The 60,948-nt window shown below is 42.0% G+C and overlaps 5 protein-coding genes across 9 annotated transcripts; 4 read left to right on the plus strand and 1 right to left on the minus strand.

Annotated features, from left to right (window-relative positions):
- The first annotated feature begins 14,628 nt into the window (after positions 1-14,628).
- On the plus strand, positions 14,629-16,696 carry LOC130126332 (microsomal glutathione S-transferase 3-like). 3 transcript variants are annotated; one of them, XR_008811721.1, is made up of 3 exons: positions 14,629-14,845; positions 14,992-15,114; positions 16,559-16,696. XR_008811721.1 is itself a non-coding variant. In XM_056295802.1 (3 exons), exons 1-3 carry the CDS (start codon positions 14,706-14,708, stop codon positions 16,670-16,672), a joined length of 363 nt encoding a protein of 120 aa, XP_056151777.1. In that variant the 5' UTR covers positions 14,629-14,705; the 3' UTR covers positions 16,673-16,696. The 3 variants fall into 3 exon arrangements, 1 of the variants encoding a protein (XP_056151777.1); XR_008811722.1 differs by having other exon boundaries at positions 14,629-14,818; XM_056295802.1 differs by having other exon boundaries at positions 14,629-14,831.
- A 6,956-nt stretch (positions 16,697-23,652) lies between these two features.
- mgst3b (microsomal glutathione S-transferase 3b) lies at positions 23,653-27,280 on the plus strand. Of its 3 annotated transcripts, none has more exons than XM_056295798.1 (5): positions 23,653-24,196; positions 25,510-25,573; positions 25,734-25,856; positions 26,180-26,252; positions 26,956-27,280. In XM_056295798.1, the coding sequence occupies exons 1-5, from the start codon at positions 24,090-24,092 to the stop codon at positions 27,054-27,056; spliced, it is 468 nt and encodes a 155-aa protein (XP_056151773.1). In that variant the 5' UTR covers positions 23,653-24,089; the 3' UTR covers positions 27,057-27,280. The 3 variants fall into 3 exon arrangements, with proteins under 3 accessions (XP_056151773.1, XP_056151775.1, XP_056151774.1); XM_056295800.1 differs by lacking the exon at positions 23,653-24,196 and adding an exon at positions 24,629-24,712; XM_056295799.1 differs by lacking the exon at positions 23,653-24,196 and having other exon boundaries at positions 25,332-25,573.
- Positions 27,281-30,860: 3,580 nt separating this feature from the next.
- tmem50a (transmembrane protein 50A) lies at positions 30,861-34,064 on the plus strand. Its single transcript, XM_056295331.1, has 7 exons — positions 30,861-30,954; positions 31,525-31,630; positions 31,886-31,998; positions 32,247-32,314; positions 32,650-32,742; positions 33,091-33,151; positions 33,284-34,064. The coding sequence occupies exons 2-7, from the start codon at positions 31,529-31,531 to the stop codon at positions 33,327-33,329; spliced, it is 483 nt and encodes a 160-aa protein (XP_056151306.1). The 5' UTR covers positions 30,861-30,954; positions 31,525-31,528; the 3' UTR covers positions 33,330-34,064.
- rhd (Rh blood group, D antigen) lies at positions 33,843-39,121 on the minus strand. Its single transcript, XM_056295330.1, has 10 exons — positions 38,676-39,121; positions 38,113-38,299; positions 37,100-37,250; positions 36,023-36,170; positions 35,728-35,900; positions 35,158-35,295; positions 34,935-35,062; positions 34,765-34,844; positions 34,516-34,589; positions 33,843-34,277 (listed from the first exon to the last, which is right to left on the minus strand). Exons 1-10 carry the CDS (start codon positions 38,824-38,826, stop codon positions 34,251-34,253), a joined length of 1,257 nt encoding a protein of 418 aa, XP_056151305.1. The 5' UTR covers positions 38,827-39,121; the 3' UTR covers positions 33,843-34,250.
- A 5,664-nt stretch (positions 39,122-44,785) lies between these two features.
- Positions 44,786-60,334, plus strand: maco1b (macoilin 1b). Its single transcript, XM_056295329.1, has 11 exons — positions 44,786-45,176; positions 46,669-46,810; positions 47,613-47,739; positions 48,712-48,835; positions 49,444-49,622; positions 50,261-50,843; positions 52,931-53,089; positions 54,195-54,377; positions 55,298-55,418; positions 55,731-55,905; positions 56,706-60,334. The coding sequence occupies exons 1-11, from the start codon at positions 45,097-45,099 to the stop codon at positions 56,906-56,908; spliced, it is 2,076 nt and encodes a 691-aa protein (XP_056151304.1). The 5' UTR covers positions 44,786-45,096; the 3' UTR covers positions 56,909-60,334.
- The last annotated feature ends 614 nt before the right edge of the window (positions 60,335-60,948 follow it).

Genomic DNA, 60,948 nt, shown 5'->3' on the forward strand with positions numbered 1-60,948 from the left:
AGCTCTCAATTTACCAGTCAATCTTCGTTCCAACCCTCACCTATGCTCATGAGCTTTGAGTAGTGACCGAAAGGATGAGATCGCGGATACAAGCGGCTGAAATGAGTTTCCTCCGTAGGATGTCTGGGCTCACGCTTAGAGATAGGATGAGGAGCTCGGAGTAGAGCCGCTGCTCCTTCGCGTTGAAAGGAGCCAGTTGAGGTGGTTAGGGCATCTGATTCGGATGCCTCCTGGATGCCTTCCTTTGGAGGTTTTCCGGGCACGTACAACTGGGAAGAGACCCCGGAGTAGACCCAGAACTTGCTGGAGGGACTTCATGTCCAATCTGGTCTGGGAACGCCTTGGGATCCCCCAGGAGGAGCTGGAGGGCGTTGTTGGGGAGTGCCCTACTTAGCTTGCTGCCACCGTGACCTGGCCCTGGAGAAGCGGCTGATGAGATGAGATGCTGCAGTGAGGTCAGCATATAAACGACTGTGTAAGTGGTTATATGATTATAAAGGCATAAATAAATAAATAAAAACAGAACTTCAGTTGGACAGAACTTTATCTCACACAAAACAATGCACAAGCCTTTTGGACTTCAAAATGTTTTGCATAAAGGCTTGGCAATCAGGGCAATCAAAAACAATGTAGAGGGTTCGCGGTGGTGTAGCGGTCTAAGCATCGGCTTTGTGTCGATGCAATTGCCCAATTTCCCGTCAGATCCGACTATGACCGGACTCGACGAAGCAGCAGTAATTGGCAACGCTGTCTTAGGGAGGGGGGCGGAGTCGGCTTGTGTTCGTCACATGAATGCGTCTTTGTGTGTGTGTGCGCCGGAAGCGTGATTTTTTTCGTACCCGTTTTCCGGGAACTCTGCCTCTGATTGGCTAGCACTCGTTGCCTCCGTTGATTAGGTTGGTTAAGGTTAGGGTTAGGGATAGGGTTAGCCAATCAGAGATAGAGTAGGGGCGGGTCTTCCCGGAATCCAGGTGAACTTTTTTTTGGAATCAAGTTGAACACTCTCTCAACGAGTACTAGCCAATCAGAGGCAGAGTTCCCGGAAAACGGGTACGAAAAAAATCACGCGTGTCGGAAAAAGCAGTGGTTCGGCCTGGATTCGCCTTGTCACGAAAGTGGCGAGGCGTCTCTGTTGTGACTTCTCTTATGTACACTATTTTAGTGTTACTATTCGTGGGTTACTAACTTAATCACTATTATATATAAGTACACGGAGACGAGGATGCGGCACGAGTCTGATCTTTACTGACGGAGACATCACACACTACTAGGCTCGACCAGTGTATTACAGAACTCAGTAGTGGTGACAGTCCAACACAATCGAGCACCGAGTGCTCGATCCAATACACCACAGTCTCCTTCGAGATGTTGGCAAAGAAGAAGTCTGATAGTCAGCGAGATGAAGAAAGTAGACTGGCGTACAAGAGACGCAGTGTAAAGCGAAGAGAGAGGTGGCAAAAGAAAAAGGAAAAGGCGTATGGTGAGTTGTATGACAGATTAGACACTAAGGAAGGAGAAAAGGACTTGTACCGATTGGCTAGACAGAGGGACCGAGCATTGGGAGTGACAAAGGACAGGATTATGAACGAGTATATTAGAGGGACAGCTCAGGTTGGACAGTTTCGAGACAAAGCAAGAGAGGCAAAATTGAGATGGTTTGGACATGTGTGGAGGAGAGATGCTGGGTATATTGGGAGAAGGATGCTGAATATGGAGCTGCCAGGCAAGAGAAGAAGAGGAAGGCCAAAGAGGAGGTTTATGGATGTGGTGAGAGAGGACATGCAGGTGGCTGGTGTGACAGAGGAAGATGCAGAGGACAGGAAGAAATGGAAACGGATCGATCCGCTGTGGCGACCCGTAACAGGAGTAGCCGAAAGTAGAAGAAGAAGAATCATGGTAAATTGTTTGTTAAACTACGCGAGGGAGGGGTCCCCTCTTATCTGATAAGGATCTTGCATTGTTGGTATTCATATCAAACCATGCAAGTAAGATGGGGTAAGAGTATATCTGCACCCTTCCCAGTGACCAATGGAGCCCGACAAGGTGGAATACTGTCACCTGTTCTATTCAATTTGCATATGGATGATCTATTTAAAAAGTTAAAAGAGTGTGAGACTGGCTGTATGGTGGGGGATAGTCTTATTAACCATCTGACGTACGCTGATGACTTAGTCATACTGTCTCCTTACAGTGCTGGCTTACAGCAACTGCTCAGAGTCTGCTGAAGTTATGGTGTACAACATGACATTAAATTTAACTCAAAAAAGAGGGTTGTCATGATTGCTAAAAACAAGCAGGATCGGAAGCAAAAATTTCCTTCATTCCTCTTGGCAGACCAAGCACTAAATGTGGTGAACAGTAAAATATCTGGGTCACATCATCAGGAATGATTTATGTGATGCAATGATGTGCAGCGCCAGTGTTGCAAACTGTGTGCACAAGCCAATATGCTGGCACGCAAATTTCATGTGTATAGATGAGGTGAAAACTGCTCTTTTTAGGGCCTGCTGTACTCCACTCTATACTGTTTACTTGTAGTGCAATTACAACAAAGCAAAAATGAAAAAGCTGCAGGTAGCATATGATGATTCATTCAGAATCTTGCTCAGGCTTCCAAGCTGGACAAGTGCAAGTCATGTTTGTGACTAGTAATGTTCCCACTTTTCATGCTGTGTTGAGGAATTTTATGTACAAATTTATGTGATTAATTGATTCCAGGAATATAATTATGATGCTCTAAACTGGGCCTACACAAAGTGACAAAAGGTACTGCGCTTGTTTCTGGAAACATTGGAACAAGTGTCTGTACAGGCTTTAATCGTTGTGGACTTGGGAACTGCTCTTAGCTATATTTTTGTGTTCTTGTCCTGTGTTGTATTTTTCTCTTTAATATGGGCCTATCTTTGCGTCTGAAAAATTTTTTTAATTGTTCAGTTCCAGTTATAACCATTATTTTGACTGAGTGTTGTATGAACAAATGCTGCCTATACACATTTTCAGAGGGGTCCACATGGGTTAGTATATTAAAAGATAAAAACAATGCTACTCGTTTTAGACAAATCTGTCTTTTAATGTCAGATAAATCATAAAAATCGTTTTCATCACAACAGGCATTTATCAACATAAAAGTGATTAAAATATTAGGAGGTAAAACACTTTGATGTTGAAATATGCTCAATCAAATTTGTCCCAGAATATTATAGTGTACCATTTTATATGTGTAAGAAAAATGTTTATAGAAATAAATGGTTCAACTAGAAAGTCCATCCGATCGTCCTGTTGTGGAGATAGGGGCCGAGGGGCCACTCTTCAGTGCCCGGGCCCATTGAACTAAAGGGCAAAGTACAAAGCCCGTGTCAGTGGTCCGTGGTAAACAGGGGCGTGCAAGGCATAAAATCAACCACAAATACTCTTGACACATTACATTGCTCAAACAATTCCCAATTTAGAGTTACAATTGGTACACCGTCGCTTGAATGCACCGTGTCTTACGTATTCCCTTTACTTTCTGGGGGGGGGGGGGTAGTATGTCATGCTGACATCAGGCAGGTGTGGGAGCGCATCCTGGTTGGAAAAGGTAAATATGAAGCCATTAACTCATCACATATACCACAGAGAACTTGTCAGACTGTCTCAGTTATATCGAATTGGATTAATTTAGTTGATGGATTTTCTGGGGAAAAGTTTGGTTGTTGCCTCATAAATATCTGGTTAGCAACCAAAGTAGAGTAGTTTCATTTAAACTTACTCAGAACATTTATTCTTTCAAGCTATTTATGAGAAATATCACAGTTAGATATTGATGTGAACTGCTCCTTCTGTGATGTACATCCTGAATCTGTTCAACATAAGTTTTGGTAGCTCATTATTGATCACATATACTCAGACTTTTCTTGGCATTATAAAAATGTTTAGTTTGGTTTGTTTGGTAATAATAAGGGATATGTAGAACTTTTTCCCTAATTAATCTTATCTATTTTAGCAAAATACCACACATAAATTTATTTTAATCAAACTTTTTTTCTATTTTTAAGGACGCAGAGCATTATTTGAAGTTATCGAGTCTTCCACCAATATTAAAGCTGTGAAAACCTTTCGTGCTTGTATTCATTTCAAGGTCTTTCTTTGATTTTCTAAATCCCCCTGGTTGTGTATGCTTTTCTTGCAATTTAAAATTAAAATCAAAGTCAACTTCCCCAGTCTAGTAAGGTATGAGATGAATAACAGCTTACGTATATAGGGTGACAGGTTTTGGAAATAAGGGGTGCATTAGATCAACGCTCGTGGTTTATTGTCAAATAATAATAATACTGTAGTACAACCTTTTTCCAAAAAAATCTTGAGTTAAATTTTTGCACTGTTGACTACATTTATTAATAGGCTTTTTATTTTTTAGCATTGTCATGCACTGGAGAGAAGAGGAATGTAAGTCATTAGGAGCAACACAATACATATATGCGTCAACAAGGACAGCGGAATGGTGAGGATGCAAGAGTAGCGGTGATGAAGGTGGATGAGTTTAAATACTCGGGATCAACTATTCAAAGTAACAGAGAGTGTGGAAGAGAGGTGAAGAAGAGAGTGCAGGCAGGGTGGAAAAGAGTATCAGGAGTGATTTGCGACAGAAGGGTACCAGCAAGAGTTAAAGGGAAGGTTTACAAGATGGTTGTGAGACCAGCTATGTTATATGGTTTGGAGACGGCGGCACCGATGAAAAGACAGGAGGTGGAGCTGGAGGTGGCAGAGTTAAAGATGCTAAGATTTTCGTCAGGAGTGACCAAGGACAGGATTAGAAATGAGTATATTAGAGGGACAGCGCAGGTTGGACGGTTTGGAGACAAAGCAAGAGAGGCAAGATTGAGACGGCTTGGACATGTGTGGAGGAGAGATGCTGGGTATATTGGGAGAAGGATGCTGAATATGGAGCTGCTAGGGAAGAGGAAAAGAAGAAGGCCAAAGAGTAGGTTTATGGATGCGGTGAGGGAGGACATGCAGGTGGCTGGCGTGACAGAGGAAGTTGCCGAGGACAGAAAGAGATGGAAACGGCTGAGCCGCTGTGGTGACCCCTAAGAGGAGCAGCCAACAGTAGTAGCAGATATTTTTTAGCATTGAGTCATGCCTACTACACAAATGTTTTCTTGCAATGAAAAAAGAAAATGATTGGGGTTCAACAGGGGACCAAGCCAGGAATCCAACTTCCCTGGTCTACTAAGGTATGAGATGAATAACAGCTTACACATATCATGGGTGACATCTTTTAGAAATAAGGTATACATTAGATCAATGCTCATGTTTATTGTCAAATAATAAGATATTAAAACCTTTTTCCAAGTACATTTCATTGACTTAAATGTTTGCACTGTTGACAACATTCATTAATAGTTTTTATTTTTTTAGCATTGAGTCATGCCCACCACACAAATCCATTCAATAGTCAGTCTCTTTGAGGAGGAATGGACTAAACAGTACCCCATTTGGGTCAAATTTGTCCCAACACAGAACTCCTGAATACTCATGTCAGACAAAGCAAAGATTTGTTACAACTAAAAATCTAGACAGTATTCTTGTACCTTTACATAATAAAGGTCACATTTAACCTCAACATCTAAATATCTAACACTAGAGTTAAGGACCATGAACAACTGTTCAACAAGTTAACAGAAAGCTGATCCTGGATGACGAGTTAAATGAAGAGCTTGACGAAGACCCGTGACTTCCTCTGTAGGGCCGACGTGCATGGTGTCTGCAGCTGGCACAACAGGAACCACTGTCATGGCTGCTTCTGGAGCGTGAGCGAGAACATGGTCGGGGAGAAGTGGAGCTGGAATGTGTGTCTTGATCAAAAATCCCATTTATGCCTTCACTCTGACGAATATCAGCCATTTCAGATCGTGAAGTCTTCCCTTCAGTCATCATCTTGCCGGTCTGTACACAATGAGAGATGACAAGATGTACAATAAAAACAATTAACAGCAAGTAAACCATTACCGGGTGGCACTGTCAACAGAAAACAACATTTTATTTCAGGGCCTTTAAAAGTATGGCTATATTTAGACTAGAGTTTACGAAATGCAGAGCCCAGCCTTTAAAGCAGTGATGTGTAACTAAAATATTAAACTGAAGCTAGCGAAGGACGTCAGCAAATCATCCACATAAACGTTAGTTGCCTGCATTTTAGTATTTACTATTCAACTTTCCAAACAGTGCAACGTATTTTTTTCGACGGCCTTATTCAAGTGGACATATCCAATATTGGCAAAAACAATCAAAGTTATACTCAATGCTGCCCCTAAATTTGCCGGTGGTGTTGCGTAACTGCAACAGTTGACCGACTTCAACTGGAAAGTAAATATTCTTCTAAACTAAAAACCAGAAACAGCGAGACATTACAAGTGATTAGCCATTTTTGTTGTAAAGCTTAATTATCAATGGAAAAATATGTTATATTAGACTATAGTTGTCTTTATGCATGCTCAATAATCCAGGTAAAGAAATCACAGAAAGCTGAATCAGTTCATCTGGACACAATGTTTATTAAGAGAAACGTTTCATCACTTATCTAAGTGACCTCTTCAGCCTAAACTGACTGCAGGTATCCTGTTGATGAAGCAGTGGAGGTAGGCCGTATGAAATTACAAAACTACCCCACCATTAGCAATAGCACCCTTAACACTGACCAAGTAAGTACACGTACTTAACATACAGGGGGCAGTACTATAGGCAGAAGCATGGGCGTGCTATGGGTTCCCCAGTCTCACCTATAGTGGCCAACTTGTATATGCAGGTAGTGGAAAAGGGCTCTCATGTCCTGTCCAAGGACACCACCTAGCCACTGGTTCAGATTTATGGACGACAACTGGGTTAAAATCAAATCTTACACATTAACTCTGTGGACAACCACATCAAGTTCGCCAGGGAGGATGTGAAAAATGACAGGTTAGCCTTCTTAGATGGTGAAATTGCAATTGGTGATAGGGGACATTTGATTGTTGATGTTTACCGTAAACCATTACATACTGATCAGTACTTAAGATTTGACTCTCATCCACTGGAGCACAAACTAGGAGTCATCAGGACACTGTCCCACTGAGGTGACAACGTCCCCACTGACACAGCGGCCAGGGAAGGGGAGAAATCCCACATTAAACAGGCCCTGGTTAAATGTGGTTATCCTAACTGGGTGTTTGTCAAAGCCAGGAAGACACCCAAACAGTGCAATAGCTGATGGAAGAGAGGAGAAGGACAACAGCTGCCTAAGCGTAAACCAGTGGCGATTCCGTATATGGCGGGAGTTTCTAACAGTTGAGACACGTATTTTCCAAACAGTGCGTCTCAGTTGCGTTCAAATCCTAAAACACGCTGCACCAGAAATGGATCTACCCCAAGGATCAGGTCCCCCGGCAAAAACAGAGCAATATAGCGCGCGCTGTTAAGTGCCAGGAGGATTGCCATGATTTGTACATCAGGGACACCAAACAGACGCTGGCCAAGAAGATGGCACAACACAGAAGAGCTAACATGTCAGGCCAGGATTTCACAGTCTACACCCACCTACAGGCCAGTGGCCACTCTTTCAAGGATGAGGATGTGCACATCCTTGGTAGGGAGGGATGCTGGTTTGAATGGGGAGTCTATGAGGCCATCTATGTGAGGAGGGAACAACCATCCCTGAACCAAGGGGGTGGCCTATGATTGGCTAAGCTGAACAGCCAATCAGAGTGATCTCTCTCACCAACGGGCTCGGTTGATTCAGCACGTTGAATCGGCCGAAAAGCTGCTAACAGGGGTCCGACTAGTGCCGAAGGGGTGGGACACACCGCAAAAACTAGGGTCACAGACGATAACTGACGACCTGACATAGGCTGATGGTCAGCCGTCGGCCTGGTGTCAGGACCTTTACAATGCTGTGATTGCAACCATTCCCAAATCCTCTGTGACTACTGCACATTGCAATTGAAACTCTAGTTGATGGTCACCGCAATTTGCATATGAAACCCATCGTTGTTTTCGGTCATTATGCCCCTGTATTGTTTACAAGGGTGGGGATACCTGCAGTCAGTTGAGACTGAAAAGGTCACTTAGATGAGTGATGAAACGTTTCTCTATAAACATTGTGTTCAGATGAACTGATTCAATTTTTAGTGACATACATAGACGTCTCTTCCAATAATATTAAAATAGCCAACTCAGTTATTTTCCAATTAATATGGAAAATTAAAACCCATTATATTAAAAGATCACAGCTTATTAAAGAGTGTGATAAGGGTGGTATCAAAAGCATTAGACTTTGAATCAATGTTTGGAACATTAAAGATTAAATGGTTAAAAGCATATTTGTCACAGCCAAATTCTATGTGGCTTCATATACCAAGGTCTTTGTTAAAAAAAAAAAGAAAAAAGAAGCGAGGCTTGAGTTTCTTTTAAAATGCGATTTTGAGGTAATCAAGATTCCTATTAAGTTGTCAAGTTTCCACAGAAAGAGACCTCAGTAGCAGAAAAGGGATATTTACTCAAAATCTTTCTCCTTATGGATTAACTTCATGGAAAAATCAAATAATACAATCAAAAGGAAATCAATATTTAGGAGTGATTAGTATGAGAAACATTTTGTTTGTAAAGGATTTATTGGATTGCAGTGGTATACTTTTGGAATAGATGGCCTTTAATTTACATTGTACTCAGAGAGTATAGTAAGATTTGTAAAGCGATCCTTTTATCGCTGAGTCAGTTAATCCAAAACACCTTAATGTATTCAAATGTTAAACCAGTACTGCCAAATTTAGTGAATAATGATAACTTAAATGATAACAAATGTAATAAAATTATTGGCACTGTTGTGAAATCCAAAGTGTTTCATGATTATAATATAATTGAAGGTTGTACATACAAGTTCCTTATATGGAATAATTGTCTATTATGGATACAGCACATTCTAAATTTATTAAATGGCCTATTTCCGCAAAATTCAAAGAAACTCATTTCAAAATAATTCATAAGGTTTACCCGGTTGAGGAATTTCTTTAAAAAAAAAAGGTTCATATTTGAAGTGGATCCTTGTACCTTTTCTAATGTGACAGATTGAAACGTTGTTAGAATACATTTTTTTCTAATGCCATGTCTAAAATATTTGGGTTAGATATAAAAAATTGGATATCACTTCTCATTTTTTTTTACATGCATGGTTTAAACTCATCTATTTCTTACATGATTAATATGATCATTCTTACGGGTAAATATCATGTTCATTGTAGTAAGTCCTCCTTTGTTTGGTTTATAAATATTTCAAATTATTTTCATAATCACTTAAAACTGTAGTAAAATAGCAAGAAAGATCTGTGGGGATATATCTCACTTTTTGGTCTTTTGGTTTATGCCTCTTATTTTTGAAGTCCTTGTTCTTTGTTTTTTCTGTTTTTGTTTTTATCCATGCCTAGAGATTAAGAAATGACTTCATATTTTTATAAATATTTGTAAACAAATCCCCATATTTAGTTTTTTTCTTCATTCATTTTTTGGGGGGGGTTCCCCCTTTTTCTCCCCAATTGTACCCAGCCAATCACCCCACTTTTCCGAGCTGTGCTGCTCCGAACCCTCTGCCGATCCAGGGAGGGCTGCAGACTACCACATGCCTCTTCCGATACATGTGGAGTCGCCAGCGCTTCTTTTCACCCGACAGTGAGGAGTTTCACCAGGGAGACGTGGCGTGGGAGGATCACGCTATTTCCTCTAGTTCCCCCTCCCCACCGAACAGGCGCCCCGACCGACCAGAGGTGGTGCTAGTGCAGCGACCAGGACACATACCCGCATCCAGCTTCCCACCCGCAGAAACGGCCAGTTGTGTCTGAAGGGATGCCCGACCAAGCCAGAGGTAACACAAGGATTCGAACCGGCGATCCCCGTGTTGGTAGGCAATGGAATAGACCGCTATGCTACCCGGACACCCCTTTATTCATTTTGATAACATTTATATTGTATTATATATATGTATTCTCTATGAGTTCTCGGATGTTCTTTAATATGTGTTCAATAATAAAAGAAGTCAAGTAAAAAAAAAAAAAAATGAAGGAAAGAAAAATGGAAATTACTGGAATGGAGCAATGGCGTCGACTACTCACGCTAAGCTAATGTTAGCTAATCATTTCACATGCCTGTTTATCTTATCGAACATTGTGGCATGACATTTTAAACATCCACAATCAGATTCAGTTATATATACACCAAACACCACAAAAAAGTAACAAAAGACAAAAACATTTGGTTTGAATGGTTCTACTTTGAAACCTACAACACAGCACCATAACACAAACATGTGGGGCCCCCCAAGAGCTAAACTGGAGCAGGCTCCTTTCCTGCAGCACAGAGCAGGCGAATTTTAACCGTTTTCATAGTGAAGATACTTTTTTCAAACACAACGCAATTTAACAGATCGCTTTTGTAGGGGGCACACCGGGCTCTCACTCACCTGGTGATGAAGCTGTTGGGGGCACATCGGGCTCTTCCACCTGACGCTCAAGCTGCGGGGCACACGGTGATCTCTCTCTCTGATCTGATGCTAATGCAACTGTGGTGTCTCCATCATCTGTGATGTGTTCTTCCTGTTGATCACTGTCTTTACAACCAGGTAGGTCTGTTTCACGCTCGTCAACCTTGCCGTTGCCTTCTACATCTTCCGGGCTGGCTGTGTGTGGCTGTGTGGCTATAACGTTTCAGAAAAAGTTACATTAACATGCCGCTTCATGCGGCTAACTTATAAAAAATGGTATATTGGAGAAATAACTTAAAACACAATTAACTGTTTATCTTGCCCACACTGTCGGCGATGTTAGCTGTCTAAACTAACATTATAGCAAACACGTAGCATACCTGTTAAAGCAACATTAAGCAACTTTTTAACCTTTTTACCTTAAATAACAGCTTCAAAATCATTTTGATTTTGATGGTATACTGACTTGTATAGGGAGAATGATGTCTCTTTCACTCGCACTCTGTGCCCCGCATGCCTTTTCTGCACTATGTAATTTGGGTTGAGTGGGTATGCTCTACCACAAGCGATATTTTTTTTCTAGGATGGCGAAGTCATGACCCAACCTACTCTGCTTGAGGGGTTAACCTGAGCGGGCCCCACTCTGCCTGAGCGAGCTAAGTATACTTTATGGCCCAGCTACATCAGCACAGTCTCCTGGGCAGTTGAACTTTAGAAGTCAGTCTGATCCGATTTAACGTTTATCTGTTTAATTTTGTATATATACACAATCATCTCCGCCAGGTGGCAGCCTGGTGGTGATATTGCGTTTGGTCACATGTGTGCATATGTCCACAGCTAATCTTACATACTACTGGACTTATCAACCTAATATTTTTGTGCAGTTATGACTGTATGATCAAGAAACTCTTGTGGTTGCAGTGATTCAAAACCTTTTAAAAAAAGTTTGTTCTCACTATCGCCACTCCCTCACTTCATTCACTCTCTTGCTCGCTCTACCAACGCTGCTGATTGTCTACAGTAGCCCAGACCAGACAGAATGGCTACTATATACGGTCGCAGACAATGACATCATGACACCATTTCAGAAGTAGCTAGCACCTGAAGGCTGCCGTAGGTGCTCGTACACACTTGGAAAGGGAGGGCTGAGTGTTGGGGTATTCAGTTGGTTGCAATTTTCAACCTCACCGATAGAAGCCACTAAATCCCATACATTGGTCCTTTAAAGCAAGAGTGCGGGACCTTTACGTATGCTGGTGACATTCAAGCCCTTGTAGGGCTCCAGGCAAAATATATCTAGCAGCCATAGGCTCCTAAACCCAAAATATTTAGGAGCCAAATCAAATTTTCAGGAGCCAAAATATAGTGAGGTCTTGTGCTACAATGTTGAAGGGTTGCGCCTCACACTGCCTTTTCTTAGGAGCCAAAATATAGTGATGTCATATGCTACAATGTTGAAGGGTTGCGCCTCACACTGCCTTTTCTTTCCCCTCTGTACTCTGTCTTTGTTTGCTCTGCCTTCCATAGTCTACACCAGCGTTTCCCAAACCTCTCCTGAAGGACCACATATCCTGCATGTTTTAGAGCTCTTCCTGCTCCAATATAGCTGATTTAAATGATCAGTTTGTTATTAATCAGCTTCAGTTCATAGCGAGTTGATCACGAGTTGACACAAAAAAAACATATGGCCATCTCTCATCTTTTTTTTTTTTGCTTGGGTAATGAAGGGGCGGCACGGTGGCACAGTGGTTAGCGCAGTTGCCTCACAGCAGGAAGGTCCTGGGTTCGAGCCTCGGGGTAGTCCAACCTTGGGGATTGTTCCGGGTCGTCCTGTGTGGAGTTTGCATGTTCTTCCCATGTCTGCGTGAGTTTCCTCCGGGGGCTCCGGTTTCCTCCCACAGTCCAAAGACATGTAAGTCAGGTGAAACGGCAATACTAAATTGTCCCTAAGTATGGATGTGTGTTGGTGTGTGTGTATGTCGGCCCTGTGTGGTAGTCTGGCGGCCTGTCCAGGGTATCTCCCCGCCTGCCGCCCAATGACTGCTGGGATAGGCTCCAGCATCCCCGCGACCCTGAGAGCAGGATAAGCGGTTCGGGAAAATAGATGGATGGATGGGTAATGATGGCCACTGGTGACTGGCAGGAAAAAAAGGTTGCAAAATAAAAGCGTTAGTCGCATTGGCGACCATTTTATTTGCCATCTGGAGCCCTGCCTTGCCACACTGCCAGGTAAATCTCCCTGTATGTCGCAGTATACCAGAGTTTTAAATCTGGTTTTTGGGGTGACATTCCCATGCTGGCGCACCAGTGGTGACGTGTTTTGCGTCAACCAGCAATGATTGCTTTTCCAGAGCTGAAAAAAAAGAAGCTTTTCCAGAGCTGAACTTCCGTGTGACGAGACGTTAGCCTGCCTCTAATTGGCTTGCCTTCAGGGCTTTATACCAGAAAGCTCCCGGACTTGGAAAGCTATGGCAGAAAACCTAAGAGGCGTCCAAGAAAAGTTTCTGACACTCCACAGAAAAAAAGAAGCTTTGTGTTCAGAGGAAGGATTGAAGTAAAAAAAAAGAAGAAAAGAAAATGAAAACAATCGACAGAGAGGACAAACAAGTATGATCATTGTAGTTTTCCTCGGCGAGCGCTGAAAGAATATAAGCAATGAAGGAGGAGATACAACTTCTGCACTGCAGGTATGCTGCGTTCCGGACAACTCATAAATACAGGTTTTCCGACCTCCTACTAGGAAAAAGTACAACGGAACTCCACTCAGATCGGAGTCCATCCATCCACCCATCATTATCTAAACGGCAAATCGGAGTTCATACTGGTAAACTCGGGGCAAATCCATCTACACAGACTTCATGGAGAAGCAGTTGTCTGACGTCACACAACAATGGCAGCACCCATGGAGGCGCACAGTGTTAATAGTAAACCATCAACTGAGGGAAGGGGAAAAATGAGGCAAGGTAAAGTATATTTTCTTGTATTTAACTACAATAATACATACTATCATATAGTAAAACCTGTTCTACATGTAAACTGATGTCAACATATGTCAACAATGTTATTAAGTAGCTGGCTATGGTAAACAAATCTGAAAGTTATCTCTGCACAAAAGTTATTCCTCTGTTTCGTTTATATATATATACAAGGAGGCTGCACTGCTGACAATTCAATTGTTAATAGACATGCCAATAAAAACACCAGTTTATCACGGTCAGCTATGGTTTTTTTTTTTTGTTTACGTTTGGCGTCGTGCACCTTGAACGCTTGGAGGGGTTGGACATTGCCAACTGGGAAATTCAGACCTCGGACTTGAATAGAGCGCAGTATAAGTCAATCATGGCAAACGTTTTTACGACTTACCAAGTCCAGTGTGGCTTGAACTGTTTAACTCGGGTGCTGTAGTGTCCTTCCGAGACCCGGCCTTGGGCCTTGGGCGCACAACACCTTGTCGCCGGTTTGTGGTTTGTCCCTCCTCGCACCACTGTTGGTAGGTACTCACCACTTCAGCCCGGGAGCACCCCAAAAGCTTTGCCGTCTCAGAGACGCTCTTACCCAGTCGCCTCGCAATAACAATTTGGCCCTTGTCAAAGTCGCTTAGGTCTTTTTTAGTGGTCATGATGCTCAATGCTTTTGCCTCATCAGTGTATATATATATATAAATATATTACACGTTTTCAAAGACTATCAGAAGAGAACAGATGGTAAATCGAATATAACAAAAGTAGTTAGGTATAGCAAGTTGATAACGTAATATTGAACGGACACTCGTCCTGGATACCATTCAACATCGCCGTTCAAACTACCGCACACAATCAAAGTCAAGCTAATGGAAAATTCCAGTCGGCCTTGCGTTCCGGTGATTCACGAGGGTCAGTTTGACGCAGGATTTGCGCATACAACACTGTTATCGTTATTAGTTGTTGTTTGTGGAGCAGTTGTGCATCGCATTAATATTAAAAACTGAGACCTGGTTATATGTACTTTCTATTGGTTTTATAATTTAATATTCTGTGTAGATTATCTAACTATGGGGAAAACACAATGATGTTGCGACACGGAAGTTGTAATTCTCGCGAGAGGTTATGTAATTTACTCTCGATTTATTTTGCTGTTCCCGCTGCACCAGTTCACACCAGCGAGAGTTCTTGAGTGCGATTCAACAACCCTGCCGAAGCTTTTTTAGCAGAGCATAATAAAAGCGCCACAATATAAGACTAAAATGGACCTTCTCGAGATTTTGCCCTCCAGCTTTGGATATGTCATATTAACTTTTCTTTACAGCTGGATCATGTTGTCCTATCTTGGAGTCAAGGTTGGAGCTGCAAGAAAGAAGTACGACGTGAAGGCAGCACAATTAAAGTTTGTTGTTTTTCAGGCGTCGCATCACAGAATATAAAATTCAGCTCGGTCGGACCCAATTGTTAAATGGGATTTTGTTGATCATTTTGTTGTTGTGCCCGACCACTTACTAATTCTTCTAATTCGTGTTTGGTCAACATTCACAGTATCCTACTATGTACAGCGATAAGGAACAGGTGTTCAACTGCATCCAGAGAGCACAGCAGAACACTCTAGAGGTGTATCCACAATGGCTCGTCTTCCAGACTATTGCGGCTCTTGTCTATCCAGTATGTATGATCTGATAGTGTTTCAGACGCTTAACTTTACATATATACAATGTTTAGCTTTTCACCATATAAAACGATCGAAGGTCCCACATACATTACAATCTACAACGTAAAATATAATGTCCTGGTGAGAAGAGGAATGTAAGTCAGTAGGAGCAACACAATACATATATGCGTCAACAAGGACAGCGGAATGGTGAGGATGCAAGAGTAGCGGTGATGAAGGTGGATGAGATTAAATACTTGGGTTCAACTATTCAAAGTAACAGGGAGTGTGGAAGAGAGGTGAAGAAGACAGTGCAGGCAGGGTGGAGAGGAGTATCAGGAGTGATTTGCGACAGAAGGGTACCAGCAAGAGTTAAAGGGAAGGTTTACAAGATGGTTGTGAGACCAGCTATGTTATATGGTTTGGAGACGGTGGCACCGATGAAAAGACAGGAGGTGGAGCTGGAGGTGGCAGAGTTAAAGATGCTAAGATTTTCGTCAGGAGTGTCCAAGGAGGACAGGATTAGAAATGAGTATATTAGAGGGACAGCCCAGGTTGGACGGTTTGGAGACAAAGCAAGAGAGGCAAGATTGAGACGGCTTGGACATGTGTGGAGGAGAGATGCTGGGTATATTGGGAGAAGGATGCTGAATATGGAGCTGCTAGGGAAGAGGAAAAGAAGAAGGCCAAAGAGTAGGTTTATGGATGCGGTGAGGGAGGACATGCAGGTGGCTGGCGTGACAGAGGAAGTTGCAGAGGACAGAAAGAGATGGAAACGGCTGAGCCGCTGTGGCGACCCCTAAGAGGAGCAGCCAACAGTAGTAGCAGATATTTTTTAGCATTGAGTCATGCCTACTACACAAATGTTTTCTTGCAATGAAAAAAGAAAATGATTGGGGTTCAACAGGGGACCAAGCCAGGAATCCAACTTCCCTGGTCTACTAAGGTATGAGATGAATAACAGCTTACACATATCATGGGTGACATCTTTTAGAAATAAGGTATACATTAGATCAATGCTCATGTTTATTGTCAAATAATAAGATATTAAAACCTTTTTCCAAGTACATTTCATTGACTTAAATGTTTGCACTGTTGACAACATTCATTAATAGTTTTTATTTTTTTAGCATTGAGTCATGCCCACCACACAAATCCATTCAATAGTCAGTCTCTTTGAGGAGGAATGGACTAAACAGTACCCCATTTGGGTCAAATTTGTCCCAACACAGAACTCCTGAATACTCATGTCAGACAAAGCAAAGATTTGTTACAACTAAAAATCTAGACAGTATTCTTGTACCTTTACATAATAAAGGTCACATTTAACCTCAACATCTAAATATCTAACACTAGAGTTAAGGACCATGAACAACTGTTCAACAAGTTAACAGAAAGCTGATCCTGGAGGACGAGTTAAATGAAGAGCTTGACGAAAACCCGTGATTTCCTCTGTAGGGCCGACGTGCGTGGTGTCTGCGGCTGGCACAACAGGAACCACTGTCATGGCTGCTTCTGGAGCATGAGCGAGAACATGGTCGGGGAGAAGTGGAGCTGGAATGTGTGTCTTGATCAAAAATCCCATTTATGCCTTCACTCTGACGAATATCAGCCATTTCAGATCGTGAATTCTTCCCTTGTGTCATCATCTTGCCAGTCTGTACACAATGAGAGATGACAAGATGTACAATAAAAACAGTTAACAGCAAGTAAACCATTACCGGGTGGCACTGTCACCAGAAAACAACATTTTATTTCAGGGCCTTTAAAAGTATGGCTATATTTAGACTAGAGTTTACGAAATGCAGAGCCCAGCCTTTAAAGCAGTGATGTGTAACTAAAATATTAAACTGAAGCTAGCGAAGGACGTCAGCAAATCATCCACAAAGACGTTAGTTGCCTGCATTTTAGTATTTACTATTCAACTTTCCAAACAGTGCAACGTATTTTTTTCGACGGCCTTATTCAAGTGGACATATCCAATATTGGCAAAAACAATCAAAGTTATACTCAATGCTGCCCCTAGCTTTGCCAGTGGTGTTGCGTAACTGCAACAGTTGACCGACTTCAACTGGAAAGTAAATATTCTTCTGAACTAAAAACCAGAAACAGCGAGACATTACAAGTGATTAGCCATTTTTGTTGTAAAGCTTAATTATCAATGGAAGAATATGTTATATTAGACTATAGTTGTCTTTATGCATGCTCAATAATCCAGGTAAGGAAATCACAGAAAGCTGAATAAGTTCGTCTGGACACAATGTTTATTGAGAGAAACGTTTCGTCACTTATCTAAGTGACCTCTTCAGCCTAAACTGACTGCAGGTATCCTGTTGATGAAGCAGTGGAGGTAGGCCGTATGAAATTACAAAACTGCCCCACCATTAGCAATAGCACCCTTAACACTGACCAAGTCCACGTACTTAACATACAGGGGGCAGTACTATAGGCAGAAGCATGGGCGTGCTATGGGTTCCCCAGTCTCACCTATAGTGGCCAACTTGTATATGCAGGAAGTGGAAAAAGGGCTCTCATGTCCTGTCCAAGGACACCACCTAGCCACTGGTTCAGATTTATGGAGGACACCTGGGTTAAAATCAAATCTCAGGATGTACCATGTTTCACCGACCACATTAACTCTGTGGACAACCACATCAAGTTCGCCAGGGAGGATGTGAAAAATGACAGGTTAGCCTTCTTAGATGGTGAAATTGCAATTGGTGATAGGGGACATTTGATTGTTGATGTTTACCGTAAACCATTACATACTGATCAGTACTTAAGATTTGACTCTCATCCACTGGAGCACAAACTAGGAGTCATCAGGACACTGTCCCACTGAGGTGACAACGTCCCCACTGACACAGCGGCCAGGGAAGGGGAGAAATCCCACATTAAACAGGCCCTGGTTAAATGTGGTTATCCTAACTGGGTGTTTGTCAAAGCCAGGAAGACATCCAAACAGTGCACTAGCTGATGGAAGAGAGGAGAAGGACAACAGCTGCCTAAGCGTAAACCAGTGGCGATTCCGTATATGGCGGGAGTTTCTAACAGTTGAGACACGTATTTTCCAAACAGTGCGTCTCAGTTGCGTTCAAATCCTAAAACACGCTGCACCAGAAATGGATCTACCCCAAGGATCAGGTCCCCCGGCAAAAACAGAGCAATATAGCGCGCGCTGTTAAGTGCCAGGAGGATTGCCATGATTTGTACATCAGGGACACCAAACAGACGCTGGCCAAGAAGATGGCACAACACAGAAGAGCTAACATGTCAGGCCAGGATTTCACAGTCTACACCCACCTACAGGCCAGTGGCCACTCTTTCAAGGATGAGGACGTCCCTGAACCAAGGGGGTGGCCTATGATTGGCTAAGCTGAACAGCCAATCAGAGTGATCTCTCTCACCAACGGGCTCGGCTGATTCAGCACGTTGAATCGGCCGAAAAGCTGCTAACAGGGGTCCGACTAGTGCCGAAGGGGTGGGACACACCGCAAAAACTAGGGTCACAGACGATAACTGACGACCTGACATAGGCTGATGGTCAGCCGTCGGCCTGGTGTCAGGACCTTTACAATGCTGTGATTGCAACCATTCCCAAATCCTCTGTGACTACTGCACATTGCAATTGAAACTCTAGTTGATGGTCACCGCAATTTGCATATGAAACCCATCGTTGTTTTCGGTCATTATGCCCATGTATTGTTTACAAGGGTGGGGATACCTGCAGTCAGTTGAGACTGAAAAGGTCACTTAGATGAGTGATGAAGCGTTTCTCTATAAACATTGTGTTCAGATGAACTGATTCAATTTTTAGTGACATACATAGACGTCTCTTCCAATAATATTAAAATAGCCAACTCAGTTATTTTCCAATTAATATGGAAAATTAAAACCCATTATATTAAAAGATCACAGCTTATTAAAGAGTGTGATAAGGGTGGTATCAAAAGCATTAGACTTTGAATCAATGTTTGGAACATTAAAGATTAAATGGTTAAAAGCATATTTGTCACAGCCAAATTCTATGTGGCTTCATATACCAAGGTCTTTGTTAAAAAAAAAAGAAAAAAGAAGCGAGGCTTGAGTTTCTTTTAAAATGCGATTTTGAGGTAATCAAGATTCCTATTAAGTTGTCAAGTTTCCACAGAAAGAGTCTTCAGTAGCAGAAAAGGGATATTTACTCAAAATCTTTCTCCTTATGGATTAACATCATGGAAAAATCAAATAATACAATCAAAAGGAAATCAATATTTAGGAGTGATTAGTATGAGAAACATTTTGTTTGTAAAGGATTTATTGGATTGCAGTGGTATACTTTTGGAATAGATGGCCTTTAATTTACATTGTACTCAGAGAGTATAGTAAGATTTGTAAAGCGATCCTTTTATCGCTGAGTCAGTTAATCCAAAATACCTTAATGTATTCAAATGTTAAACCAGTACTGCCAAATTTAGTGAATAATGATAACTTAAATGATAACAAATGTAATAAAATTATTGGCACTGTTGTGAAATCCAAAGTGTTTCATGATTATAATATAATTGAAGGTTGTACATACAAGTTCCTGATATGGAATAATTGTCTATTATGGATACAGCACATTCTAAATTTATTGAATGGCCTATTTCCCCAAAATTCAAAGAAACTCATTTCAAAATAATTCATAAGGTTTACCCGGTTGAGGAATTTCTTAAAAAAAAAAGGTTCATATTTGAAGTGGATCCTTGTACCTTTTCTAATGCGACAGATTGAAACGTTGTTAGAACACATTTTTTTCTAATGCCATGTCTAAAATATTTGGGTTAGATATAAAAAATTGGATATCACTTCTCTTTTTTTTTTTTACATGCATGGTTTAAACTCATCTATTTCTTACATGATTAATATGATCATTCTTACGGGTAAATATCATGTTCATTGTAGTGTGTAGTAAGTCCTCCTTTGTTTGGTTTATAAATATTTCAAATTATTTTCATAATCACTTAAAAATGTAGTAAAATAGCAAGAAAGATCTGTGGGGATATATCTCACTTTTTGGTCTTTTGGTTTATGCCTCTTATTTTTGAAGTCCTTGTTCTTTGTTTTTTCTGTTTTTGTTTTTATCCATGCCTAGAGATTAAGAAATGACTTCATATTTTTATAAATATTTGTAAACAAATCCCCATATTTTGTTTTTTTCTTCATTCATTTTTTTTGGGGGGGGGGTTCCCCTTTTTTCTCCCCAATTGTACCCAGCCAATCACCCCACTTTTCCGAGCTGTACTGCTCCGACCCCTCTGCCGATCCAGGGAGGGCTGCAGACTACCACATGCCTCTTCCGATACAAGTGGAGTCGCCAGCGCTTCTTTTCACCACACAGTGAGGAGTTTCACCAGGGAGACGTGGCGTGGGAGGATCACGCTATTTCCTCTAGTTCCCCCTCCCCACCGAACAGGCGCCCCGACCGACCAGAGGTGGTGCTAGTGCAGCGACCAGGACACATACCCGCATCCAGCTTCCCACCCGCAGACACGGCCAATTGTGTCTGAAGGGATGCCCGACCAAGCCAGAGGTAACACAGGGATTCAAAGCGGCGATCCCCGTGTTGGTAGGCAATGGAATAGACTGCTATGCTACCCGGACACCCCTTTATTCATTTTGATAACATTTATATTGTAATATATATATATATGTATTCTCTATGAGTTCTTGGAAGTTCTTTAATATGTGTTCAATAATAAAAGAAGTCAAGTAAAAAAAAAAAATGAAGGAAAGAAAAATGGAAATTACTGGAATGGAGCAATGGCGTCGACTACTCACGCTAAGCTAATGTTAGCTAATCATTTCACATAGCCTGTTTATCTTGTCGAACATTGTGGCATGACATTTTAAACATCCACAATCAGATTCAGTTATATATACACCAAACACCACAAAAAAGTAACAAAAGACAAAAACATTTGGTTTGAATGGTTCTACTTTGAAACCTACAGCACAGCACCGTAACACAAACATGTGAGGCCCCCCATGAGCTAAACTGGAGCAGGCCCCTTTCCTGCAGCACAGAGCAGGCGAATTTTAACCGTTTTCATAGTGAAGATACTTTTTTCAAACACAACGCAATTTAACAGATCGCTTTTGTAGGGGGCACACTGGGCTCTCACTCACCTGGTGATGAAGCTGTTGGGGGCACATTGGGCTCTTCCACCTGACGCTCAAGCTGCGGGGCACACGGTGATCTCTCTCTCTGATCTGATGGTAACGCAACTGTGGTGTCTCCATCATCTGTGATGTGTTCTTCCTGTTGATCACTGTCTTTACAACCAGGTAGGTCTGTTTCACGCTCGTCAACCTTGCCGTTGCCTTCTACATCTTCCGGGCTGGCTGTGTGTGGCTGTGTGGCTAGAACGTTTCAGAAAAAGTTATATTAACATGCCGCTTCATGCGGCTAACTTATAAAAAATGGTATATTGGAGAAATAACTTAAAACACAATTAACTGTTTATCTTGCCCACACCGTCGGCGATGTTAGCTGTCTAAACTAACATTATAGCAAACACATAGCATACCTGTTAAAGCAACATTAAGCAACTTTTTAACCTTTTTACCTTAAATAACAGCTTCAAAATCATTTTGATTTTGATGGTATACTGACTTGTATAGGGAGAATGATGTCTCTTTCACTCGCACTCTGTGCCCCGCATGCCTTTTCTGCACTATGTAATTTGGGTTGAGTGGGTATGCTCTACCACAAGCGATATTTTTTTTTCTAGGATGGCGAAGTCATGACCCAACCTACTCTGCTTGAGGGGGTTAACCTGAGCGGGCCCCACTCTGCCTGAGCGAGCTAAGTATACTTTATGGCCCAGCTACATCAGCACAGTCTCCTGGGCAGTTGAACTTTAGAATTCAGTCTGATCCGATTTAACGTTTATCTGTTTAATTTTGTATATATACAATCATCCCCGCCAGGTGGCAGCCTGGTGGTGGTGGTGGTGGTGATATTGCGTTTGGTCACATGTGTGCATATGTCCACAGCTAATCTTACATACTACTGGACTTATCCACCTAATATTTTTGTGCAGTTATGACTGTATGATCAAGAAACTCTTGTGGTTGCAGTGATTCAAAACCTTTTAAAAAAAGTTTGTTCTCACTATCGCCACTCCCTCACTTCATTCACTCTCTTGCTCGCTCTACCAACGCTGCTGATTGTCTACAGTAGCCCAGACCAGACAGAATGGCTACTATATACGGTCACAGACAATGACATCATGACATCATTTCAGAAGTAGCTAGCACCTGAAGGCCGCCGTAGGTTCTCCTACACACTTGGAAAGGGAGGGCTGAGTGTTGGGGTATTCAGTTGGTTGCAATTTTCAACCTCACCGATAGAAGCCACTAAATCCCATACATTGGTCCTTTAAAGCAAGAGTGCGGGACCTTTACGTATAAATGAATTCTGGTGACATTCAAGCCCTTGCAGGGCTCCAGGCAAAATATATCTAGCAGCCATAGGCTCCTAAACCCAAAATATTTAGGAGCCAAATCAAATTTTCAGGAGCCAAAATATAGTGATGTCATATGCTACAATGTTGAAGGGTTGCGCCTCACACTGCCTTTTCTTTCCCCTCTGTACTCTGTCTTTGTTTGCTCTGCCTTCCATAGTCTACACCAGCGTTTCCCAAACCTCTCCTGAAGGACCACATATCCTGCATGTTTTAGAGCTCTTCCTGCTCCAATATAGCTGATTTAAATGATCAGTTTGTTATTAATCAGCTTCAGTTCATAGCGAGTTGATCACGAGTTGACACAAAAAAAACATATGGCCATCTCTCATCTTTTTTTTTTTTTTGCTTGGGTAATGATGGGGCGGCACGGTGGCACAGTGGTTAGCGCAGTTGCCTCACAGCAGGAAGGTCCTGGGTTCGAGCCTCGGGGTAGTCCAACCTTGGGGATTGTTCCGGGTCGTCCTGTGTGGAGTTTGCATGTTCTTCCCATGTCTGCGTGAGTTTCCTCCGGGGGCTCCGGTTTCCTCCCACAGTCCAAAGACATGTAAGTCAGGTGAAACGGCAATACTAAATTGTCCCTAAGTATGGATGTGTGTTGGTGTGTGTGTATGTCGGCCCTGTGTGGTAGTCTGGCGGCCTGTCCAGGGTATCTCCCCGCCTGCCGCCCAATGACTGCTGGGATAGGCTCCAGCATCCCCGCGACCCTGAGAGCAGGATAAGCGGTTCGGGAAAATAGATGGATGGATGGGTAATGATGGCCACTGGTGACTGGCAGGAAAAAAAGGTTGCAAAATAAAAGCGTTAGTCGCATTGGCGACCATTTTATTTGCCATCTGGAGCCCTGCCTTGCCACACTGCCAGGTAAATCTCCCTGTATGTCGCAGTATACCAGAGTTTTAAATCTGGTGTCTGGGGTGACATTCCCATGCGGGCGCACCAGTGGTGACGTGTTTTACGTCAACCAGCAATGATTGCTTTTCCAGAGCTGAAAAAAAAGAAGCTTTTCCAGAGCTGAACTTCCGTGTGACGAGGCGTTAGCCTGCCTCTAATTGGCTTGCCTTCAGGGCTTTATACCAGAAAGCTCCCGGACTTGGAAAGCTATGGCAGAAAAACCTAAGAGGCGTCCAAGAAAAGTTTCTGACGCTCCACAGAAAAAAAGAAGCTTTGTGTTCGGAGGAAGGATTGAAGTAAAAAAAAAAAGAAGAAGAAAAGAAAATGACAACAATCGACAGAGAGGACAAACAAGTATGATCATTGTAGTTTTCCTCGGCGAGCGCTGAAAGAATATAAGCAATGAAGGAGGAGATACAACTTTTTCACTGCAGGTATGCTGCGTTCCGGACAACTCATAAATACAGGTTTTCCGACCTCCTACTAGGAAAAAGTACAACGGAACGCCACTCAGATCGGAGTCCATCCATCCACCCATCATTATCCAAACGGCAAATCGGAGTTCATATTGGTAAACTCGGGGCAAATCCATCTACACAGACTTCATGGAGAAGCAGTTGTCTGACGTCACACAACAATGGCAGCCCCCATTGGAGGCGCACAGTGTTAATAGTAAACCATCAACTGAGGCAAGGGGAAAAAATGAGGCAAGGTAAAGTATATTTTCTTGTATTTAACTACAAAAATACATACTATCATATAGTAAAACCTGTTCTACATGTAAACTGATGTCAACATATGCCAACAATGTTATTAAGTAGCTGGCTATGGTAAACAAATCTGAAAGTTATCTCTGCACAAAAGTTATTCCTGTTTCGTTTATATATACAAGGAGGCTGCACTGCTGACAATTCAATTGTTAATAGACATGCCAATAAGAACACCAGTTTATCACGGTCAGCTATGGTTTTTTTGTTTACGTTTGGCGTCGTGCACCTTGAACGCTTGGAGGGGTTGGACATTGCCAACTGGGAAATTCAGACCTCGGACTTGAATAGAGCGCAGTATAAGTCAATCATGGCAAACGTTTTTACGACTTACCAAGTCCAGTGTGGCTTGAACTGTTTAACTCGGGTGCTGTAGTGTCCTTCTGAGACCCGGCCTTGGGCCTTGGGCGCACAACACCTTGTCGCCGGTTTGTGGTTTGTCCCTCCTCGCACCACTGTTGGTAGGTACTCACCACTTCAGCCCGGGAGAACCCCAAAAGCTCTGCCGTCTCAGAGACGCTCTTACCCAGTCGCCTGACAATAACAATTTGGCCCTTGTCAAAGTCGCTTAGGTCTTTTTTAGTGGTCATGATGCTCAATGCTTTTGCCTCATCAGTGTATATATATATATATAAATATATTACACGTTTTCAAAGACTATCAGAAGAGAGCAGATGGTAAATTGAATATAACAAAAGTAGTTAGGTATAGCAAGTTGATAACGTAATATTGAACGGACACTCGTCCTGGATACCATTCAACATCGCCGTGCAAACTACCGCACACAATCAAACTCAAGCTAATGGAAATTTCCAGTCGGCCTTGCGTTCCGGTGATTCACGAGGGTCAGTTAGACGCAGGATTTGCGCATACAACACTGTTATCGTTATTAGTTGTTGTTTGTGGAGCAGTTGTGCATCGCATTAATATTAAAAACTGAGACCTGGTTATATGTACTTTCTATTGGTTTTATAATTTTAATATTCTGTGTAGATTATGTAACTATGGGGAAAACACAATGATGTTGCGACACGGAAGTTGTAATTCTCGCGAGAGTTTATGTAATTTACTCGCGATTCATTTTGCTGTTCCCGCTGCACCAGTTCACACCAGCGAGAGTTCTTGAGTGCGATTCAACAACCCGGCCGAAGCTTTTTTAACAGAGCATAATAAAAGCGCCACAATATAAGACTAAAATGGACCTTCTCGAGATTTTGCCCTCCAGCTTTGGATATGTCATATTGACTTTTCTTTACAGCTGGATCATGTTGTCCTATCTTGGAGTCAAGGTTGGAGCTGCAAGAAAGAAGTACGACGTGAAGGTAGCACAATTAAAGTTTGTTGTTTTTCAGGCGTCGCATCACAGAATATAAAATTCAGCTCGGTCGGACCCAATTGTTAAATGGGATTTTGTTGATCATTTTGTTGTTGTGCCCGACCACTTACTAATTCTTCTAATTCGTGTTTGGTCAACATTCACAGTATCCTACTATGTACAGCGATAAGGAACAGGTGTTCAACTGCATCCAGAGAGCACACCAGAACACTCTAGAGGTGTATCCACAATGGCTCGTCTTCCAGACTATTGCGGCTCTTGTCTATCCAGTATGTATGATCTGATAGTGTTTCACACGCTTAACTTTACATATATACAATGTTTAGCTTTTCATCATATAAAACGATCGAAGGTCCAACATACATTACAATCTACAACGTAGAATATAATGTCCTCGAGGTACTATAGATACTACACAAATATGTGGGAGGAGAGTCATCGTGTGATCTTTGGCACAAATACTGCAGATAACCAAAAGGATTCAGCCTTGAAGTTATGTCACAGTGAATAAGCGCTTTTTAGTAAACTGTTATGCCACATGTGTTTTTCCTTTAATTCTTTGTCCCTCGATTTCTTGTTATGATCATTTCAGTTAACAGCATCTATTCTGGGGGCCATCTGGGTGTCCAGTAGGTTTTCCTATGCTTGGGGCTACTACACAGGAGGTAAGACTGAACATGTTGTATTACAGTACAATTACTGCAATAATGAGCAGTGTGCTGAAACGCTTCAATCACTTGTTCCATGAGATCTAACTGGCATTATTAGTCACTGGTTATTATAAAGTAATTATGGTTTCTCCTATTAGTATGACTCCACAATTTGACTAGAGGTTTACATGCATAGCCTTCATTCATATAATACTAGACAGGTCGATCACTTTCACCTTCCTTTATAAAACAAAACATGGCCAGTACTCCCTCAGATATCGTGGTGTACAGATATGGAATGCTAAAGTACAAGTTGTCAAGAGCTTGTTATCTTAAGAAATTATCATCACATTTAATTCATAATGTCTAATTATTTCTTGACATATATATTGTATATCTATAAAATACCCTTTTCCCCTGTATTGTTGTTCATGTATTTCTTTGTTTTTTAATTGGATTGTTGTCTACCGATTAGTTAGTTTTTCTGCTCATTTTCTGTGTGCTTCTTTTCATTTATTTTTTGGTTGTATTTTCCTATTTATGTTAGCTTGTTTTTTCTCTCCTTATGTTGAGGGGAGGTCCGTTGTATGAGGCTGTGACTTCTTGACCTCTCCTGACTGACACATTTCTTCTGTTTTTCATTATCAAGATTTTATGCAGTCTTATGTGTGTGCAGATAAAGCCAATAAAAATCCTTCTGTTTTATTTATCTTCCCAGATCCTGCCAAGAGAATGAATGGTGCCTATGGGTATATTGGATACCTTGGAGTTATTATTCTTTCCATCTCTATTGCCTTGCAATTGCTTGGAGTCTTTTAGTTTAGCTGGTTATTAGGTTATGTTCACCCTTGTAACTAAATACTGTGAATCAATGTACAAGGGGCTATATTTCTTTACAAGTTTGAAGCTTAATATACATTTTGTGTACCACTAAATCTTTTTATTGCGGACCACTAAGTTTTCATTTATTTCAAACATTTGTTGTGTGTGCTCCATTTAATGAACAACCATTGCATGGCATGAAGAAATAAAGAGAAATATATGATTACTTACACAGGTATGCTTGGATGCCATCATTTATACTACAGCCGGACTCAGTCTAACTACAAACACAGTCTAATGATGTAAGACTATCAGTCAGCAAGAATCATGTGACTCTCATATGATCTTTCATCAACAAATATGCAGAAAACCACATGCTAATAATGTGAAAATAAGTAAATTGCCACCAGCATAGATCTAGATTCGCGATTACACTCTGAGAATCCGAAAAATGTCTTACAAAAGTATGGTTGTTCTGCATAAATTGGGTCTTATGCATTGTATCCAGTCATAACTGAAAAGGGGTTATGAAAGAAAGCAAAGACTAACTGCTGCACATAAATTTTATCAATTTTCTCACCACCGAACAGTGAATCCTTACATTAGCAAGACTGACTACAATACATTAGAGATGCTCACTATTTCCTTCAAATACCAGATGAAACCTTAGTTGATTTTACATGTTAAATGTACTTCAGTTGATAAATGAAAGGGAGGTGACTGGTTAACTAGAGATTATTAAGGTATGGTATAACAGACATGGAGTGAATACGAGGGCAAATGGAGTAAGAAAAATGTTTGTGTCAAGAACTGCAATGCTGCAACATTTTTTTTATAAATAGTGCACATACTACAGGCATTGTTGATGGAAGATCTATAAAAGAATGAATAATTTGGCTCCTGACAACCTGCAGTGGGCACTGGAAGATTGGAAAGTAGTGCCTGGCCTGATGGCTCTCAGCTTCTGCTGTTCCATGTTGTTGGCCGGTTAGGCTATGGTAAATTTACACAAGTCTGCATCCATCATGCTGGGTGAGATTGAACAATTCTTAATTGCCAGACTTTTTGCATATTGTCATTGGGGCTTACCATTCCCTTCATGGCAACAGTGCTCTGTAACTGGATACTGGACTTCTGACAGGCAGACCCCAGGTGGTGAGGATGGGCAGCATCACCTCCTCATTTATCCTGAACACCGGTGTCCCGCAGGGCTGCGTGCTAAGCTTGCTCCTGTACTCCCTATTCACTCACAACTGTGACCCACCACAGCTCAAATTCCATTTTCAAGTTTTCTGATGACGCCAACGTCCTCGGCATCATCCCAGACAGCGACAAAGCAGCCAACAGGGAAGAGGGGAACACCCTGGTGAGGTGCCAGAACAACAACCTCTCTCCCTCAACATCAACAAAACCAAAGAGATGATCTTGGACTTCTTAATGATGATCCTAATTTAGAGGCCTGCTTGGCTGCTGTGTCCCTAAATTTTTTTGTTTTTAAATTCAGATGAAACTGAGATGCTGGTCATTGGCCCTGCTAGACACATCCACCAATTCGGTCAAGTAACGATAACAATTGACAACTGATTTCACAAAGTGGCAGGCAAAAAATCTTGGTGTTACATTTGATCCCAGCCTTTCCTTTAATAAGCACATTAAAGAAATCACCAAGACTGCCTTTTTTTACTTACATAACATAGCTAAAATTCAGTCTTTCCTGTTCATGGCTGACACAGAGACTCTAATACATGCATTTGTTTCATCCAGACTCGATTACTGTAATGTTCTGTTTTCAGGTCTAGTACTAAAAGTCTTCAGATGGTTCAGAATGCTGCTGCTAGAATCCTAGCTAAATCTAGGAAATCTGACCATATTACACCAATTCTTGCCTCCCTTCATTGGCTTCCTATCCATGTTAGATCAGAATACAAGGTACTTCTGCTGACTTATAAAATCCTAAATGGGCTTGCCCCATCTTACCTGTCTGATCTCCTTAAACCGTAAAGTCCATCTCGAGCTGTTCATTCTCAAAAATACAGGGCTCCTGTGTGTAAGTTAAAAAGAAGTCAGCTGGTGGCAGGGCCTTTTCTTATCGAGCCCCATTCTTGTGGAATAACCTGCCTGCTGCCATCAGACAATCAGAGTCTGTTGAGTCCTTTAAATCCAAACTTAAAACTCATCTTTTTTCCTTAGTCTACAATTAGTTGCCTTTAAGTTGAGTGCTTCATAACCTGTACTGCATGGCGAGTCAGTTTCTGTCTAAATGAATTTACCAAGCACTGTTCTGTCAATGAGATTATAGCGTATAGATTATTGACTATTGAAAACTGTTCTCTTTCACGTCTTTTCTCTCTCTTTGAATGATGTCTTCTCCTTCCTCTTTTTCTGTGTGTGAATGGTGTCATGTGAGTCTCCCTTGTGTGCATGTGCAGTCGGTCCTCCTCCCATATCTGTGGTGACGGTGGTCACCACCTGGATGCTGCTTGGCATCCCTCTGATCACATTTTCTTTTTATGTTTCTTATGAGTCCATATAATTTTGTTATCCTGTTTCAAAGTTATATCCTTCTCTCACTAAGATGCGTGACTAATTTTTATTTATTTTTTCATGGTGATGGTGGTCGCATGGCTTGGGTCCTGGGCTGTTCCGGTGGCGTCTGGACACTGCTTGGCATCCTGTTCATCATATTCTTCATACATTTTATAATTTCATTATAATTCTGTTATCCTCTTTCAAGGTTGTATTCTGTAAATTGTGTAAACACAACATCCATTGCACGTTGTCTATCTTGGGAGAGAGATCCCCCCTCTTTTGCTCTCCCTGAGGTTTCTCCCTATTTTTTTTTCTCCCTGTTAAAGGTTTTTTAGGGAGTTGTTCCTTATCCGATGCGAGGGTCTAAGGACAGGATGTTGTGTTGCTGTAAAGCCCCTTGAGGCAAATTTGTAATTTTTGATATTGGGCTATGCAAATAAAATGGACTTGACTTGACTTCAGGGGGACAACAAGAGGGTATGCACACTCCCACCCACATCAACGGATCACCAGTGCACACTCCCACCCACATCAATGGATCACCAGGGTCAGCAGCTTCAAGTTCTTCAGTGTCCACATCACCGAGGACTTGTCTTGGTCCCTTCATATGGACTCTGTGATCAAGACAGTATGCCAGCGACTATTCTTCCTATGGAGGCTAAGGAAATTTGGCATGGCCCCACGGACCCTTACTTTACTGATGCACAATTGAGAGCATCCTGACTGGCTGCATCACAGCCTGGTGTGGCAGCTGCTCTGCTCTCGATCACAAACCTCTGCAGGGAAGTGAAAATGGCAGAGTACACTACAGGCAGTGATCTGCCTACCATGCAGGCCCACAAAATAATCAGTCATCCCGGGCACAAATTGTTCTCTCTACTTCCGTCTGGGAAGAGGTAAGGGAGCATCAAGTCTTGGACCAACAGGTCTTTAAGAACACCTTCTATAAGAGTCTTAAACTGACCACTCAATTGCTATTTGCACAAGTTTATTGTTTACTGCTTACAACACCTGTTTCATAATGGTTGCTGTCACTGACTGTGCCATCTGCTATTTGCACTTTTTGCTGTTACAATAGCTGTTCATTATGGTTACTGTTACTGAAACTGATGTTAAAAATGTAATGTTATTTTAACACGTCAGGAGGGTGAATTAACTCAAAAGTGAGAGCGCTTACTGAAAGTGTATCCGCTCACCTTCAACCAGCTACTACTACTACTACTACTACTTAGGCTGCACCTTCAACCAGCGATGCCATGAACAGCAAATCGGCGTGAACTCACTGCGCCTGCGCACCACTAAAGCTTTCGGAAGCGAAGTAGGGTGTTGTGTCCAGGGGGTCCACATCAAAAACCGAAAAGTAAAGGTAAAATGACAGCTGAATATGAGTTTTACAGTAATATGTCGGCGTTGGCAAGGAAGTTTGTACGCCGTAAAGCCATTGTCCTTTGAGTTATATCACGAATTTGTGCTATACGCAGTACGAAGGAGGCACCAGGAAAACGCTTTTGTGCCAAAGCCTTGACAAAGGCTCGGGCGAAATCGGTATTTCTACGTCTTACTACATAGTTATCACACACTTACTTTGGATTTTTCGACACTGTTGCGAAACTAAAGCTGTTTAGAGGTGCCGTTTTGTTTGGAGATTAGGATTTAAACGATTTTTGTGTGTGTGTGTGTGTGTGTGTGTGTGCGTGTATGAGCCAGGGGTTATTTGAGCGGTATCATGACTGTACCACGGATGCGCATAAGGACATAGCTGTGATGAAATAACCGCATTTTTTTGTGTGTATTTCATTTAAGATTCTGTCTTTAACTCGTCACAGACATAATAACTTTAGAGATAAGATGGCTTTGATCCGTCATTGGTGTCGGATTTTTCATCGTTTATAATCTTCATTTCGTTGAACCTAACCCCCGTTTACCTGTTGTCAAGAGTCATGTCAGGATTTCTTGACGGAATCCGGTGTGGAGACTGTGAGTGCAATGTGGACTGGGGAGAGAGAAGAAACACCATTGCGTCTGTAGCTGCTGGAGTTCTGGTACGCTGCCATTATTTTAAGCAATCAGGCCTAAAGTAAGCCCTCTAAAGTCATTTACCCAGAGACAATCCTCTGACTGCATGTGACTGGGTTTTGCAGTGTTGTGATCTCAAGTTATCACATGATGATGTTGTATGTGGGGATGTCATGTCCATTTAATGCATGTGGGGTAGTTATCAGTTTGGAGTGAATCACATTACTGAATGATAATTAAAAAAAGAAACAGCAACTTCAGTTTAAATTGTTTTGTTGCAGTTCTTCACCGGTTGGTGGATCATTATTGATGCAGCAGTGAAATACCCAGATGAGGCAGAATTTCACCATGCCTATCACACTTGTGGAGTCATTGCTACGTTGGCTTTTCTGATGTAAGAAGGAGTTGTCAACCTTTTTTCATGATGCCATTCTTAGACACAGTAGATCCCTCAGTTTCAGGGCCATAGACCTTTAAATATTTCATGCTGTAAGGTTTCAGTTGGAAGATCTGACACTCACTGGATCCAGCTATTGTCAGAAACTCAGTTAGTAGAAGTAACCAGGGCAAAATAATGTCTTTAAATACCTCTGGTTTTGATGGTAATTAATATTTTTGTTGTGTCTTTGTGGACCTGTCTAGGATAAATGCTGTATCAAATGGCCAAGTGAGAGGAGACAGCTACAGTGAAGGCTGCATGGGACAGACAGGTATGCATGCGAGAAAATATAATGAACTATAGTCTGACTAAAACTAGTATACTGCCAGTTATTTTAAAAGGGATTATGATAGATGTAAATTAACTCTACAAAGTTATGAACTGGGCTGTTTGTGAGTCATGATGGGATAATGCACTAAGCTAAAATGTGTGACCTCTTCACTCATCAGCTCCTTAGCTTGATGCTGCCTGTTTTTAATTTGAATTCAACCTTTATGTTTTTATTTGTGTCCCAACCTGTGACAGTTTTTTGGGAAACGCACCAAAAAAAAGAAAAGAAGGTACTATTAAGTTCCACAGTAACCGACACAGCTTCTCTGTGTGCAGGGGCTCGAGTGTGGCTCTTTATTGGCTTCATGCTGGCCTTTGGCTCCCTCATTGCATCCATGTGGATTCTGTTTGGAGGCTTCGTCGTGCCCCGTGAGTACAGCATGTCTACGTAGCCCATCTCAGATTGTACTTGATCATGTAACCCACCTTATTGTAGGCTGTGATACCAAATTCATTAAGCTTAAGCTCTTCAGCAGTATGGAAGGGTATGTATTAAATAGCTATGAAGAGTGAGTGAAAGAAAATTCATGTAATAACTCCTGATATGAATGCAAAATCTCACTCAAATCATAAAGATAGATTTTCTGTTGCGTTGACTAAATAATCAAGTTTAAAGCAAATACAGAATTACAAAATAAATTATTACGTGTGCGCCATATCAAATACTATATCATGACTGCTTTGTATTATCTATGAAATTGTTGTGACCTTTTATAGAGAAAACTACCGTGTATCCTGGTATTGCCATTTTCTTCCAAAATGCTTTCATTTTCTTTGGGTAAGTTAATTGTACTTATTGGTTTTATATTTCCAACCCATTCTATCATACACAATATCCTACAGTATATGAATTTACTATTGAAATATATATGGTTTAGTTTTCTCTAACAAGCCATGCACTCTGCTTTAGGGGCTTGGTCTTCAAGTTTGGACGTACTGAGGATCTCTGGCAGTAGCAAACTTTGTGTCTGGCCGCTGTAAAATCTTTTTTTCTATATTGTATAAGAAGGTATGCTTTATCATTTGACTTTATACGTTGACTTTTTTAGCTTTCAAAGTTAACATGTTTAATTTATATTATGCTGTATAAAGACTAAATCTAACGTTTAAAGCACAATTTCTCATCATCGATCCCTGAAAATAATATTTCCATTTTGTTTGTTTTCCCAAATGTGACATGTCTATTTGCACTCCAAAGTTGTGGAGCTATCATGTTACAGCCTGTTGCAGCTCTAAATTGTGCATCTTGGGAGACTGACTACCACAAATTGTGGCTATGGTCAGTTATCTATACTCATACTGATTTGAATTGAAATGGAAATGCTGCACCCCCTTGAGTCTAATTAAGTTGCTGAGGTACAAATTATAATTGAGGGCAATATTTCATAATATTGTACACTTATATTAACTGAATTTAACAAAATTTGGTGACTTTGTTCATAATTTTCCTGAAGTATCAAAACTTTGGGTCTTAATCACTCACAGATTTATTATTGAAAGTTCATTAGTTTATACAGCAGAATGTAAGGCTGTTAAGGTAGCACTCTGCTGAGTGTGTACTTCTTTTTTCTTTTTTTTTTATCAAACTGCAGTGCTCATACATCTTCATGTGTAATCACCAAATAGGGGTCAAATTTTGACAACCATGACATCATTAAAGAGAAAAGGTGAAATTAAAAAATGGATCTTTCTCTCTGGCTCTCACATTTCACTCATTTGTCGATGTACTCTTGCCTAACATTTTACCAACATAAAAAAAATCTTATAACTGCAATTCATGAAAAGTCAGGATAATTGTAAGTAGTTATCTCTACAATAATATGAATAATGGGCAAAAATGATTTGCATTGCCATCTCTTGTACCCAGCTCCAACTTTTCACTTCCGCACTGCAAGATGGGGGAACTGAAAAACATGAAAATACTCAGTTAAGCAGGCTCGCTGTGAAAACTGTCATTGTCAGATCTTTTGTTCTTGTGTTGTGTTGGGTTTTTTTTCCCTTTGTGACTCTTGATACACCACTAAATTATTCTGTGTGCATTACAGTTTGACACTACTGTCAACAGTAAGAAAGCCTATGGTTTAAAGGAATTACTCAAGAGTCATATGTAAATCTGTCAGGTAAATTGTCGTGATTATTTACCTCCCAGAAAGCCTGGTCATCAAAACATTTCTTGTCCTGGGGTGGTCTCCAGATGTCCCATTTGAGTAGTATTCCTTTTTGGGACAACATGTTCGTTATTAGGAAATTCATGTAGTTGTTAGGAAATTAAATCACTGGTCCCATTTGTTTGCTAAAAACATGCAATTGGGGCCTCGACTTGCAAATGATTTCTTTCCTAGCATTCCAGCCATTTATTGGTGAACCCAGCTTATAGGAGCAAAGTCTTACCTGTAATGAATCCCATGGACATACTAAGACACAGGGTGATGAGGAGAGTGCAAATATGGAACACAGCGAACCGGATTGCCCTGCCGAAAAGATTGGTCATCCTGTTAGTCAGAACTGATAGGTGTGTATGCGTGCAGCTGAGAGAGTCATGACAGTTAGTGCATTCATACTTTGTGAAGTCGTCCGAATCACTGATCTGTAACAGAAGATGTGCTAGCCAGCCCAGCAGTCCGGGGAGCCCATGTGTACTCAGAACCCCACATGTGTCATGGCACTCGAATGCAAGCAGCATGTGGAGCTGGAGAGAGAGAGAGAGAAAAAAAAAAGGTTACAAGGAAGCATAGCGACTAGCTTATTTGCAAAATCAAAGTAGATCTCTTCAGTGATCAAAACCTTAAGGTAACGGAATCCCAGGGTGGAGATCACCGCAGCAGCTAATCCGATGGTCATGGCTACCCACGGGAGATGAACGGCTGACATGGAAATCCCAACAGCCACGCCACCAGCGAGGGTGCACCTCTGTATATGGCCCTGATGGAAAGACGGGAGATTAAAACACAGAGCTTCAAATCAATGTCATTGTGTATCTCTCCCATGGGAACGAGATTGACCAGTTATTTATTAGATAGATAGATAGATAGAGGACAACAAAGAGGGGACTTCATCATCACATGAAATTGAGTTGAAAACCATAGACTGCAATAATAAGAAGAAACTGACAGCGATTGTGCTGCTATTGTCCACTCAAGACTGCAACAAGCATAAACAAGACATTATTTTGGATGAACTGCTCTGTTACTCTAGTATTACAAGAGAAATATTTTCACTTTCGCATATCTATGAGATTCTTTCCACGGTTCTCGTGCGCCAATGGCTGGTACAGGCCATTTCAGGTATCTTGCAGAATTGAAATTCTGACGGTCAGGAGAAAACAATATCGTGAGGACGTATCTGAGATCATACCGGGCCGAATTTTCCTTTGGGACTCGTGAACACTGACATCGCAGCTGCTGTCACAGCACTAACAGCCAAGGCCAGGTAGGTGCTACAGATGGCCCACAGCTTCCTCTCAGGTGCAGGATGGTCCACAAGAATTGAATTGAAACTGGGCCAGAACATCCACACAGACAAAGTCCCTATAGAGAATAAAGACAGCACATGACACGTCAAACGATGGCACCTGTCGTGTGAAAACGTTATTTTGTGCCCTTCAAATTAGGATAGCCAATTCGGTTCAAAAGAGTAGTCCGCTACACACCCAAAGTTGAGAACAATCCTGTTTTGCGGTCAGATTTCTCCTTCTCGAACCCCTGCTCCGATCCTTCGCGATACAGGACCCATGCAAGCATCAGCCCAAAGAAGGCCCCAAAGATGTGCAACAGCATGAGGCTATTTTGAGGCAAGACCTACAAGTAGAAATGATTACAAACAACTAATCACAGGTGTAAACAGGATAACATACTGCTTATGATCATTGAATAATGTAATTTCATATAACTTCAATTCCTCCTTCTGGCTGCCTAATTTTGGAATGACCTTTCTCAGCAAAAGCAAAGTCACTCCCTACAATCTGATAGAGGTTGAAAACAAACCTTTTTCAGAAAGTGCCCCACATCATCCTCTCACTTATCCAACTAGTGCAGTAAATATTCTTTTAGAATATATCTCTGTCTTTAGCCATCCTCTTATTTTCTTTCTAGTGCCACTGGCTAAATCGATTCTTCTGTGGTCTCAGGAAGAGCACTTAAGGGTACGAAAGCCTGACCTTTGCACTTCTGATGTTTGGTTTCTTGTGATTTTGTTCATACAGGAACTGAACTGTTCTTTTGTTGCACTTAGTATAAAATATAAAAATAAATAAAGGGCACAAAGTGTATATGAAGAATTCGTTGCTAAATATGCTCCTCCCATTGCACAGTTGACACAGTGAGGACACTATCAGTCATTATGATGCAGAAGACTGTTAAATAGATGGGATTTCATACACAATACAAACATACACAATATAAAATACAAGGTATACAAGTGTGATGGTTTGGAGATTGTTAAGGTCTTATGGAGATGGGTGAGAGTGATCCTGATAGCAAGTGGTCTTGGTTCAAATGCACATGCATCTTTTGCCAGAGAAGTCTTTAAACTTGCAGCCCTCCTGATGAGAGATCTCCAATGATCTTCACCGAGTGCTTCCTGGCCAAGGTTGGTGGCAACTGATTAGATGAGATTAGATTTCCTTTATTGTCACTGCACAAAGTACAACGAGACTGTCTACCTCCTACATCAACCCGAGGAACTGAAATAATATAAGATTAAAAAAAACAAAAACAAAATTGTGTACCTTGATCAGGGTTTGGAGGATCCATCCATTCAGGATGAACCCTGACACCTCCAGTAGGGCAATGAGGAGGAGGTGAACAGGGTTGGTTTTCCCAAGCACTGTACCCATAGAAATGAGGGCAGATGCTGCACACATCTCAGCAACAACCAAGCTATGGCAAAACACAACAAAGAAAAGTGGGTCCTTAAACAGCAAAAAAAATCTAGTTGACACTTCTCCAGAGTGAATTAGAATCAGTGGACAGGTAAGGAACCGGTGTTTTTGCTAAAGGACACTTTAATTGGAACTAATGCGATTCCAATCCCATTTAAAGTATCCTTTAGCAAAGACACAGCTCATCCAGGTCGTCCTCTGTGTGGAGTTTGCATGTTCTCCCCGTGTCGGCGTGGGTTTCCTCCGGGTGCTCCGGTTTCCTCCTACAGTCCAAAGACATGTAGGTCAGGTGACTCGGCCATACTAAATTGTCCCTAGGTGTGAATGTGTCATCCCTGTGATGGCCTGGTGGCCTGTCCAGGGTGTCTCCCTATCTGCCGCGCAGTGACTGCTGGGATAGGCTCCAGCATCCCATGACCCCGATTGGGATAAGCGGCTTGGATAATCGATGGATGGATGGTTGGATACTTTAATTGGGTGTAGCTGTATATATATGGTGACACAGACTGAGCCAACATGCTTGCAATTTTGGGACAGATCTTGTTGCACTGCAGGAGAGCACCCTTTGCAATATGACATGAGTTTATCATAGTGTCTAATCTTAAAGAAAATGTGTGGCCACCAAGAATGTAAAGGAGTGATGCGTGTTTTTTTTCTTGCTACCTTCTGTGCATACGTATATGTAGTTTATAGTTACAGTATGACAGGCGAGCATAATGAGGAAAGGTGAATCAAAAATGGGCCCAGTTAGATCCATGTGATTGCACATCATTTGTGCAGCAAGTTAGTATGTCTCAATTAAAGGGATAATTCTCCTCCTAAAAGCTTGAAGGTAGAACAAATGTTCTACCTTGACATACCTTCTCAAACCGATCCGGATCTTTCCCGTGAGATACAAGGACTCAAAGCCATTTAGGATGATTGCCCATTGGGTTGCCATGACTGCCACAAGAAAACTGAATCCAGAGCCACTGAATCCATACCGCACTAGAAAAGTGCCCAGGTAGCCAAAACCCAGAATCACCGCCACATTCACATCCTGGAACTCTGTGCAAGAAAACGGTAAAAGAACTGTATGAGAAAACTAGCATGCAAAACAACCATGGTGTCAGTTATGCGTAAGCTATCTGAAAAATCCCGAGGAGGCCTTAGGTTGCGTTTCAGCTTTCGTCATGTGCACTTCCAGCCAACCATCACCTTATCACGACAAAACAGTCATAGCTGCCCCTCCCAATATAAGGCTCCATGGTGCATGTGCTATTTTTCCTTGCATATTATTTTCTAAAGAAAAAAAAAGAAGAAAGAAATAAACATACAAGAAAAAAGTGTGGTACACAGCTGCACCATCCAACAGGATATCACACGAGACATCTGCAGCTTTCCTTGAGCATTGAAGGACCTTTCCACGGCGTGTTTCCCTTACCAGAATAAAGGCTTCTGAAGGTTTCTCCCCCGGTCTCGACGTTTGGTTGGAGCTCAACGCACAGCGCGTAGACCACAATGAAGCCCGTCTGCAGGACGAAGAGCAGCGGCGGCAGGCGGGAGCGCAGACTCGGCGCGTATTTCGGAGCCATCGAAGTCCCCTATGGGTTTTTTTTTTATTCCCCAGAGAGTTGAAACTGACGAACGCTGCCTGAGCTTTAGAAGAGGGGCGCGACCCTCGGTCATACCAGTCCTCTACTACCTCTGACCGAGAGGGGACAAAAAAAACCAAAACAAACAAACAAACAAAAAAAACCCCAGAACCAGAATTCCCAGTGCGATGAGATGAGTGGGCGCAGTCAACTTCCTTTATTCGCCTATCGATGCATCGACAGAATAGCTGATAGGGTTTGATGCCGATGTCCAATGAAAGCGTGCGTCCCGTTCTCCTGCGCTTGTTGCCGCAGAATGCACGCATGCCCTTTGCTACCCTTTGAGTTTGATCGCTCCATGGCCATTTATCGGTGACCGGGGGGTTGGTTGGATTTTGTGACACACTTTGCACGTAAAAGTAGCTGATCATATCAGCATGTTGTTGTTTTTCCTCTTTTCACGAAGAAGAGACGACTGTTTTAAGCTTACTCCTCGGGGCGAAACGCCACTAATTTGGGACTTTTTGGTAGATTACCACGAAATCCACCTAGAAATTCGGGAGAGTACCCTAAGTGTCGCTTTTAGATCTTGTCATGGATCTCTGCTACGTTGCTATAAAAGACAACATGTTGCCAAGCAAAATACTTTGGAAACTTTGGAGCTTCAAACACATCAAGAACGCCTACCTCCCTCCCATGACATGTTCAGTTGAAATGGGAACAGTCAGCGATGGTTTAAAAAAAGGACACCAAACAATTCAGTTTAACTGAAGAACAATTGTATTTAATGTGTGTTTGTTTGTTGTTGTTGTTGTTTTTCCAAAAATGGTTAAATCCATTCATCAGTTCAGTCATTAAATCATTAATGTATCTTAAATAGTCATTAAAAAAGATTGAATACTGTAGGCTAATTAAAACTGCAAGGAATTCAAAGGCCACATTCTACACAGGATATCCACTCCCTCTGTGGCCTTAGGGTCACTTTTGTCTCCATAAGACATTTTGCAGGATTTGCAAGGATGGATGCTCATTTGTTTGTTCTGTTGGTCTTCCAGTGTGTGTGTGTGTGTGTGTGTGTGTGTGTGTGTGTGTGTGTGTGTGTGTGTGTCTGTCTGTCTGTCTGTGTGTCTGTCTGTCTGTCTGTCTGTCTGTCTGTCTGTCTGTCTGTCTGTCTGTCTGTCTGTCTGTCTATCTATCTATCTATCTATCTATCTATCTATCTATCTATCTATCTATCTATCTATCTATCTATCTATCTATCTATCTATCTATCTATCTATCTATCTATCTATATATATATCCACCCATCCATCCATTGTCTTAACCACTTATCCTGCTCTCAGGGTCGCAGGGATGCTGGAGCCTATTCCAGCAGTCATTGGGCGGCAGGCGAGAAGACACCCTGGACAGGCTGCCAGGCCATGAGAGGGCCGACACACATACACACACACACACACACACACACACACACACACACACACACACACACACACACACACACACACACACACACACACACACACACACACACACACACACACACACAAACACACACACACCCATTCATTCCCAGGGACAATTTAGTATCACCAATTCACCTGACCTACATGTCTTTGGACTGTGGGAGGAAACTGGAGCTCCCGGAGGAAACCAACGCAGACACGGGGATAACATGCAAACTCCATACAGAGGACGACCTGGGATGATCCACCAAGGTTGGACTACCCCGGGGCTCGAACCCAGGACCTTCTTGCTGTGAGGCGACTGCGCTAACCACTGTGTATATATATATATATATATATAAATCACACAGGTAACCATCAAATGTGCCATATACCAAAGTGATGCACTAACCCCGCTGCTGTTCTGCATAAGCCTGAACCCCCTCAGTCAAATCATCACAAAGAGTGGATATGGATACAGGTTCAGAAGTGGACTTACCATCAGCCACCTCCTACATATGGATGACATTAAGCTGTCAGGAATGAGTGAGACATTGACTCGCTGATCCCCCTCACCAGGATCTACAGCGACGACATCGAGATGTCATTTGGACTGGACTAGTGCAGTCAAATGGTGGTAAAAAGAGGAAAGGTGGTGAACACTGAAGGAGTTGAATTGCCAGATGGCAGGATAACAGGCATACAGGACAAATACAAGTACCTGGGTATTCCACAGGCAAATGGAAACCACGAGGAGGCAGCAAGGAGGTCAGTTACAGCCAAATACCCTAAGAGAGTGAAGCAAGTCCTGAGGAGCTAGCTTAATGGGAAGAATAAGATCTAAGCCATCAATACATATGCCCTACCAGTCATCAGATAGCCAGCTGGAATAATAAGCTGGCCAAAAGAGGAGATAAAGGCCACAGATGTCAGGACACGGAAACTCCTCACAATGCACAGAGGGTTCCACCCGAAGACCAGCAGCCCGAGACTGTACAATAAGCGAAAAGATGGGAGACAAGGGTTAGTGAGTGTCAGGGCCACTATCCAGGATGAAACAAGGACCATCCATGAGTACAGTACATCAGAAAGAGGGCCCCCCAGGACAAACTGACCTCAGGCAGCAGAGGACAGAGAGTGCGGAGGAAGAAGAAGAGGAGGTATCATGGAAGATCAAGCCCCTCCATGGGATGTACCATCGACAGAAGACATGGAGGATATTGAGAAATCCTACCAGTGGCTAGAAAAGGCTGGACTGAAGGACAGTACAGAGGCTTTGATCGTAGTAGCACAAGAACAGGCACTCAGGACCAGATTGGTTGAGGCAGGGATCTACCACACCAGACAAGACCCAAGATGCAGGCTGTCCAAAGACGCCCCTGAGACAGTCCAGCATTTAGTAGCAGGGTGTAAAATCCTTGCTGGGAAAGTGTACACTGAATAGCATAACCAAGTGGCTGGGATAGTGTACAGGAACATCTGTACTGAATGCAGACCGGAAGTCCCCAAGTCCAAATGGGAGACACCGCCAAAGGTGTTTGAGAATGGAATAGACCGCCACCCCACCCGGATGCCTTTTGTTTAGTTCTTAACATATTCTCTTTACTCTCTCTTTTATTTAAAAAAAGGAAAATATACAAACAGTCAGGTAAACCTTAACAGACTAAAGTAAATAGACGATTGTGCAAGGTAAAAAAAATAGGGGGAAAATTAGTACATTACAATTTCATACACAACAGATAAATGAGGGGGGGGGGGACAAGAAAAAGAAATTTAACATTCTTAGAAGACACAATCTTTTAATCAGAAGTTTCCGGGAAAATACTACCATAGTATTTCACAAGCTTTTTGTTGTTAAATGAACTGAGCAATTTGAGGAGGGATTTCAGTTCTAGCGGAAATGGTAAGCTCTTAAGAAGTTTGTTTGGAATATTTTGCCATCAAAAAACAGTGAGAGGTGTTTTCTGTATTGTGTTTTCAGAAGCTACAAGCTACCGTTTTGTTTTGTGTGACGTTGTTATGTCACCAGGTAGCTTACCCTGTTTGTCCATTCAGCGTTGGTTATGTGTGTGGTCCGGCACAGTTGAGATTTTGGGGGTGTTCACATGAGCCTTTGCGAGCCACAGTGAACCAGACCTCCTTTTCAGGGGGCCACTGTGTGGAGACGTTTGCGAGAATCATGTCCCGGCCCTCAAAGGCGAAACTGTGCAGTGGCACCTCAGACACCAGAGGGAGCCAAACATCATATTGTAGAGGAGCTCAATCAGGAGCCGTGACAACTTTCTCTTTCGGCTACACAACGTGCACCAATTATTCCTTCACCATAACAACAACAACCAAAAAACCCGCGCAGCGGAAGTGTAGTTTGCGATCCGCAAAATAACAAACGTGCTCAACAAGGGGAATTATGTATCCCTATAGCCACTACAATATGGTGCAAGAATTCTGCTTACACCACAAGCCCAGTGGTAGTCCACTTCTCCATCACACTCCTAACAAGACAACAACAGCCCCTATGGAAACTGGCTAGCTTCTCCCATACTAACTCATCAACACCGGTTGAGCAGAGTTTTCTACAGCCTTCTGAAGCTGTTCAAGTTGAATGGTAGCTTTTTAGATGTGGATAGCAAATGTTTCAGTGAGCCTCTCAATCTGCCAACACAACCAGACGTAACTGTGACACTTCTGAGGTGGTGTTAGGCTACTTTGCGAAAGTTGTTTTTGAAAGTTAATGCCTGGATTGCTTGCTTGAGCATTATTTGGCTAACGTGGGTTGTCTAAAGTTTGGCTGGGCTGCGGCTACACTTATTATATTTCCTCTCAAGACTTCTGATATGGAGGACGAAGACCTGATATTTATCAAAGCATTCTGCTGTCTAGTCTTAAAATGTCCACTATATTAATGACAAGTTTAATTTGCAGTGTCATAATGAAATGTAATATATTTCAATATTTTTTTAAATTGACTTTCCCTTTCATTTTCTTTAGAGGGTCACGCTGCTGTTGCCAACAAAGCAAAACAAAAAAAAAACATAAAAAGTTTCAAGGTTCAAAGTAAACTGGTAACTGTTCCATCCAAAGGTGAATTTATCTGGGAGCCCACTTGAGGCAAAAAAAAAAAATCTCCCCAAAAAACCCCCACCTATAAATAAACATTAAACAAGACAATTCACATTCAGTCCACACAAAATATACAGTTCATCAGCCAGTAAGTGGAAAAGTAGCCCACACATACTCTTCCAAAGGGCATATATATTAAATTCCAAAAGTTCAGAAATCGCAGGATATTAAAGTGCAAGAGGAAGAAGTACTTAGCAAACTATCTTTGGTTAAGCCGTGGGACAGCTGCAGGTACAAAAGCATTTTTGCACCTTTATGTTTTCACCTTAGGGCCCTGAACTACCAGCAAATGGAAGGAGCTGAAATTCTCTATGCAGTGTGGGAGCAGTCCTGAGGAATAGAGTTGCTTTCCCATAATATTTGTGAGGAGTTTAGAAATGGCACACTGTGGCTCACCAACAAACTTACTCGCCAATCTTTAACAATTTAATAATAATAAATAATAATAATAATAATCAAACATATATAGCGCTTTTCTGACACTCAAAGTCGCTTTACAATAAACGGTGCTGAAATAAGAAAACAGATTAACATAACACAGACATACAGGGGTGGAGGGCTCCGAGAGGGAGAAGCGGCAGCCACACATGACGCCAGCAGTACCCTCCAACTTGAACAGATACAAAAGGGCAAGAAAAAAAAAAGAAGAAAAAAAACCCCAGCACTGCAGACGTTGATTTTCTGTAGGGGTTTACTCCCGTAGCCTGTTCCTCTCCCGAGGTATCCAGACAGTGGCACTATTTCAACCCATAGCTGGGGAGAACATTCTTGTTTATAAGAGACAGATCCAAACCGAAAGCACCATATCAGTGAACTGTCAGCGAGTGTTTTTGCTGATTGATACAGTTAGCATTCAAGCTGAGTTCTACACAACTCCCTCATAAAATGTATTACTGCTGAAGATCACATATCATTGATTTACTGTTTTACTACAAGTGGTGATATAACTATAGCTTTTCTTTCTGACACACACTCTCTCTCGCGTCACGCGCACCACACACACACACACACACACACACACACACACACACACACACACACACACACACACACACACACAATAACCTAGCAACAAAACGTCAATCTACAAGGCCCTGACTGCTGTCTGGCCGAAGAACCAACGCATATGCTCAGATGGAAATATTCATTATGTATCGTTTTTGTATCTATTACAAATGGCCTTTCTGGCAAAAGACAGAATAAATTCTACACAAAACAAAATAACCCTTATGAATAAAACCAATAAAAGAAGAAGAGCCCGCCCTCGGAGCCAGCTGATTGGTCGACCAGTAATGCCCGATTTGTCCACATAGGCTGTAATTGGTCGAACGGCGAGACGTTCAGGGTAGTCATCGTCTCTGGCGGATGATAACTGAACGACCAGCCAAAGAGGAACACAAATGGCTCATCTTCGCATCCATCAAAGCGAGAGGCATCGGTAAACAGATTGATTGGATCGACCGTCCGTCCCGCAACTTGACGTGCGTAAACGACGGCGCGGTCCGGGGCTTATTGAGCCTGCGCTGAGAGAAAAGAGGAGGTTCCTGAAGAGAGTCCTTTTATTTATTTCTTTGTTTTCAGCGGAAAAAAATAATAATAACAGCGACATAAACCACGGGCATTTCATTTGTTATAATTTGTCCGTTCACGCAAGAAAGCTGGATAAGGTTACGGTGGGTATTCGAAGGCCCAAGCGAAGGGGAGGAGGATGAAGCGGCGCAATGCGGACTGCAGCAAACTCAGACGGCCGTTAAAACGGAACCGAATCACCGAGGGTATATACGGCAGGTATACCAGGCCAGACGAAGGGCAATACCACAATATGAAAGCTACACGCATTTAAATCCGTCACGGTTGGTGTCACTGAAGTGCCACGGTAGGCGAGTTCATAACTTAGCCGAGGGTAGCTTCTAGCAAATGGTTAGCTCAAGTTAGCTGTACGTGTGTTATTACAGCTAGAACAGCAGGTAACGTTAGCTGTAGCGCCAGGCCTCAAGACAGCCCGCTTTGAATCACATCGTGCATCTTCTCTAGTTGTCACGACCGTCCTTCTGCGTCATTAGTCGGTGTTGGATCTTTTCGGGGTGATTGGTTTTGATACTGTCAACCTGAAGTTATCTCAACGTCGGCTGTCATTCGATTGCCAAGTCAAAACCATCTGCTTGTATGCTAACGCAAGACGTGCTAGGTGGCCCTCCAGTTTTGTCTGCTCACCTCCCAACTTTCTTATTGATGCCTCTTTCAATCAATTTTCTTTAACCTATGACTTGAAATGTTAACTCTAAACCAGGGTTAACCAGACAACTAGAGAATAACTCAGTTCTGACTTTTGCGATGCTGTTGATTCACCCGTTTTGTCTTGGCTAGCTGTGGTAACGTTACCGCGTTAACAGTCAGCTGTCAACTCCAGCCACACCTGACACAGGTCCCACCTGTCTTTGACTTCATACATAATTACGAACCAATTGCAGAAGGCTAATGCAACTAGCAGTTGCTAGTTTCACACGTGGCATCCAGACTGAGGGATGTGGATCAATCTGTGAGGCATTGCACAGGTGTCTCGATTACAATACGACAAGCACTGAGGATTCTTTGAGATCGTAAAACAACCCTACCGTCTCTTTGCAGGGCTTACTAGATCTTTCTCCTGAAGTGTATGATAAATGCACTTAAGCAAATTTGTCATATAAGGGGGCCCAAAGGCATGCTGAAAAGAATTAATTAGGAAACTTGCAGCATGGTTGCATCGTATTTCTTCGTAAACTAAAAATGTGTAGACTCATTGTTTATAGGGTTATAACTAGCATCTCACGTGGAAGTTGGCCCTCATTATCAAGGTGTGTCAGTGTTTGTAGTGTCAGAAAACCAGGTGTGTTAAGGGTGTGATGCCAACCTCTGCTTCTCTGTTATACATATTATGTCTCTTAACCTATTCTTAATTCATAAACACACTTGCATTTTATAAGCTGCTTAAACTATGTTCAGGATGCATACACATGTAATCTTTCAAACTGCAGTAGTAGGCTGCAACTACATGCTTACTTTTGATACCCCCCCCCCCTCCACACGCACATACATACAAGATGGCTCTAGACATATGTGGAATAGTTCACCAGTGACTTACCATTTGTTGCCCATGAAATTAAAAATTTAGAATCATGCATCTGCAATCATGTGAGACTCGCTCTTGTTACTGCCATTAAAGTCCCCTAATTGAATAAAAATATCTATATTCTAATCATCATGTAAATAATGTGTTCTGTCTCTCTTTTCTGTCAAGTACCTTCCTGTACCTGAAGTTTTTGGTGGTGTGGGCACTGGTGCTGCTGGCAGACTTTGTGCTGGAGTTCAGGTTTGAGTACCTCTGGCCATTCTGGCTGTTCATCCGGAGTGTGTACGACTCCTTCAGATACCAGGGGCTGGTGAGTGGCTGTCTGTTGATGCTTCAATATTATCTTCCCATAAGTGGGGAGAGAGGGTATTTCTTAGCCAGCTTTTCAACCCTTTTACTCTCCTTGGGATGCAGTCATAGATTTAGGCAGTACACTTAAAAGCATATCAAACAAGTGCAGACACGTGGTGTGAGTTGTGGGCATAGATTATCCTCGGAATTCCCTTTGGGATGTTGAGTTTCGATGCTCCTGATAATCTCTGAGCATTATGGCCAACATGTGGACCATAATCCTGTTTTCCAAGTGTATTATTGTTGGACTGGTTTAAAGCTTCACCCAAAACTGGCAAATTAGTCACTGCAGGGTGCTTCAAAATTAAAGTTATTGCCTTGGCATTCATATTGTGGCATCTGTGTTGTGATTATTGCCTACGCATTCACTTGGCTATTACTTTTAATAAATTGAGGCTGAAAACAAGATGAAGTGATTTGGGTTGCTTTATATTCATTGACTTAATGGTATGTTTAGTTTTAAGAGTAGTTGCATGTTTACATTTGGTTTACCCCTCTTGAGCCTTTTTAACTCTCCAGTCTACTGAATCATTAATTGGCTTTGATGGCTGTCTGATGTTGACTTTTTAGCTGTGGTAGTAAATGGTAGAATTGCAATCATTTAAGCAAGTCTGTCTTTACTGAAGGTAGGCTTGCTTTACCGAAGTCTATCTTTGCCAAAACTGAGATTAATCAGAATAGAGAAATTTGTCTTGATCATAATTTCTCTCGCAATTTTTTCTTAATCACCTTTTTTAATCCACCTCATCTCTTCTCAACAGGCCTTCTCAGTGTTCTTTGTGTGTGTGGCGTTTACCTCTGATATCATATGCCTGCTCTTCATTCCGGTTCAATGGCTGTTCTTTGCTGCCAGTACCTATGTGTGGGTGCAGTATGTCTGGCACACCGGTAAGAACTTTTCCTATTTAAATGCCATTACTTGTATTAGTTAAGCTACTGTGTCTGAGAGGGAGAATGTTGGAAACAAGACATTGTGATAGCTCTAGTTTAACCTCATTTGAAATTAGAGAGAGGGTTCAATATCAGCAACAAAATCTTCAACATGAATCTGACCTTCACGGTCCCCATCAATATTAGGTACTGCCTAACTACACATTATGATATGAGTCGGAGGTAAATTCTGAGTTCCTTTCAACATGATTATTAAGTGTCTATATTGCTTCAGAAAAAAAACACATTATAAATGGTGCCGTCCCTTTGACTCGCCCTGTATTTAGTGTTGTTCCCCCTCTTGGTGCAATGGATTCAAGCAGGTGTTAAAAGTGCTGTGCAACGCCCACACACATTGTGTTATCTTATTTACAAAGAGCAGGCTTACTTCTCAGAATTCTGCGTGGCGTCTGTAAATGAGCAGCGGTGTCCAGATCAAATGTCAGGCTGATTTAGCGTTAGGCCCCTGTGTTGACCAAAGGGCAGGTGTCAGATTGAACGCCCCGTTCTAGTTGGGGGGGGGCACTGGGGGAACCCTAGTCACTTCATGACTTCTCTAACCTTACCCAGCATTCACATCCATGGCATGTCATGAGTATTAATATCCCATCTTACTCCACAGCCTGGTGGTGAATGTGTCTGAGCTTATTTCAGCCTAGGAAACAATGGGCAGGATCTATGCTCTCACCTCCCTGTCTGTCTTTCAGTGGTGGTAGGGGGATAAACTTCCTAGGAAGAATACAGACTATATAACTGGTGCTGGGCTCAGTATGTGGGTTTGGTAGGGGAGTTATCCTCATAGTGTATGTAGTTCATTTTTTGCACTTGTATTAATCATATAACTTTGCTGACATAAATAACTCTTAAATGCCTCTTGTGTATGTGGCCTCCTGTGTTGTCACCTCATTCTTCTCTCTTGCCTCTCCACAGAGAGAGGGGTCTGTCTGCCCACAGTCTCTCTATGGATACTCTTTGTGTATATAGAGGCAGCCATCAGATTCAAAGACCTGAAGAATTTCCATGTGGATTTGTGTCGCCCTTTTGCTGCACACTGGTGAGCCAATGGTTGTCTGTCTACCAGGGCAGTGCCACACTGTCAAAGCATTCACTGCTCTGGGTCCCAATGCATGTCTATGCTTGTGGTAGGTTATTCTAGGCTATTGGGTAAAGAGACAAAGTGTAAAATAAGGCCTTTTCCCTGTCCATATGCCACTGAGGATTGTTATGCTCCATTAGCTCTTGGAAAACAATAGTTTCTGCTTGTTAGCTTTGATATGTGATAACTCCTAGACATCCGCTTGGTTCCCCACCAGCAGTAGAGTGTTGTTATTCTCAAGAAAGATTACAAGCAAGCAATCGGCACAGTTATGAAAAATCCTTTAAGAGGTTTATAAGAATATTTCAGCTTTGCATCTGTAAGGTCATTCATTGCTTCAGGCTAGGGAAGGTCTGCAATCATAATCTGCAGAGTCTTTAAGACCTTTGAGCTGGATTTTAGATTTGGCTGCATTTGCCTACATCATTCTGTGTAACTGAGATGTTAATGTATTGTAATAAGGAATTATTATAGACTGATAAACGTTAGTGTTCACAGAGCCTGATATTGGTACATTGGCCCAAAGGAATTCTTGAGATTCATAAATCCAAATTTCCTTCCTGTAGCATCGGCTACCCAGTGGTCACACTTGGCTTTGGCTTCAAGAGCTATGTCAGCTATAAAATGCGCCTCCGCAAGCAGAAGGAGGTGCAAAAGGAGAACGAGTTCTACATGCAGCTCTTGCAGCAGGCTCTACCCCCAGAGCAGCAGATGCTGCAGAGGCAGGAGAGGGAGGCAGAGGAAGGTGAGAGTCAACCTGGTTTGCATGCATGTATGAGATGCCTGGAACTGTACAAGAGAACTCTGTTACAGTTTCTCAATATCCACTCACAACACTCATGTGTGCCAGTAATGGCAGTTGGAAAGTTGAGTTGGGAGTATTCCATCATCAACCACATCAAGGTGATTTACTTGTTCTTGTGTTGTCCTTGGAAGAAGACAGTTATGATCCCGAATCTGCTTACGACTCATCAATAAGGACTCCCCACCCTCCCATATGTAATTCTATGGGAAAAAATGACTGGGCCTAAAGAAATAACATTGTACATTTTAAATTTGATTAGTAAGAGCTCACTCACATTCATAAAAATTGGTTTGTGTTTTTGTCACAATTTTGTAACTATTTCATCCTCCTCATCACTGAGAGGTCATTAGTAATTCTTATACCAACAGAGCAGCGATCCGATTTTAGAGTAATTGGGGAGCAGTGAGGTGGTGTTCTGCTTTAGTGGACCCAAGAAGAAGAATTATAAGGATCCCCTGGCTCTCATGACCTGTCTGTAACTGATGAGTTTAGGGAGGCCATCAGGAGGCTGACTCAATGGAGGTCTCTGGTCATTTCATTCAATGTATTTAGCCTCTCTCACTTCTTCCTTTACACAGCAGCAGCAGCAGCTGCTAAAGGAATATCAGAGGTGGATGCACCCCCAGTCTCACAGAATGGTGCTCCGGCCAGTAAAAAGACCTCATCACCGCTGCCAGAGCTGGAGTACAGAGAAAAAGGGAAAGAGGGCCGCGGTGGCACGGGGGAAGGTAAAAAGCAGCACAACAGCAGTAGCAGTAGTATCCTGCCATCAGCGATGGACTCTAAACTCCAGGAGATGGAGTACATGGAGAACCATATGAACAACAAGAGACTGACCACAGAGCTGGGCAGCACAGAGAACCTGCTGCTCAAAGAGGACAACAACTCCTCCTGCTCCTCCTCCTCTTCATCTTCCTCTTCCTCCAAAAACTACAAGAACGCCAGCAGCAATGCTACAGCGGTCAACTCCTCACCTCGCGGCCACAGTGCCACCAATGGCAGCGTGCCCTCCTCTGCACCCACATCATCCTCCTCCTCGGGGAAGAATGAGAAGAAGCAAAAGTTAGCAGCGGGGAAGGGAATGTCAGGTGGCTCCCACAGGGATCCAACAGATAACTGTATCCCCAATAATCAGCTGAGCAAGCCAGAAGCACTTGTTAGGTGAGAAACCTCTTTTAATCAAATAAGGAGTCTACGAGCCCATTATCGGTATGGGCAAGGAGCATTATTTGCAACAAACACTGTTGTTCAGCTGCAGAAACATGTGAATTAATGATGATTGAACACTGATGCGGTATACTGAAAACTTTTAGAGCTTGATGCACATGACACAGAAAATGCACACACACAAGCAGTGAAAACATGTAATGACAGAACTTCAAGCTTGGCTGTCAAACTAATGACGTTCTCAAGCTCAAGTGTCAGTTGGCCTACTTGCTGGTGCATGATGGCTGCATGAAATTTTCCAACTAGTAAGCCAAACAGAAACCACAGTGAAAACTGCAAATGGTCACTGAGTAGCCCTCTCTTTGGTTTCATTAAATGAGGCTAACTTTATACTGAAATTATGATGGGAATTGGAATAGTTTTACAGTCTCCATTAAGATTGTGTTCGTTGATAGTTTTCCAGTTCTCAATAGTTTTAGCTTCCCGGTGAAGGGTATAAATGGGCAGAATATCTGAAGTGCAAAAAAAATCAATCTGCAATGTCTTTAATTTTCTTTTTCTGCCTACAAACTACCCATTGCTTGTCTCTGCAATTCAGTGCTTTACACACCAAAGTCTTTTACTGTGTTTTTGTAGCTGGAGCTCAAATTTGGAAAGTAATTTTTATTTTATAGTAGGGATCTCCCAATCCAATCTGAGAGATTGATATTGGAGCCGATTGAGCTTATTTTAATTGATTGGTATCGGCTATTAACCCAGATGAAATTCCAATCCTTTGTTTATTTTACCGCCTTAGCCTCTTTCATCTAAATTGGGTTGGTTTTACCAACTTTAATGTACTCAGATTGTGCACTGTGCTGCTGTATTATGGAATAAAATATTAATTGCGGATTGGGAATCGGTATCGACAGATCCTCGATATTAAATGACTGGAGGCAAAAAAAAAACAAAAAAAAAACCTTGATGTAGACAACCCTGTTCTATTGTCAGTCATTTTACTTTTAATGTCTGATGTCAGCACCACTGGTAGAGTTACTTAGTAAGTTCATCAATCACCATGCACCATTAAATTCAAACTCCATTTTGAATCAATTTGGTCTGCTTTAGAGGCGCATCGGTTACCTTAGTGATTAGTAAAGCAAGCTTGTGAGCTGACGTTTGTATAAATGAACACGTCACTCTGTCCTCCTTCTGCAACTATCTGTAATATTTCCTTGAACAATATACTTGACCCTGACTACTCCTGTGGAGCTGGTCATTGGTCAACAGTAGAGGACCGTGACTGTACTGAGAAGCCATCAGGGGTGGATGTGTGTAGCTGTGTGACTATGAAGCAACTACACCCAGCTATGCACCGCAGCACACATGCTGTCTACTTTTTTTTTTTTGGATAGATAAAGGTTAAAGGACATTTTCTGGTTTAAATTCTTGTGTCAAGGGATTGCCCTCCCTCTATTCACCCCTTATCTCTCTGTATTGCTCTTACCCACAGTAGCGATAACATATGATAAATGTTGCTTTTTGATGTGAAAAAGAGATGTTTATATCCACTTTTGAATTTGATCACTAGCACACCAGCAGAAAGAAAATGATCTTTTCTTTTCTCTATAAACAAGGCAGCGTTTTAAGAATTTCATGAATTTTTTTCCTAGTATTTAATCAACAAATTGTTTTTGTTTTGTTTTCTATTCACACTGTGCAAATGATGCATACCACCAGAGTCTAGAGCAAGCCAAACTCTGCTTACTGCCAAAGGAGATTGAAGCCAAGTTTCTTTTTCCAGAGAGGTCTTTGTGCAGTTGGAGAGCCTACATATGCAAAAATAATGCTCAGTAATTCTGCAGACTTCACTTGAATGGCTGAAATTAGACACGGTGTGAACACGGTTATGTGTGAACACTAAAATGTGTCTGTGTTTGGAGGTACAGCTGGCACTACTGGGCTAGGAAATATGAATCAATAGCCAATAAGTATCTCAAACATTTATTTAGTGCTGCCTGACAACCCACAGCCACAAATGTCCATGTCTCATCATCTCGTAGCATCTGAAATGAGTGTCAACCTCCCATTTGTCCCCTCAGGCTGGAACAAGATGTTAAGAAACTGAAGGCAGACCTGCAGGCCAGCCGGCAGGTCGAACAGGACCTGCGCAGTCAGATTGGGTCATTGGGTAGCACCGAGCGCTCAATCCGCTCTGAGCTGGGCCAGCTGCGCCAGGAAAATGAGCTGCTACAGAACAAGTAAGTGGTGCCGCCGGCTTCTACTCAGAAGCCTCATTCACATTCTCTGATAGGGGGAGAACCAGGGTTTAATTTATGTCCGATCCTGCCAGAACAGGATTCGGGACCTCCCAGATGGGGACTGGCACCTGCTTTGTCACTATCAAAATGTATAAATACATTTCATGTAATATTTAATGTTGTCCGTTCTGTCATTCATGTATTTCCCATTGAAGTTGCTTGTAAATCACTGGTTTGCCTATTTTGGATGCATTTTAAATCTGATATAAAAAAAAGAGAGAGAGTGACACCTGAAGCGCGAGTTAGTGCACGTCACTTGAGCTAATGTTACTGCGATTTGAATTAGGATACCCTCAGTAACAAGGAGGAAACTGGGAAAATTTAAAAAAGACAATCAAATTTGTTGACTCTCTTCAAACCAATAGGTCAGTCAGGCCTTAAGCAGGCCAAAGTTGTTTCGGCGGATCAACAGGGTAGCGATAATGGCGTTGTCGATAGTACTGAAACATAGTGGAGGAGATTGATAGACAGAACACGTCACTTATTTTGGTTTCTTAGTTCTTGCTTTTCGTGGTTATAAATGGAACTTTTGGCCCTAATTTCATTCTCTGAAGGAGTGAGGTGAGTGAGTGGGAGGAGAGACCCCTGCTAATTTTGAGTGATTATTGTGAATGCTCTGATTAATAAATGTAATAATGCTTTGTTTGTGATGACAGTTTTGTTTAGTTTTTGTTTTTTTAACAGCTAGCACCTAGGCGTTGTCCAGTGTGCTCCAGGTACTGCAGATGGATTTTTTTTGATGCGTTTCGTGACTTTTTCTCTCCCTCTGACCTGCTGGAACAGCATCCTCTCTGTGCTCCCGGACCTGCTGATGTACAAATTAACCTTGCAGAATGCTTATCTACAACTGAAATACTTTTCCTTGCAAAACACTTACTGAACTGCTTATTTATTGAGCATAGGCATCTATACATCACTTGTGTTTCCAAAGCAGATCCAGTGAACTCACACTTATTTAAAAAAAGTAAACCAACAAACGCACGTAGCCCAAGGAAGTAATGAGCTCCTCTTACGGTTATATTTTTTTTCTGGTGTGTGCATGTAGGCTCCATAATGCTGTGCAGGCCAAGCAGAAGGACAAGCAGGCAGTGGGCCAGCTGGAGAAAAGACTGAAGGCCGAGCAAGAGGCGCGCGCCACAGCTGAAAAGCAACTTGCAGAAGAAAAGAAGCGCAAGAAATTAGAGGAGGCTACAGCAGCCAGAGCCGTAGCGCTGGCAGCAGCATCCAGGTAAAACTGTACCTGCCACTGGTGCTGATAAGTACTCACTAAAACCAACTACTCTGGGGGCCCAAAGTCATGTTTTCTTGTCACACTAAGCTTGATTATGTAAAGAGAGTACTACTCCAGATGAATGATGGTATGTTCTTTATGGGGTTTAATTTCAGGTCCGTTGAAATGTGAATAATATGAATTACTTTCTGAATTATTGAGCATGAAAAATGATGTTGACTAGAAAGGAAAACTGATACCAATCTCCGAACAACTGATGTTTGGTTTTAACTTTTTGACTTTACCAAATACGTGAAGCCACAGGCTACTTGCACCTCCCGGTTTCGTCTAAAATTTTGATAACATAAGATTGATGGCTTTCAACAGTGTAACTTGTGTGCGCTGAATATCAGTGAAGTTCAAAATTATATTACATTTTTTCATAGGTATAGAAAATGTCAAACAATTAGGTCTAGAGTTTTGCTGTGCATGAGGGTTTATCTATACATAAAAAGCCCCATTTTATTGTCATAAAGCTCGTTTGTCAGGGAGAAATACAGTTTGTTCTTTTTTTATCGGTCTTTTTAGATGAACACCTACAATCATTTTCGTAAGTTGGCCTCTATGCAAAGTACAGACCATCAGGAGACTGAAACCCCAATGTTTAGCCTAAAGTCATCACATTAACCATGAATGGGGCTTTATCGGTTAGGCCCCTGTTAGTGATGTGAAACTGATCAGTAGGAAATAGAGAACTTTAAAATGAGGAAATGTGTGAGATGTGAACCTGGTATGTGATCTTTTCAATAACCAATGCCCTTGCTCAAGAGTGAACCTTAACTGGTCATTGACTTGTTACTCTTAAATTTGTTTATTTTAGCCATAATTTCTTGTTGGCATTCATGTTAAACAATTTTTGCCCCTCTTCTCTTTCTAAGAGGGGAGTGCACAGACACGCTGAGGAGACGCATTACTGATTTAGAATCAGAATGTAAAAAACTTACTATGGATATTAAACTCAAGGAGGACCAGATCCGAGAGCTTGAGATGAAAGTGCAGGTGAGGCTTCATTGTTTTGTGTAGAAACAAGTTTATTAAAATGAAGATAAATTTCCAAACTTAATAGCACACAAACACCCTCTGCCACTCTCAACCCCAACACAAACTCTCTCTCTACACAAGCATTGGTTTTCCCATTCATTTGTTATGAACATTGTTGTTCAGCGGTGATCGTGAAAACCAGCCAAGGCTACCAAATTCATTTATCGCCCAACATAGTTACCAAATGTGTACATCATCACACCAGTAAACATTAACACCCAATCATTTATACTAATCTTCTCACCATCTTCCTCTCTGTTTGTCTCTTAGGAGCTCCATAAATATAAAGAGAATGAAAAGGACACCGAGGTGCTGATGTCAGCACTGTCGGCCATGCAGGATAAAACCCAGCACCTGGAAAACAGCCTGAGTGCAGAGACCAGGATCAAACTGGACCTCTTCTCAGCGCTGGGAGATGCCAAGAGGCAACTGGAGATTGCACAAGGTTGGCTTACAGAGTAGCCTGCTGCACCCAAATGCTCACACACTTTTGAGGCTTTAACTGAGAGGCAGATTGTGCCATATGGTGTCTTTATAAATGCACATGATTTGATTGACCTGTCCTTTGTTACATGAATTGGGGTAAAGTCCCAAAGAAATTAGAGTTGGCACATTTCAAGTCAGCCCTTAATCTTAACAGCAATATGCTAATGACATGGCTGGCCTCCCTATCTTGAAATGCCCCACTCAGTTAATCAGAAACCCTTTATTAGCCAACAACAGCCCTTACCCTTTAAAAGAAGCTGTGGGTGGTGAAAGACCACACAACTCTTCCCCAGTCACTGTAAAGTGAAAGCTCCTGCTTTACTCATAAGGTGGGTTTCTTTTTTACAATTCACCTGGTGCCTTTTTTTTCCTTCTTCTTTTCAACCAGCACTTTTGGGAGTTCTTTACTCCTGCTTCTGAAGTTAGCTTTATTATCTCATGTAAGCCCTCACTTCGTCTTCAAGTTTGAGTCAGTATAAAAAGTACAGAAAGACACAATACAGATAAAATATATAACAAATGACTTAATTAGTCTCTGCTTTATCCACGGCAGAAGATGTGAACGGTAGTTTCTTTTTCGTATGTTGCCGTCATTCTCTTCTTCCCAGTCTCATACTATACCCATAATATTTCACTTGGCTCTATAGTTTTAATATGTTACAGCCATCAAGACAATCAGTTGATTGGCTGATAATTTTCCAGCAAATGACTGGATATAACCTGAGCAGCTTGGTTAATATTTCTCCTGTCTGTTTTCAGGTCAAATCCTGCAGAAGGACCAGGAGATAAAAGACCTGAAGCAGAAGATAGCCGAGGTGATGGCCGTCATGCCCAGCATCTCCTACACAGCTGACACCAGCAGCATGACCCCTGTGGCCCCCCACTACTCCTCAAAGTTCATGGACACCAACCCCTCCGGCTTGGACCCCAACGCCTCCGTCTACCAGCCTCTTAAAAAGTGAACGCTTCTTCCCACTCCCTTCCCTCCATCCATCCTCATTGAAAGTTTTTTTGCAGGCCCATCACCCACCCAACCCGATCTGCTCAGCATGTCTGCGGCTGAGAACATTGTTTTTCTTCAGTTTTTTTTTCCTCTTGCCAGGTCAGAAGGATGTTGTATTGTGTGACTGTATTTGTTGTAGTTAAAACAAAAGACAAAAAAAAAAAAAAAAAAAAAAACTTTTAAGGCGCATCACGTGTCAACTAGGAAATCCCATTTTTTTCTCTTGTGTCTAGTGAAACCTCACAGAATCGGGCATGTATCTTATTCAAGGGTGTTCCAGTCCCCCCCTCCCTGCCAGTAATTCAGCCAGCTACAGCCAGTTACTTGCTCTTTAGCCTTGGGGAATGGCTGACTTGCTTTTTGCCTAGGTTGTTATTTTTTCCCTCCTAAAGTTGAAACAGTTCTCATTACTCCACCAGAAGGTCTGACAGATCTTATTATATTTTCTTCCCAAGGTAGGATATTAACACCTGTGCAACCAGAGGAATGTAGTGCAAGGTTGGCACTGGCTCTCGCCCTGTTTTTTTACATTTACTTTAATCCAGAATCCAAGACCAAATTGAATCTGCTCTCAGCTATTCCTGGGTTTTGTGGTAGATGGTTGGTTTTGCCTTTTGAAAGCGTATTGTATGGTCTTTTATGTTCACTCCTCAGATGCAAGTGTTGATTTTATCACAGCAATCTGGAAAAGAACTTGCAGCATAAAACAGAAGTATGGACTTTCGGATTTAGTGAAAGTGTCAGTGAACAAACCCAAACCCCACCAGTGATTCTACATTGTTGAGAAAGCGGTATTGTCCCCCCCCTGTATTTTCCTCATTTCTTGTCCAAAAAAAAAAGTTCTTCAGCTGAAGAAAGACTACAAGAAGACGTATAAAGTAATGCCATCTCAAAATTCTGCATTGTCTTTCACCAATAGTCATAATCACAGTGCCTTGAAACAGGACATGATTAGGGGTTTTGATGAGGAGATATGGCTCAGCACTGGCCCCAGCTACTCTAAATTGGATGTCAAGCATATGCACAAGCTGGAAAGGATAATAATTTGACTGTACTGAATGGATTGGATCAGCTCCCCTTGTCTGCTGATCCGGTCTCCGATATTCCCACTGAAGTCCCTTTATGATGGTTAAAGGATAATTCCATTTTGTTGCAACCTAGGTCCTATTTTTGTGGCCTTTGAAATTTAACTTATCAGTTATGATATAGTTTTACTCACCAGCTTCATTTGGGAGATTTTGGACATGGGACCACTGCTTCATAGCTTTACAACGGCCTCATACGGGGATACTGAATACACACCTTAAACCTGTCCTTTCAATAACAACAAAAACACTTGTGTCCCAGTTAGACTGTGCTCATGATTTCCCATTATTTAGATATGACTTCTCAGTTGCACTGGCTATGTAGTTATTCAATGAGTACTACAACCTATGGTAAGTATAATCTGATCATTACTGCTAGCTGACCCAGTAAATAACTCATTAATGATATTCAAGGCTCAGCGTTTTCGGTTTTTACCGATTTTCACCGAAAAATACCCGGATTTTTTAAAAGGAGCAGATCGGTTTAAACACCGATAAATTCACGGATTTTTAAACTTTTTTTTTTTTAATTAAAAACCGAAAACGCTGAGCCTTGATAATATTGGACATTTTGGGTATAATAACTTGGCACTTCCGGCGGCACAGTGGCCCAATGGTTAGCACTGTTGCCTCACAGCAAGAAGGTCCTGGGTTCGAACCCCACGCCATCCCAGGTCCTTTCTGTATGGAGTTTCTTCCCATGTCTGCGTGGGTCTTCTCCAGGTGCTTTGGTTTCCTCCCACCAATAACCCCCCCCCCCCCCAAAAAAAGCATGCATGTTAGGGTTAATACTCCGGTCTGTGCCCCTGACCAAGGCAAGGGAAAGAAGAACTGGATTTGGTCTCCGGATGCTGCAGCTGCCCACTGCTCCTATACAATAGGATGGGTTAAATGCAGAGAACACATTCATCATAAGAATACAATTCGTTGTAAGAATACAATATTAAATAAAGTGGCTTTCATTTATTAATTTTCACTTCCAAATTTGTGGTTTGGATAATTGGGTTAAATTGTATTTGCTGAAACTAATACTTGTGCCCCATAAGACGCTGTTGTAATGCTATGTCCAGCATGAAGCTGGTGAGTGAAATATAACTGATGTGCATAATAAGGAAAGACACGGAATTATCCTTTAAAGTCAGGAAAGGCCTATGGGAGAAGCTGTGCCCTAGTCAGCCACATAAAGCCCCCCCCCCCACCAGATTCACCAGCTCTCATAAGTAGATATGTCTGGCGTCAACATATAACAAGATGCAGTGATTTTTGTTTGTCCTATCCAGCCTGGTCACTCCCTGACTGCCGGTCAGCAGCTTTTACAGTACATTGACATGATGTAAGTCACCACAAAGTCTACTGCACACAGGTCTCAAACTCTCCACATGGCCCCTTGCCCACAGCCCTCATGAAGCACCTCTCAACTGCTGTCAACCTCCGCTCCCTTGGTTTAGCTACTCTCCTCTCTCACGTTTTTAATTTCCAACTTGTTTGCACTGTAAAACACTGTGTGAAAGGGAAAAAAAGATGTAAAGATGGACTTAAAAAGTGCAATGTAAACGTGTATACAAGGAGGGACAAAAAATGCTTTAGATATGCCAAATGAGAGAAATTGTTCAATATTGCGGTTAAAAAATATTGTTTTTAATGGATATTCAACTTCAGTCCTTGTGCCAAGAACAGAATGCTTGTTTTCTAGTAATATGTGCTGTCCCCGAGAATGTACTGCAAATATATTGGCTGACGTGTTTGTCAAACATCCTCTTGAATATCACTTAATTGACATTATATCAAGCAGGTGGAGAAATCGAGTCACCTGTTTGTAGTAGACTGTATACTTAAGTGAAAGTAAGGGACTAAGAAATTACAGTTCCTTTTTGTGAATGTTACAGTATTTGCAACTATCTGGGATTTGGGTATTCAGAGTAGTCTGCTCTTCTTCCTCCTCCTGGTATTGTCATGTCTTGCAGGGGGAAACTGTTGGGAGTCCAATGTGGTTTCGCCGTCATCCAAAATGGTCATTTTGTGCGTGTGGTTCTTCACCTACTGTATACGGAGAAGCTTTTTCTTTCCCCGCTCATATTGCTACGTCATTGGCTCCTGAAAAATATTGTTACAGCCAGATGAGTCAGTTGATCTGCCAACTGATGTATGCTGAAAGTCTTGGAAAGGTGTTTTGTTTTTGTTTTTTTTGTTTGTTTGTTTTCTATGCCCACAAGTCACTGCTATTGTTTCTCCCCAGGTCTGACCTTGGCTGCGCTCTCGCTCTCTGTGAGGTTTACAAGGAATAAAAAAAAAACATTTCTTGCAAATTGTGTTAGTTAATTGTCTCCGCTTTTTCATTTTGTCTAAGTGTTTAGAATTGCATTAGTAAGTTTAACCTACAGATGGGTGACAAATGAAAGGAAAACCCAACGTAGAGTGTCTTAGTAAGGGGAGCGGTCTAACGCGTTGGATCCAAAGTCTCCCATAGGTGTTCACTTGGGTTGAGATCTGGTGACTGTGAAGGCCATAGCATATGATTTACATCATTTTCATACTCACCAAACCATTCAGTGACCCCTCGTACTCTGTCAAAGTCAAAGTACCTTTATTGTCCCTTACAGGGAAATTAGTTTGCAGCCAGTATAATAAAACTCCCACGCAAAAACAAAACATACAAACACCAAGGCAGAATTGACAACAGGACATAGTGGGCAAGGATGGGGATGGGGGCATTGTCATCCTGGAAGAAACGCCTCCCATCAGGGCAGAAATGTCTCATCGTAGGATGAAGGTGACCACTCAGAATAACTGTACTGATTTGCAGTGACCCTTGCCTCTAAGCGGACAAGTGGACCCAAACCATGCCAGGAAGATACCCCACCCCCCATGGCATAACAGAGCCCCCGGACCCCCTCCCTGTAGGGGTCACGCCTTC

This window comes from Lampris incognitus, chromosome 16 (assembly GCF_029633865.1).
Source record: "Lampris incognitus isolate fLamInc1 chromosome 16, fLamInc1.hap2, whole genome shotgun sequence".
NCBI classification, from domain to species: domain Eukaryota; kingdom Metazoa; phylum Chordata; class Actinopteri; order Lampriformes; family Lampridae; genus Lampris; species Lampris incognitus.

Excerpts from the sequence above, each read along its gene's own strand:
- tmem50a (XM_056295331.1), top strand. The coding sequence starts at position 31,529 with ATGTCAGGATTTCTTGACGGAATCCGGTGTGGAGACTGTGAGTGCAAT. Across the intron at positions 31,631-31,885 it reads CTGTAGCTGCTGGAGTTCTG|TTCTTCACCGGTTGGTGGAT; the intron begins GTACGCTGCCAT and ends GTTTTGTTGCAG. Across the intron at positions 32,315-32,649 it reads AGGCTGCATGGGACAGACAG|GGGCTCGAGTGTGGCTCTTT; the intron begins GTATGCATGCGA and ends CTCTGTGTGCAG.
- rhd (XM_056295330.1), bottom strand. The coding sequence starts at position 38,826 with ATGGCTCCGAAATACGCGCCGAGTCTGCGCTCCCGCCTGCCGCCGCTG. Across the intron at positions 35,063-35,157 it reads TGGGATTCCGTTACCTTAAG|CTCCACATGCTGCTTGCATT; the intron begins GTTTTGATCACT and ends CTCTCTCTCCAG. Across the intron at positions 34,590-34,764 it reads GTCCATGGGATTCATTACAG|GAATACTACTCAAATGGGAC; the intron begins GTAAGACTTTGC and ends TGTCCCAAAAAG.
- LOC130126332 (XM_056295802.1), top strand. The coding sequence starts at position 14,706 with ATGGACCTTCTCGAGATTTTGCCCTCCAGCTTTGGATATGTCATATTA. Across the intron at positions 14,832-14,991 it reads GAAAGAAGTACGACGTGAAG|TATCCTACTATGTACAGCGA; the intron begins GCAGCACAATTA and ends CAACATTCACAG. Across the intron at positions 15,115-16,558 it reads TTGCGGCTCTTGTCTATCCA|GGCCGACGTGCGTGGTGTCT; the intron begins GTATGTATGATC and ends TTTCCTCTGTAG.
- mgst3b (XM_056295798.1), top strand. The coding sequence starts at position 24,090 with ATGGAGAAGCAGTTGTCTGACGTCACACAACAATGGCAGCCCCCATTG. Across the intron at positions 24,197-25,509 it reads AGGGGAAAAAATGAGGCAAG|CTGGATCATGTTGTCCTATC; the intron begins GTAAAGTATATT and ends TTTTCTTTACAG. Across the intron at positions 25,574-25,733 it reads GAAAGAAGTACGACGTGAAG|TATCCTACTATGTACAGCGA; the intron begins GTAGCACAATTA and ends CAACATTCACAG.
- maco1b (XM_056295329.1), top strand. The coding sequence starts at position 45,097 with ATGAAGCGGCGCAATGCGGACTGCAGCAAACTCAGACGGCCGTTAAAA. Across the intron at positions 45,177-46,668 it reads ACCGAGGGTATATACGGCAG|TACCTTCCTGTACCTGAAGT; the intron begins GTATACCAGGCC and ends TTTTCTGTCAAG. Across the intron at positions 46,811-47,612 it reads CCTTCAGATACCAGGGGCTG|GCCTTCTCAGTGTTCTTTGT; the intron begins GTGAGTGGCTGT and ends TCTTCTCAACAG.